At 46.8% G+C, this 71,054-nt stretch overlaps 1 protein-coding gene across 4 annotated transcripts; it reads left to right on the top strand.

Moving 5' to 3' along the window:
• The first annotated feature begins 25,132 nt into the window (after window positions 1–25,132).
• ETV7 (ETS variant transcription factor 7) lies at window positions 25,133–70,350 on the top strand. Of its 4 annotated transcripts, none has more exons than XR_003968813.1 (11): window positions 25,168–25,356; window positions 27,168–27,297; window positions 41,075–41,239; window positions 41,608–41,733; window positions 44,127–44,342; window positions 46,979–47,121; window positions 48,924–49,024; window positions 57,596–57,725; window positions 64,444–64,642; window positions 64,729–64,892; window positions 65,911–65,951. XR_003968813.1 is itself a non-coding variant. In XM_030315369.1 (11 exons), the coding sequence occupies exons 1-10, from the start codon at window positions 25,351–25,353 to the stop codon at window positions 68,840–68,842; spliced, it is 1,278 nt and encodes a 425-aa protein (XP_030171229.1). In that variant the 5' UTR covers window positions 25,168–25,350; the 3' UTR covers window positions 68,843–68,870; window positions 68,982–70,350. The 4 variants fall into 4 exon arrangements, 3 of the variants coding, with proteins under 3 accessions (XP_032449044.1, XP_030171229.1, XP_030171231.1); XM_030315369.1 differs by lacking the exons at window positions 64,444–64,642; window positions 64,729–64,892 and adding exons at window positions 68,729–68,870; window positions 68,982–70,350 and having other exon boundaries at window positions 65,911–66,057; XM_032593153.1 differs by lacking the exons at window positions 57,596–57,725; window positions 64,444–64,642; window positions 64,729–64,892; window positions 65,911–65,951 and adding an exon at window positions 49,138–52,240 and having other exon boundaries at window positions 25,133–25,356.
• The last annotated feature ends 704 nt before the right edge of the window (window positions 70,351–71,054 follow it).

The raw sequence follows: 71,054 nt of genomic DNA, 5'->3' as shown, positions 1-71,054 counted from the left end.
CTCAAAAATAAATAAACATTAAAAAAAACACAAAACCATACTAATGTTAAATACAATGTGCTAAGGGCTGAGAAGAGGTCCAGATGCTATAATGGGGCTTCAACCCGGCAGGGAGATTACGCCTGGACTGAGACCTGAAGGCGTTAAGGGCGGTGGGAGTTGAAGGCAGAGGGAGAAGCTTGGGCAAGGGAGAGCTGATAGCCTCTCCCCTTCCAATGACTGCCCATCTCATTCATTTCCACTACACATAAATTAATCTTGCCTCTTAGTTATCAGAGACACTTCTTTTTTCTTTCAATTGTTAAATTCTCGGGGATTAACTCATAATCTATAATTATTGTTATAGACAATGTGTGTAAAATAGCTAAGTATATTAACATACTCATCTATTAGGCATTATCATCTCTTGTTTCATATAACAATAAAATTGAAAAAACTGTAGGTATGCAAAGTGGTGAGAGATCATATTATTTTGGAAAATTCAAAAAAAGACGTCTTGAGAAAGTAAATTTTGAGATGTGATTCAAAGGTAAGATTTGGTCCAGCAGTGTAAGAAGTCTGGACAGATTAGTTGAGATATATTCTAAGAGCCTTGAAAACAAGTCCAAAGAGTTTACGGAAACTAAATAGAAACTTTTAAGGACTTTTCTGAGATATTTTTTTCCCTTCCGATGTTTACCTTGGAAAATTTCAAATCTACAAAAAAAGTTGCGCAAATAAGCCTATTGTTACTCATATACCCTTTGCATGAATTTATCATTAGAAAAAAATTTTTAATGCTTATTTATTTTTGAGAGAGAGATGGGGGGAGGGACAGAGAGAGAGGGAGACACAGAATCTGAGACACAGGCACCAGGCTCAAAGCTGTCAACGCAGAGCCCAATGTAGGGCTCAAACCTACAAACAGTGAGATCATGACCTGAGCCAAAGTTGGACGCTTAACCGACTGAGCCACCCAGGCGCCCCTGGATTTATCAGTTTTTGAGGGGACACGTTTGCTTTATCTTTTTATCTCTCCATACTCATATACACACATATGGATGCATGTGCACATGTTTTTCTCTGCTACGAAGAAAGTTATGAGATAAAGTTATGAGATACTAGTTTCATCTCTAAATAATTCCATCTCTAAATAATTTGTCTCCTAAGAACAAAGATTATTTTTTGCATAACCACAATACAATTATGACACTTCTAAGATGCGTTTTAAATTAACTTTTGAGTATTTGTGTTAATACATTAAAAATAAATGAGTTACTAATTTTAAATGGCTTGCAACAGTGGCTGACACGCCAAGTGCTATATAAGTGCTTAAAAAAATATTTTCACGGTTGGAAAACTAAAGAATATGAAAAGGCATATGGTGAAAAGTCTTTTTTGTATTCTTGTTCCCCGTCTGTTCAAAATCCCACTCTGAACACTCCTTATTCTAGTCAACCATTGTTCTTGTTTCTTGGGCATTCTTCTAGAGGTTCTTTATGCAAATATGAACAATTGCGAATATAGGTTTTTATACCCTCTCTCTTTTTAGAGGCAAGGTAGCATGCAAAGCACACTATCTTTACTTGCTTTCTCACTTCACAATATGATTTGGAGATCTTTGTGCATTAATACTTGCAGAATGTTAGGGGCGCCTGGGTGGCTCAGTCAGTTAAGCCTCCGACTTCAGCTCAGGTCACGATCTCACGGTCCGTGAGTTCGAGCCCCGCGTCGGGCTCTGGGCTGATGGCTCAGAGCCTGGAGCCTGCTTCCGATTCTGTGTCTCCCTCTCTCTCTCTGCCCCTCCCCCGTTCATGCTCTGTCTCTGTCTGTCTCAAAAATAAATAAACGTTAAAAAAAATTAAAAAAAAAAAACTTGCAGAATGTCATTCTTATTTACAATGGCATAATATTCCATTGTGTGAATATAACATATAGTTTATTTAAGTATTTTACTCTTAATATACATATGGGTTGTTTCCAATCATATATATATATATACATACATATATGTATATATATATAAACATTTATTCATTTTTGAGGGAGAGAGAGAGAGAGACAGAACATGATTAGGGGAGGGGCAGAGAGAGGGGGAGACACAGAATCCGAAACAGGCTCCAGGTTCTGGACTGTCAGCTTATTTTCGGTCCCAATCTCTCCACCCCCTATGTAACTGCATCTTTATAATCATAATCAGTAATACCTGTCGAGTACCTTTTATGTATAGGGCACTGAGCTAGGTCCTAGAGTTATGAAATAGACACGGTCCTCAGACATGCACAAAGTGTAAATAGTTATTATGTTGAGTTCCAAAATGCAAAATGCATCTCTTGCTTTGGCACACTCAATCCTTTGTGGCATCCTATCTCCATGTTCTTCCTTTTCTGCACCTTTTGCCTACCCAACGGAGCTACCCAAGTCTTGTTGGCTTCCATATAGCTCCTCATTTCTCCCAATGTCCAGTACTGACATGGATCCAACTTGTATTCCGTCTTCCTAACGCAAATACTAGATTTCGTGTTTCCTGGGTGACAGTTAGTTGATCAGTTAAACTAACAGATGCAAATCATTATGCTTTTGATTGGCACAGGCAGGGCTGGCCCTAAACCCATTTCGAAGTAGGTGTGCTCCCTTTGGAGGGTCTCCCTACTCAGTTGCCTTTTCTTCTCTCCGGGCACCTTCTCTCTTGGATGAGCTCTCAGCCCTCCCTGGTACGCTGAGGGTGTCCTTGGTGGGGTGTCCACTAATCCTTGGTGGGGTGTCCACTAATCATTAGGGTGTTATTGCAAAATGGCCTGAGATAAGAATCTCATTAACGTGTATATGTTTCATGCTGCTGCTGAAAACAACAGAAACTGAAATGACAGGCATTATGGTCGCAATTTTTATCAAAGGGCCATATATTTCACCTACTATGTAAGCCACCTACTTGGGGCTTACTCTTGGTTGAGGTGAGTTAATGCACTGAGACCCTGGCCCTCCCTGCCTCCTATCTTCTCCCTCCCACTTTACTCTGTTGTAGGGTTCAGGGACTCTGGGGACCATTGCCCATAGAGCTCTTTACTTTTGAACCCAGCCAGGCAGCCCTGTGTCAGTGGCATCTGGCAACAGGAAAAGGGGCCTGTGCAGTGGGGTGGCTACTCTATTCCCTTTGTCTTTTCTCAGTCGGGTCACAGCCTGGCTGTCCCCTTGTGAAAGATTGTTTTCTTCCACCTGTACCACCCTGCATTAGTGATACACTTTCTACTCAGGCAGAAGTGGTTCTTGCTAGCTGCCCAGTGTATTTAAACATGAGGATTCAGGTAAAAATGCTGTGTTTTTGTTGCATTAGAAACATTTTTTCCAAGCTCTCATGTCCATGAAAACAAATCAAACGGTACTAGAGAGTTTATGGTGAAAAAGGGCCCGAAGCAGTGCCTGCCACATAGAAGACCTTCTATAATATTTGTTGAATGAATGAATGAATGAATGAAGGCTACATTAATATCGATCATCTCCTTTCACCTCCACACCGATCCCACTGTCCTGTTTCCAGAAGGGAAACTCTTTAACTGGCTATGTTTTCCAGTTGGGTAGATTAGTGATTGTCAACCCTGGCCGCATGTTAGAATCACCTGCGGAACTTAAAAAAATATCTATATGTAGTTTTAGTCCCCAAAACAAAAAAAAAATTTTAAGTCTCCAAGTGGGTAGTCATGTGCAACCAGAGTTGAGAATTACAGTTTCAAATAATGTGTTTATTCCTTTGTCTCTTGGTTTATCAAATTGGTGCCATTCATTGGTTCTTTTGTTTCTCATTGATTCTTTAACATGACAGATGAGGTTTAGTTCATACTCTATATACCCTCTCTTCTCATGTTTGATAGTTAAATTATTATTACAATACTTCTGTGTTATCTTTGTAAACTTAAGTAACTTAAACTCCTCTTTATTATTTCATGTGTTTTCAGCACTATTAGTCACTCTTCACTATTATTTCACATGACTCCCCATTTTATAAGATGCAGATACTAAGTTTCCTGTCCTTTTCTCTCTCAGCTTTCTACATCCTGCTATTTGTCCCTTATACTTTTTTATTTTTATATGGCCAGAATTGTTAGTATTTACATTCTGACCTTCAGCCACAAGCAACTCTTCCATGCTTTGTCTATCAGCTGATCCTAAAAGTTAGAAACTGATAGCCTCAGTTTACATTTTTGTACCTATGGAAATATTGCCTAATACCAAGTACAGTGGTAGAAGCGAAGATATAGAATATAGGGCTTATTGTATACCAGGCACTTTGTGAACATAATTTTTTAATATTCATAATAATCTTAAAGTCCTTTTTATTTAATTTATTATTATTATTTTAATTTTATTATTTATTTTTTTAAATTTACATCCAAATTAGTTATCATATAGTGAAACAATGATTTCAGGAGTAGATTCCTTAATGCCCCTTACCCATATAGCCCGTCCCCCCTCCTACAACCCCTTCAGCAACCCTCAGTTTGTTCTCCATATTTATGAGTCTCTTATGCTTTGTCCCCCTCCCTGTTTTTATGTTATTTTTGTTTCCCTTCCCTTATGTTCATCTGTTGTGTCTCTTAAAGTCTTCATATGAGTGAAGTCATATGATTTTTGTCTTTCTCTGACCGACTAATTTCACTTAGCATAATACCCTCCAGTTCCATCCACATAGATGCAAATGGCAAGATTTCATTCTTTTTGATTGCTGACTAATACTCCATTGTGTGTGTGTGTGTGTGTGTGTGTGTGTGTGTGTGTGTGTGTGTATACCACATCTTCTTTATCCATTCATCCATCAATGGACATTTGGGCTCTCTCCATACTTTGGCTACTGTTGATAGTGCTGCTATAAATACGGGGGTGCATGTGTCCCTTCGAAACAGCACACCTGTATCCCGTGGATAAATGCCTAGTAGTGCAATTGCTGGGTCGTAGGGTAGTTCTACTTTTAGTTTTTCGAAGAACCTCCATACTGTTTTCCAGAGTGGCTGCACCAGCTTGCATTCCCATCTTAAAGTCCTTTTTAACAAATGAGGAAACTGAGGCACAGAGAAGCTAAGTATCTTGCCTAAGAACAGGAAATTAGAAAGTAACTGGGCCAAGCCTTGAAGCCTCCCCTATGTGAGGATAGGATAAAAATTTCTTTTCTTTTCTTTCTTTCTTTCTTTTTTTAAATTTTTTGATGTTTATTTTATTATTGAGAGAGAGAGGGAGAGAGAGAGCGGGGGGGGGGGCGAAGAGAGAGGGAGAGAGACACAGAATCTGAAGCAGGATCCAGGCTCTGAGCTGTCAGCACAGAGCTGGACACAGGGCTCCAACCCATGAACCGAGAGATCATGACCTGAGCCAAAGTCGGCGCTTAACCGACCTTGTCACTCAGGCACCCTCAAAATTTCTTTTCTTTAGATTTAAGTTTAGGACACCATTAGCTGGAAAGAGAATGCACATCAAGGTTATATACATATTTTTTCTTTCTCTTTTTTTTTTTTTTTTTTTTTTTTTTGGGGTGGGGGGCATGGTTATGGTTGTTTTAGCTCCTGTTATACAACTCTGGCCAGTTATGTTTTTCCATTTCTGTTAGTGACTAATTTCAGCCACTTCAGGGTCCCCCTCTTTCTCAGCAGATGGCCTAGTTTCCTGCTGCAAGTACAAAATTGATGTCGTTGGGGTGAACAACTGAACCTCCTTTTCCCGTAATCCAGACTTCTTTATGGGAACGTCACATCATACCTCCTTCGATTCTGTCTCAAAGGAAGGGTGAACTACTGACCCTCGCCTTTGATTCAAAGTTAATCTTTCCAGGGCCGCCTGGGTGGCTCAGGAGGTTAAGTGGTTGATTTTGGCTCAGGTCATGATCTCATGGTTTGTGAGTTCGAGCCCCGCATCAGGCTCTGTGCTGACAGCTCAGAGCCTGGAGCCTGCTTCCGATTCTGTGTTTGCCTCTCTCTCTGCCTCTCTCCCACTCCTGCTCTCTCTCTCTCTCTCTCTCTCTCTCTCAAAAATAAATAAAGCATTAAAAGTTAAAGAAAATGTTTAAAGAAAAAATAAATGTTTTATTTATTTTTGAGAGAGAGAGAGAGAGAGAGAGAGAGAGAGAGAGAGAGTGTGTGTGTGTGTGTGTGTGTGTGTGTGTGAGACCAGGGGAGGGACAGGAGAGGGAGAATCTGAAGCTGTCTCCAGGCTCTGAGCTGTCAGCTCAGAGCCCGACATGGGGCTTGAACTCTGGAACCGTGAGATCATGACCTGAGCTGGAGTTGGACGTTTAACCGACTGAGCCACCCAGGCGCCCAGAGCATCTAACTTTTGATTTCGGCTTGGGTCATGATCCCAGGGTTGTGGGATGGAGCCCCATGTAGGACTCCAGGCTAGCATGGAGCCTGCTTAAAATTCCGCCCCCCCCTTCTGCTCCTCTCCCCTGCTTATGCTCTCTCTCTCTCAAAACGAAACAAAACAAACAACAACAACGATAACAACAGCAAACATACAGTTAATCTTTCTGTGTGCTTTCATTCTCATTGCTCCCAAACCTCTGGGACTTTGCCTCAACAATTTGCCCTGCTCTGTCTCCCACTTCCATTATTCCTGCTCTCATTCCTCTCCTCAACCTACAAACTCGCTCAAGACTCTCTCACCTTAGCAAATTCCTTCAACAGACCTCTTCCTCTTGCTACTGCTCCTTCTCTCTCCTTCCTTCATCAGGGCACCTCTTGGAAGAATAACCTCCACTTCTTGATGCTAAATCTAGTCTGGTGGCTCAAACTCACACTTCACTGTCGCAAAAACTCCCTTTCATCCCTCCTGAATGGCCCATTCTCTTTCGCTATACTTCAATCCTGGCTGACACCAGCAGGTCCTTTTTCATTAATTACAAATTTTAAAAAGTTTATTTATTTATTTTTTTTGGTGGGGGGGGGGAGGGTTAGAGAGAATTCCAAGCAGGCTCCTCGCTGCCGTTGCAGAGCCGGACGGACGTGGAGTTTGACCTCCATGCGGGGCTCTATCCCACAGCCCTGGGATCATGACCTGAGCTGAAGTCAAGAGTTGGACGCTTGACCCACGGAGCCACCCAGGCGCCCCCAGCAGGTCCTTTTTTAAAAGAGCAGTTTGACCTTGGTAAGATACTCTGAGCCTTCTTGGGGCTGATTAGTATTCTCGCTAAATTGAAGCAAACTTCAATTGCAAACTTTGAAATTATTAGGGATTGCTAGCGATAGAACATTCAACTACAATGTGTTTAATTGGTTATGAAAGGGTTGTCCTTTGAGAGGAGGCAGTTGCTGTTGATTTTGCACTCGACAGATTTAGATGTTGAAAGTGGCTGAACCTAAAGCACTAGCTAATGGCTTAAAGCTCTCCTGAAAGAAGCCGCTTTCCTCAATTAAGAGAAAAGGTCACATCGAGTTGGAGGTGAGGCCTTGTGTTCTGGCGAACTGGTCTGTCTCTGCAAAGGGGAGGTGTTTTCCAATCTGGAAGCAGAGAGGCCAAGACTTCAAAACCTTCATACTCGTTTTTGTCCACCTGTTGTGTCAGCATCCAAAGGTAAAAGGTTGTGCAAGACTCTGGGAGTTAGGGATGGTAGTTACCAGGAATAAAATCGATAAGTACTGGAATGATTTTTTCCTGAGAATAATCACTTCCCAGTAATGAAACAAGGAACTGAAACGGCGATTGCTTAAAATTTGGCCCAGTCGTACAGGTAGAGTACCGTGAAGTTTAACACACAGGACTATCCTGCTGGAAGGAACTATAAAGCAGTTCCTTCATTTTCAACTTAGGCCACAGTTTAATTTGCTTTACATTCAGACCATAAACTTCCTGCATGACCTTTTATTGTTTTCTGGACTTGCTCATTGCCTTTCCTTCTCTTCCGCCACATGATTTGTAGTGACGATTGCTTTGAGTTTCCCCCAGTTTTTAGCAACTCCCTCTTGCCCCCGGAACTTCCCTCCTGGGGCTGTTCTCTTGCTCCAATCTCGGTGCTCTGTAGGCCTATTGTACCTCTGTCATCCTGGGACTTCCCTTCACACGGGTTGAATTCACCTTCTGCTAAATCTCCTTTCTCTTTCTTGGTTTCGCCATACTCTGGGTTTTTGGAATACTCCCTCGGGAGACTTCCTAAGAAATTCTGTATGGGAGGAAAATCTTCCCGAGCCCTTGCGTATCTGCAAATGTCTTTATTCACCTCTCACATATAAGTGAGAGTTCAGCTAGACACAGAATTCTAGGTTGAGAATAATTTTTTAGGGGTACTGGGTGGCTCATGTCAGTTAAGCGTCTGACTCTTGATCTCAGCTCAGGTCTTGATCTCAGAGTTGTGAGCTCAAGCCCCATGTTGGTCTCCATGTCGGGCATGAAATCTATTTAAGGAAAGAAAATATTTATTTTATTTTATTTTATTTTAAAAAAATTTGGGGGCGCCTGGGTGGCTCAGTCGGTTAAGCAGTTAACTTCGGCTCAGGTCATGATCTCGCGGTCCGTGAGTTCGAGCCCCGCGTCGGGCTCTGTGCTGACAGCTCAGAGCCTGGAGCCTGTTTCAGATTCTGTGTCTCCCTCTCTCTCTGACCCTCCCCCATTCATGCTCTGTCTCTCTCTGTCTCAAAAATAAATAAAAACGTTATAAAAAAATTAAAAAATTTTTTTAATGTTTATTTACTTTTGAGAGAGAGAGAGAGACAGATTATGAGTGGGGGAAGGGCAGAGATAGAGGGAGACACAGAATCTGAAGCACAATCTGAGCTGTCAGCACAGAGCCCGACACGGGGCTCGAACTCACGAACCATGAGATCATGACCTGAGCCGAAGTTGAATGCTTAACCAACTGAGCCACCCAGGTGCCCCAAAAGAAAATAATTTTTTATAAAATTCTGGGGCAAAAATTGTGCCTTTATATTCTAGTATTTGTTGTTGTTGGGAAGTCAGTTGCCAAATTAATCCATGTTTCTCTTTGGAGATTTTTAGCATCTCCTATGCTTGGTGTTTTGAAATTTTAATATGTTCTAGAAGTGAGGTTTTTACTTCCCCATTTGTGGTCCTGAGAACTTGGTGGGGCTTGTGCGTGCGTGTGTGTGTGCTTGCGTCCACGCACATGGGACTTTCTAGTCTGAAGTTTGGTGACCTTCAGCTTTGGGAAGCTGTCTTACACTGTTTGGTTTGAAATTTACCCCCTCTATTGATCTCTTTCTGGTACTCCCATAAATCAAAGGCTTGTCTTTCCATATCGGCCCTCTTTATCACCTATCTTTTCTCTCATATTTTTTAATCTTCTTTTTTTTTTTTTTTCTGAGCGATTTCCTTGACTTTATTTTTTTGGACCATCCATTTTATTTTTGATTTTGAAAATCGTATTTTTAAAATTGGTAAGATCTTGTTTGGGGATTATTCTTTTTTCCATAGCATTCTCTTTTGTTTCTTGAATGTAATACTTTCTTAAATCTCTCAAAATATATACTCTAGAATTTGCAAACTTACTTTTCTATTCCCTGAGTTCTATGTTTCTCTTGGGGTTAATTTTATTTGTTTTCTGGTATTTCTCTTGCATCCTGTGGTCCTTATCAATTGCTGGTGATCCTTTGTTATTTTAAAGAAATATGGACTGTGTAGCTGGTGTGGGTTTTTTCTGCTGTTGTGTGAGTAGGACTGTTTTCTTAGCAGCAGTAGCTAACAATTATGTAGTGTTTATCCAAGTTCTAGGCACTGCCCTGTGGGGGATAAATGTATTAACTCATTTTATCATTTCGACAACCTCTCTATGAGGTAGTTACTACGATACTTCATTAAGTTTGATATTCCATCAACTGTAAAATATACCATCATTTTGTTTACTACTAAGAAGGTAAATGTTGTTGAAATATGACATGCCTAGGATCTAAAACGCATTCTGATTCTGGAGGCAGTAAAAAGCTTAGGGTTGATGAAATAATACATTACTATTCCTATCTTACAGTTGGAGAAACTGAGGCATAGAGAGATTAAATAACTTGTCCCAGGTTACATAGTGTTATCTATAGTGGATTTAACAATCAAACCCAAGTGATCTGGCTTCAGGATTTTACCACTATGCTTAACTGGCTCCCCAATGAGTAGGGACTCATATGGGGGCATAGGAGGGCTCTGACTTGGCAGTGGGCATTAGGGACATGAATTAGGGAGCTCATTTTCTGGCCCCACGTCCCCTAAATGCTAGAACAAGGAGACCTTTTTTTTCCCTTCCGCCAAGGAGACCTTTAATTTGAGGCACCAACGTTCATAAAAAGGCTTTAGCTTCCTTCACAAGATTCGTTCTCTTCTGTTAGAGAAGAGTGTCTGGGGTTCTTTTTTGCTTGAAGTTTGCGGTGGGTATAGCGGCCTGGGGGTGTTGAGGGACCAATTGGTACAGCTGATCCTCATCAGAGTTCCAATCTCTCATCTCCCTCTCCCAGCTTTGGGGTTTTAGTGAGTAAATGGGCTTCCAAACCTCAGGAGCTCGTGTGGTGGGGTCTTGGCGCTTTCTCTGTCTGGCTCATTTGTCCTCTTGTCTCATTTGCTTTCTGCCTTCCAGAAACACGTACACATCTCTCATCTGCTGTTGACCCAGTCTCCCGTTCTTTTCACTGTTGTGGTTTTATTCTTTTTTTATACATTCATTTTGGTTGTGCCTTGGGAGGGATTAGGGGAAATGGGAGACCAATGCTTGTGCTCACTCTTGAGCCAGAAGTCCCTATGCCTCTATTTTTAGTGAACAAAATCAAGATTCTGAAAGTGATCACCATATGAGAAAATAAAGTATTCACATTATAGTTAGCAGCAGAGAAACACTTATAAAATCTTAGAAGCATGTTTGCTTAAAAGTTTTCCAAAATGCAACTGAAGGGACAGTTGGTCAAAGTTGCTTATGTAGGACTCACAACACATAGCAATGTTTTTTAAAATTCCACTACATTGAGGCTTATTATTTGCTTTATGAAGGAATTATTCTTGCAAAAGGATTAACCACATGACTGTCCCAAATCTCCCAGTAGGCCATTTAGACTATGATTTTATTTTCAGAATTCTGTGTGGGGATATATATCTCTCTCTGTATTAAAAATTTAATACTTGGGGGGTGCCTGGGGGGCTCAGTTGGTTAAGTGTCTGACTTTGGCTCAGGTCATGATCTCATGGTTCATGAGTTTGAGCCCTGCATCAGGCTCTCTGCTGTCAGCACAGAGCCCGCTTTGGATCCTCTGTCCCCCTCTCTCTGCCCTTCCCCTGCTCATGCATACTCGCTCTCTCTCTTAAAAATAAATAAACATTTTTTTTTAAAAAAGGAAAAAAGTAAAAATTCAATACTTGGAAAATAATAAAGGTTTACTTTTTTGTTTAATTCATTTTGATTATCTTGTCACAAGACTTCTCACTTCTCCAACATATGCCTATTTTATTTTTATTTATTTTTCAAATTAACTATTTATTAATTAATTTATTATTTATTTAACTTTTTTTTAATGTTTATTATTTATATTTGAGAGAGAGAGCATGAGCAGGGGAGGGGCAGAGAGAGAGGCACAGAATCAGAAGCAGGCTCCAGGCTCTGAGCTGTCAGCACAGAGGCGTATGTGGGGCTCAAACCCATGAACTGTGAGATCATGACCTGAACTGAAGTCGGACGATTAACTGACTGAGCCACCCAGGCGCCCCAATTTATTTTTAATTTACATCCAAGTTAGTTAGCATATAGTGCAATAATGATTTCAAGAGTAGATTCCAGTGATTCATCCCCTATGTGTAACACCCAGCGCTCATCCCAAGTGTCTTCCTTAATGCCCTTTACCCATTTAGCCCATCCCCCCACCCCCACCCCTTCCAGCAACCCTCAGTTTGTTCTCTGTATTTAAGAGAACATATGACTATTGTAGAGCTTTGATTTAGTAATTTCTTTCCTGTAATCTTATAGTATTTCTTATACTGTGGTGGCATAACTGTTTTGCTGTGTAAATGTCTGTAGGAGAGGTGTACTGACTCTCTTTAGTCAACAAATAATTCTGACTAAATAGGTTGAGTACAAGAGAGCCCTGAATCCATTTTGCATTCGACTTTTGTGAGGCGTGGGTAAATGACCAGAAGCAAAAACAAAAGCCTCTAGCGTCAGGAACCTAGTTTTTAAATTTTACTTTCAGAGTCTATCCTGAAGCCAATGTATAGCCAACGCTATTTCTTACACAGTTTTATCTATATTCAACAGCTCTGGACAATGATAATTGACATAGATATTTATGATTATTTGTTTGGTTACAGGGAAGAGAAACCTACTCCGGTCACCTCCAGAAAGCTGTGGTTGCTGGTGAGGATGCTTGTGAAAGAGAACTGAACTTGGAGGGTTCAAGTTCTAAGGCAGTTCTGGGGCCAGTCTTTTCTTTTTCTTGCTTTCTTTATAAGTGTTTGCTCTGCTTAGGTCTTCTCTATCAGCCAGCTTCTTCCATCTCTCCTTCAAATGTTTCCTTCCCCTTCATAATTTTCACTTGCAAAGGCTTTGACTTATCCTGGGCCCAACATAATCCCGTGGCATTCCTGGTCCCACTGCCAACTTTTCCTTTAGTCTCCTGAACTTAGTCTCCTAAACGTTGAACAGAGAGGAAGGGACCCTGCTCTCTTTTGGCCAGCCAGTGGATGATATGTTCTTGGCTCAGGTGTCCATCTCTGATCTAAACAGCTGTGGTCTGGGGTTGGGGTGGGGACATGGGAGAAGGAGCTAGACTGCTTAGGCAATATGGCAGATTCTTTTGGAAGGGGGTGTGGGCAAGTCAGACAATGATTGGCATCTTTAATGAAAGGACTTTAAGGTGTGTTTCAGGATTCTGAATCACCTGAATCATTCTGAATTGTCACCATTAACAACAACAACAACAACAACAACAACAACAACACACACACTGACACATACACAGTCATATTCTGCATACCATACTTAACCAAGTAATAATGCCCATTAGTACAGTTTAGAAGGAAATTTTCAACAAGCGTTGAAAGATGGTTAGAAAATACTGTTATAGTGTTTCTCCTGATTCCCCATGTACCTCTCTGACTATTCCTTCTCAGTCATTTTTGTGGGCTTTTGTTCCTTTGCCTATCTTGTTAGCCATCAGTCTTATCCATCAGCTACATAAACTCTGAAAGATCTTATCCACGCCTGCATTTTTATTGAATAAATAAATAACTCTTAAATCTTTAACTTCTGACATCCCTTGAGCTTCAGGTATATTCTTTTTATTATTATTATTATTATTATTATTATTATTATTATTATTATTATTTGCTTCAGATATAGTCCAGATGTCTGCTAAGATGTCCTACAGGTACCTTAAATTTATAAATGAACTCGAATTTTCTTCTTCCTCTTTCTGCCTGCCTCCTCTGCCTTCTATACCTGTCCTCCCTCGACCCTCATTCTCTGTACAGGCTGATAGTGCCATCACCTTTCCAGTCTCCTGAGCTGGCAAAGTAAGAATTTCCTTTTCCCTCACCTTTCTCAGCAAATCTTTTGCCAAATTCCAGCCTATTCTGCTTCCTAAACATTTATAGAATCTGTTCTCCCCACTCCACCTCTGTTAGTACTATTTCAGGTTAGTACTAGTTCAGGCTCTGTATGCTGAGGTTTAAGAGCATGGGCTCTGGAGCCAGGCAGTCCTGGGTTTAAATCCTGGCTCTCACGCTTTCAGCCACTGGCAAGTTACTCATTCCCTCTAACCCCACCCCTCCGCCCCGCCCCCCACCCCCCCCCCCCCATCCCCAAGCCTGGTTGCACATGGGAACCACTTGAGGAGCTTTAAACAAAATACCAATTCTTGGCTCAACTGATTTCGTTGGAATGGAGTGAGGCCTGAACAGTGGGAGTTTTAAAAGCCTCCCCAAGGGATTCCAAGGTGGAACCAAGTCTGAAAAGCACTGCTCTAAACCACAACTCTCTCATCTGTAGCATGGGGTAATGACCTCATGGGGGTCATTGTGAGGGAGTAGTCAGTAAGATAATGCGTATATGGTCTGGCATGTGGTAAGTATGCTAGTTATTTTTAGGCAACTCCTTATCATCTCTCTGCAGCATTTTGCCGTAGCCTTAAAAAAAATTTTTTTTTAATGTTTATTTTTTAGAGAGGCGGGGGAGGGGTGGGGGGGGAGAGGGGGGGACACAGAATCTGAAGGAGGCTCCAGGCTCCAAGCTGTCAGCCCAGAGCCCAGTGCGGGGCTTGAACCCACGAACCGTGAGATCATGACCTGAGCCGAAGTCAGATACTTAACCGACTGAGCCAGCCAGGCGCCCCTGCAGTAGCCTTTTAATGCATTCCCTGCCTTAAGTCTTGCCCATCTTCACTCTGATCCCAGAGGGTAAGAGCTAGGAGCTAATCTGATCAAGTCATTTCCTGCTTGAAACCTTTCAGTGGGTCCCCTGCCCTACTGGATGAAGTCCCAGCCTTTCACTGTGCCTTCATGATTTTGCTCTTGCCTACTCTGTTACCCACCTTTTTCTCCCATCATTCGCTGCCTTTTAACAGTAGCACTACTTAGAGGTTATGTACAAAGCCTCACTGTCTGTTACCCCTATGCCTTTGCTCATGTGACACTTGCTGCTGTTGGTAAGGTCTCGTTCCACTCCTTCCCAGCTGGCCCCGCCCCCGTCTCCCCATCTCTCTCTTCTTCTCCTGGCTAATTCTTATTCATCCTTCCTTCTTCAATGCTGAACTCAGTTATCATTTTCTTTGGGACATCTGCCCCGGCTCCTCTGTGCAGGCCTTACTTTTACTTACTATAACATGTTGAATTGTGGTTTGTGTCTCTCTCCTGCTAGACTCTTTGAGGACAGGACTTAATCTCTCAGTAGTAAGCCCGAAAAATCAAAGTCCTTCAAATTTTGAAAGTCCTGAAACAAAACAGGTTCAATGCATAATTTGCTGTATCTATGATACAGCTTATATCTATTTTAGCACAAATTTATCTTCCTCCCCTCTGTATTCCTGAAGCACTTGCTAATTGTTTAATCCCTAACCAGTGGGTTATCAGCAACGTAAGGACAGAAACCTTGTCTTTATAAGTTCCCCAAAGCACTCAGCGCAGTAGTTTACTCATAGTGTTGCTTAAAAACACTTACTGGTTAGGGGAGCCTGGGTGGCTCAGTCAGTTAGGCATCAGACTTTGGCTCAGGTCATGATCTTGCCATCTGTGAGTTCAAGCCCCTCACTGGGCTCTGTGCTGACAGCTCAGAGTCTGGAGCCTGCTTCAGATTCTGTGTCTCCTTCTTTCTCTGCCCCTCCCCCATTCTGTGTGTGTGTGTGTGTGTGTGTGTGTGTGTGTTAAAAAAACACACTTATTGGTTGTTGGAAGCAAATAAAGTTTGGAGGAACTCATTCAAGGATCATGGATATAAGCATTAAAATGGAAAGCTCTCTATCTATATATATATATATATTAACAACTTGGATATATGATTCTACCTTTTAAACTGTAAGTTTCATGAAATACAAATACAAATCAGGGTTTTCCAATGAAAAGATAGCACCTGGATTGAGATGTGCTGTAAGTATGAAATAAACACTGGATTTGAAAGACTTAACTATAAAAAATGCAAAACATATTGTTGGTAATTTGGGGATGACTGCGTGACTCAGTTGGTTAAGCGTCTGACTCTTGATTTCAGCTCAGGTCATGATATTAGGCTCGTGAGATCAAGCCCATGCTGGGCATGGAGCCTGCTTAAGATTCTCTCTCTCCCTCTCCCTCTGCCCCTCCCCTGCTATCACTCTCCCTCTCTCTCTCTCTAAAAAAAAAATTGTATTGATTATATGTTTCATGATAATATTTTGGATGTATTGTCTTAAGTAAAATATATTACTAAAATATTTTTGCCTGATGTTACTACTAGAAAATTTAAAATTAATGTGTAGTTTGAATTATGTTCCTATTGAACAGAACTAATCTATTCCAATGCAAGGCTTTGCTTTTCTATAGTCATCGATGATGAGATTTCATCCCTTTCATTGTCTAAGACAGTTTTTAGTGACTAGTGGTGAGTGATTTATAGTTAATACTCTCTTTTGAACTCTTTTCTGTTCAATGTAGATCACAATCTGCCTTCTCAGCCCAAGGAGAGTAGCATTGGCCAGAACCATCACCAGGAGGAAATAATCCACAAGTTGGCCATGCAGTTAAGAAACATTGGGGACAGCATCGATCGTGGGATGGTTCAAGAGGTACGTCTTCAGTTTCCCCGAAAACAGCCAGTCAGGTAGGAAGGAAGAGCAAACAGAACAATGACTGCCGAGTGGCTGGGAGGCCCAGGAATTAGCAGAACATGAGGATTAATAATGTCCAAATGCTGAAACATTAGATCTGAAAATTGTGAACCTGAGTCAAAGCCAATATTTGATCTCACACTTGTTACTCAAACTGTGGTCCGTGGACAGCAACATCAGTATCATGTAGCACCTGGTCAAATATGCAAAAGCTCACGCCCCAGCCACAATGCCAGAGTCAGGATCTACTTTTTTACACACACCCCAGGAGGTTTGCATGCACATTCAAGTGCCAGAGACTTTGCTCCACACCCTCCAACCAGGGTGCATATTAGAATCACCGTTGAAGTTTTAAGAACTACAGATGCCTGGGCCCCACCTTGAGAGATTCTAATTTTATTGTCAAGAGGTGTGGCCTGGGCATCAGGTACTTTAAAAGCTCCACAGGTGAATCTAATGCCCATTCAGGGAGGAGAAAACCCTTAATTGTGGTTTTCCTCCTTGAACCGACCCAGAGGTGATGATCGAAGCCCCACTCCTGCTGATTTCTTTGTTTCTCCTGATTATTATATGAGATAATAAGGGAAAACGGGAAAGAATAATGGTTACTGTTTGAGATCTTAGAGGAGCTCAAGTCCACTAGAATAACCTATAGTTGGCAGTGGAGAGAGAATGATATGTGAGGCTCCACAGGGGAGGGGGCTGCCCCTCAGAGCCTGACTTCTTCCCCTCAAAAGTACCTGTCCTGTGAGGATTCATCACTGCTGCTGCCATCATGCTGGTTTCAGGGATGCCATGTCCTCTTTTATGCTCTGGTTCAAATGTGGCTAGTACTCAGCCTTTCCCCCAGGTAAAACGTTCCCTGAGACAAAACATGAATGAACGGTCCCAACAACAACACTACTGAAAGTAAGAAGGAAACAAAGAGGAAAGAAACACAGAGAGTCAAATAAAATACCTGACGGACCGATTTCATCCAAGCAAATTTTATTTAGTGCGTACTATATGCAAGACTCAGTCCCAGGCATTGGTAGCTAGAGCAGAGAGCCGGACGGAAGGGGAGCCTGCTCTCATTGAACTCGTGCTGAACAGTAAAGCGGATGACTAGTCAGGCAGGGATACAGGCTCAAAGCAGGATTGGGGATACCGAGTGATGGAGAGTGACTTTGGATGGGTGATCAGGGAAGGCCTCCCTGGGGAGGCAAGATTTGAGCTGAGACTGGAAGTGAGGGAGTGAGCCATGGGAATACCTGGGGGACAAGTGTTCCAGGCAGGGGAACAGGGAGCGCGTGCGATAGGAACAGGCCTAAGGAAGAGCGAGGGGGACCAGAGTAGCTGGAATGGAGTGAGTTGAGGTCCAGGAGTTGGCTTCAGTTGTAGAGGCAATGATAAGGTGTTTGGGTTTTACCCTACGCATAAGGAAGCTTCTGGAGAGGGAGAGCAGGAGAGCTTTGTGAGCTGACTCACATTTAGAATGGGTACTGGCTGCCGAGCAGAGAGTAGGCTGTTGTGAAAATTAAATGAGATAATCTTTGTAAATCACTTAGAAGAGAACCTGACCCAAGGAAAATGATCGATAAATGTTAACTCGAACAAAAAATTGTTTTCTGCCTTTGCCCTTTTAATAGTTGTGCCCTGGACCACAAAACAGTTGGAGTTGACCACCTCTGTGCTATGGATCATTTACCAGCATGCTCGAGATATTTACCATTTCCTTTCTATGCTACAGTTTCCTCTGTAGGAAAGTTTTCACTGATGACTGGACTTTATGCATTCTAGGAAAGCCCTTAGTGTATCTTCCCTGCCTCTTTATCTGCTAATTCTGAATACTCATGGTTCCTTCTAATTTTTTCTCTGAAGAGGACAGAGGACAAATCACAACCAACTATTTTCTGTATTTGCCTCAACCCAATCAAGAGGTCACTGCTCTCCGTAGTCTCCTATTCCATTTTTCTCCCTTTCTTTCTTTCCCTTACCTTTGAAGTTATAATTTACTTGCGTCTTAAATTGACCCCTACAGCTTAATAAGTTGACACTGAACTCCCTAGCTTTTTTTAAAATATGAGGGGCACCTCACAGTTTGTGAGTTCAACCCCTCCTCGGGCTCTCTGAGCAGAGCCCACTTCAGATCCTCTGTCCCCCTCTCTCTCTGCCCCTGCCCCACTTATACTCTCTCTCTCTTAAAAATAAATAATTGAACTTAAAGTTGATTCTGATGATGGTTGTACAGCTCTGTGAATATTCTAAAAACCATTAGCGTACATTACTCAACAGGAAAATTATACAGTATATAAATTTTATTTTTCCATAAAGTTATCATTAAAATTTTTTTAATGTTTATTTTTGAGAGAGAGAGAGAGAGAGAGAGAGAGCATGAGCAGGGGAGGGGCAGAGAGAGAGGGAGACACAGAATCCAAAGCAGACTCCAGGCTCTGAGCTGTCAGCATAGAGCCCAATGTGGGGTTGGAACTCATGGAACCGAGAGATCAGGACCTGAGCCGAAGTTGGATGCCTAACTGACTGAGCCACCCAGACGCCCCTCATATTGTGGTTTTGATCTGCACTTTCCTGATGGCTAGTGTTGTGTATCTTGTTATGTGCTTACTGCTCATTTGGATGTCTCTTTGGAGAAATGTCTGTTCAGATCCTTTGCCCATTTTAAAATTGGCTTATTTGTCTTTTTATGATTGAGCTGTTGGAGTTCTTTATACATTCTAGATGTAAGTTCCTTATTGGATATATTATTTGCAAATATTTTCTCCCATTTTCACTTTTTGGATGGTGTTCTTTGAAGCACTGAACTTTTAAATTCTGATGAGGTTCGATTTACCTATTTTTTCTTTTGTTTCTACTGCTTTAGGGGTCATAGCTAAGAAACTATTGCCTAATCCAAAGTCATGAGAATTTACACCTATGTGTTCTTCTAAGAGATTTATAGTTTTAGCTGTTAAATTTAGGTCTTTGATCCATTTTTGTGTATGCTGTGAGTTAAAAGTTATCTTCATTCTTTTGCATGTGGGTATCCATCCAGTTGTCCCAGAACCCTTTGTTGAAAAGACCATTCTTTCCCTATTAAATTGCCTTGGCATCCTTGTCGAAAATTAATTGACTGTAAATGTGAGCGTTTATTTCTGGGCTCTCCATTCTATTCCATTGATCTATATGTCTATCCTTATGCCTGCCCTAGCGTTTCCTGCAGCATTTCACAAAGTCGGCTTTGCCCTAGGCTTTGAAAGGTACCTTGGCCTGGACCACAAAATTGCATTTTAGGTCACCTTTAAGTAGCTCACGGTGCGTCTAAAAAATAATAGTGAAAATTCCTCCTAAGTGTGGCTCTAAAATGCTCAAGGCTTTTTACTCTGCTGCTTCAAGACTTAAATCAAGCAACTGTAGCAGAATTTCAAATCTGGAATGATGTATTTCTTTTGTATATAGTCATCGCGGATTCACCTTTTGTATTCTGTTTAATCAAGCGGTCACAATGATCCTCCGGATGTCTTCCTGCTTTTGGCCTAAGGAAACTTTCATTCTTGCGCTTGGAGCTCCCTAGCAAGTTCACCAGGTTCTGCTTTTGTCTGCGAGTAGATCTCTCTTGAGCTGCTACAAAGCTTGGTCTCTTGTTCTTTTCACATAAGCAAGTGTTCTTTGTTTTCAAGCAGGCCTTGATTCTCAAAATAACGTCTTCTATTTGGCTATTTAGGGTTTTGGAGGGATTTTGGTTCAAGGACCTGGTCTTTTTTTTTTTTTTTAAATCTGGAGCATGTACTTTTCCTAGATATAAACTATGTTTTAAAATAGTCTGTCTTCCCATTGCTTTTAGGATCTTAAATGTGTCTTTGGAATTTTATCTCCATAGGACTCTCTCCTTCTGGGTTCTAGTAACTGTGCCACCCTGTATCCCCAACAGTACAGGCAACAACTCAGACGTTACCAGCCCACGTGGTATTGCGCCACCTGTGTGCTCCCCACCTTTGTAGACAGTCTCTTTATTTAACTGTCCCTGAGTTATCCTAATTTGAGTGTGCCATCTGTCTCCTCTGGGACCCTGACTGGTACAGTAATGCATACGGAATTTCTTAGTTTGTTTAAAAGAGGGAAGGGAAACTAACATTTATTATTAAACAATTTCTTCCAGGTACTCTTTGAGAGACTCTTATGTGTTTTAGTCAGTTCTCTCAATAACTCTATGGATTAGTGGGTTAGTATGAGGTTCAGAGAGATTAGGTAACCTAAGGTCATTTGGCAATTAAGTGCCAAAGCTGGAATTTAAAAATTTTTTTTTCAACGTTTATTTATTTTTGGGACAGAGAGAGACAGAGCATGAACGGGGGAGGGGCAGAGAGAGAGGGAGACACAGAATCGAAACAGGCTCCAGGCTCTGAGCCATCAGCCCAGAGCCTGACGCGGGGCTCGAACTCACGGAGCGCGAGATCATGACCTGGCTGAAGTCGGACGCTTAACCGACTGCGCCACCCAGGCGCCCCCAAAGCTGGTATTTAAATATATGAGACTTGGTGCTCTGTACCTTTTCTCATCTACCTTGCTGGAAGGAAATCCATTCCATTTTCCTAACTGATACCAACTATAAAAGAGAAAAGAAAACCCTTTAATGATTCCTAGTTGCTGACAGGACAAAGTCTAAATTCTTTAGCTTGCCACTGTTGGTTTATCATTCATTCATTCATTCATTCATTTATATAACTAATATTTATAGAATACTGTCTATTATGTGTCAGGATCCGTTTAAGTGCTGGAGATATAGCAGTGATTAAAAGAGAGAAAACTCCTTGATCTCATGGAGCTTATATGCTTGTTTTTTTTAAACATTAAAAAAATTTTTTTAATGTTATTTATTTTTGAGAGAGAGAGAGCAGGGGAGGGGTGGAGAGAGAGGGGGACAGAGGATCTGAAGCAGGTTCTGTGCTGACAGCACAGAGCCCGATGTGGGGCTTGAACAAACCGTGAAGTCATGATCTGAGTTGAAGTCAGACGCTTAACCAACTGAGCCACCCAGGGGCCCCTCTTCGAGTTTATATCCTAAAAGGGGAGACAGACTATAAGCAGACAAATAAAGTATGCAGTTTATCAGTCAATGACAAATATTGTGCAGAAAAATAAAGCAAGGAAAGGAAGGAGGAGTGTTGGGGGGTTTACAATTTTAAGTAGAGGGGGAAGGCCTTACTACTGAGAGGATGACTTCTGAGTGAAACCTTGACAGAGGTGTAGGAGGGAGCCGTGCATCTCTGGAGGGGGAGAGCAGTGGAGGCGGAAGGGGGGTGGGAAGCAGAGACGTGGAGGCAGGAGCATGTCTGGCATGTTTGAAGAGCAAGGAGGCAGCGAAGGAAGCTGAGTAAGGGAGAAAGTAGTAAAAACTATGGTCAGAGTGGCTGGTTGGGGCAGAGTAGGCAGGATCCCAGGTCCCCCTGAGGACTGAAGCAGGGCCATGGGAGAGCACTGAGCACAGGAGGCACATTTCACTGTTCACCAAGGCTGCTGTGTGGTGAATAGACTGCAGGAGGAGGGGCAGGGCCAGGGAGAGCCATGTGTTCTTCTCTGATGTTCCAGAATAAACAGCGGCCTTTACTTACTCCTCCACAAACCTGCTGTGCTGTCACCTCCCACTTCGCTCATACTCACTCCCCCCTACGCTCATCTAAGTCCTATCAGTTCTTCCAACCCCAAAGCAAACACCTGGCTTCTTTGAAAGGACTAAGAAAGTGCCCTGCAAAGCCAGAGGCAGAGGTTACCAGCCCCGGAAAGAGTGCCCCCATGTGCGGATGGTTCGGATGGAAAAGATAAATCCAGACGAAGCTTCCCAAGGCGGGTGGAGGAACAGACCCAGATATCCTCCTGCTCATACAATTCATAAAGCAGCCCAGGAAGCTTGTTTGTGGCATTCGTTGAATTAATATTGAGTTTCTACCTTTGGATTATTCTATCGATTTAAAAAAAATTTTTTTTAAGTTTATTTATTTTTGACAGAGACAGAGTGCGAGCATGAGCTGGGGAGGGGCAGAGAGAGAGAGAGAGGGAGACACAGAATCCGAGGCAGGCTCCAGGCTCCAAGCTATTAGCACAGAGCCCGACCGAACCCACGAACTGTGAGATCATGACCTGGGCCCAAGTCAGACTTACGCTTAACCCATTGAGCCACCCAGTCGCCCCTATTCTATCGACTTTTTAAAAAAGCTTCTCTCTCGCTCTTCTGTTCAACAGGATCTTCTTCAGCAGGAAGTCAGGGAGGCACTGGCTCATTGTGTCTTGGTTTTCTTTGGAGGAGTTCACGCACTGCAGCGCTTTCTCTGGAATATCCGTTGGATGTGAAAGAAATGTAAATGCCACCTTCTAACCTCTGAGAAAACAAGAATCCCACTAGGGCAGATGGAAGCAGACCCTTCTCTGTCTCCCTCTCTTTTTACTCATCACTGTTGGTTCACGCCCGGGTTTCTTGGAGGACTGCAGACTCACTGGCCGTTTGTCTGTTCAGAGCCACCTGCCGTGAGACGTCTGTGACTGCCTCCCCCGGCAAAGCCCCAGGGGGCCTTGCCACTTAGAATTCTACCACCAGTGCTGTGGACGGTCCCCGGTGCTCTTTGTAAAGCAACCTGAAGCATCGTCTTTCATGAGTGAAATTGAACCTTGTTCTCAAAGCAGAGGTCACGGAAATGGGTGCTTTCTCCTGGCCCTTCCCTGGGTGCTGGGCCCTCCAGCAACCTGCCGGCCCCACCCTTGTTGCCTGTGTCCAGACCTGCCGTGCCCTGTTCTTAGACCTCTCCGTCTACCTCACCTTCCTTCCCTTCTCCCCCTTTTGGAAGCATTAAGAAAGTTTCTGGTTATAAATGATAAGTTCTATATATACATTTTGAGTTCTTTGTAGGAAGACTGTTATTTAAAAATTAATAATTTAAGAAATGAAATAAATATTGTTATATTTTTGAGCATGAAACACCTGTGCATGTTCCTTTTGTGAAGGAGGGGTTCCACTGGTTTCTGTCATATGGGTTCAAAATTTTGTAGATTTTGATCATATGTAGCATTCCCTTCCAAAGGGAGACGTCCTCATTTTTTCAGTTTGTCTCAGGCCATGCCTATACAGTTCCAAAATAGATAAACATTAAACAAAATTTTAAACATCTTTCTTATTTATTTTTACTCTTTTGATAGGTATTTATTCCCATGGTTAAAAATCAAAACATATAAAAAGGCTTCAATGAAAACTTTTGCTCTTCTTTTCTTTTTTTAAAAAATTTTTAGGGGCGCCTGGGTGGCGCAGTCGGTTGAGCGTCCGACTTCAGCCAGGTCACGATCTCGCGGTCCGTGAGTTCGAGCCCCGCGTCGGGCTCTGGGCTGATGGCTCAGAGCCTGGAGCCTGTTTCCGATTCTGTGTCTCCCTCTCTCTCTGCCCCTCCCCCGTTCATGCTCTGTCTCTCTCTGTCCCACAAATAAATAAACGTTGAAAAAAAAAATTTAAAAAAAAAAATTTTAATGTTTATTTTTGAGAGACAGAGAGAGAGAGAGACAGAGTGCAAGTCGGGGAGAGACAGAGAGAGAGGGAGACACAGGATCCGAAGCAGGCTCCAGGCTCTGAGCTGTGAGCACAGAGCCAGATGTGGGGCTCAAACCCACGAACCAGGAGATCATGACCCGAGCCAAAGTCAGACGTTTAACCGACTGAACCACCCAGGCACCCCATGACAGCTGGAATTCTAAGCCGGGTGGACTGTCCTGAGTCTAGGTTCCTAAAGACTGTGCTGTACTGCCTCTTGGAGAACTTGCCATCCCTCACAGAGAGATGAGACAGTGTTCTGTTAAATGGATCTACCATAATTTATTTCATCAGCCCCCTTTTAATGGATGCCTGGATCGTTTCTAATTGTTCCTTATCATAAGCCATGCTGAAATAAACAACATGTACATTTTGGATAGGTGCGTTGGATTCATTGAACACATTTCCGGCAGTGGGACTGCTGGCTGAAGGGTACGTGCATTTGTAACTTTGCCAGATCTTGTCTTACTACTTTCCGTGGGCTTGCCCAATGTTCTCTGTTCCCCTCGGCCTCTCCAGTGGATTATGTCATTAGACTTTTGAATTTTTGCCAGATTAACAGGTAAAAAAATGATATCTCAGAAAACTTTATTTTGCACACCTTAATAATGAGTGAGTCTGAGCATCTTCTATATTCCGGGGCCATTCAGCATTTTGTTTTAGGAGGACTTTCTATTCATATCCTTTGCTCCTTTTTCTGTTGGGTTTCTGGCCTTGTTCTTACTAGTTTCTAGGAGCTCATGGCGTATCAGTGCTAAGGAAGCATTTGCAACAGCATCTACCCCTTGGGAATTTCTGCACAAGGTCAGGCTTTCTCCTTTTCCTCGGGTGAGTGTGTTGGTTTGCCTGGAGAAGCCAGCGGCCTGGGAAAAGGTGTAGGGGGATTCCACTGAGTACTGGGGTCTAAGGCAGCAGGGGGTACCACAGCCCCTCTGATGGTGGGGCTCCGCCGGGCCAAACGGCAGGCAGAGGCGGGGTCAGGGCCAAGAAAGTCACCCATCCCTAAGGGGCGAGGCACCTGGTCCAGGCGGACAGCATCCGAGGACCCGTCCCCATCCAAATGCGGAGACACACAGGGGTGACATGAAGGTGGTCTGTTGCTGTCCTGAGCCTAAGACCAGGGGTTCCTTCGGCTCCCCAGATCCCTCAGCATCTCACCTCCATGCCCCTGGGAACCAGGGCCAGGCTGGCCCGAGGAGGGTCCGTCCACTGGCGGGGGCACGCCGGCAGGACCCACGCCTCCGGGCTGGCAAGCAGACAGCGCCCGCGGCTCTGCTCCCGCAAGGGCCGGCCCCTGCCTCCCCGGAGCCCGCCGGGGCGGGAGTGGAAGCCGGATCCCGCTCTTTCGTTTTCGTTTCCCGGAAGGATAGAGATTACCGGAGCGCCCTTGTGAGCCTGCTCGCCCGGGAACCCGAGGCCACCCGGCGCTTCTCTTCTCGAAAGAGATTTCCTCCTAGGCCACCTTCCAGTTTGGGGAGCCGAGTTAGGGGTTGGGGGAAGGAGGCCCAGCAGCCGCAGCCGGAGGAGCGCTCACGACGGACAGCCGGTGGCTCCCTCACCTCTCCACCTGTGATGCAGGTAAGAGCCCAGCGGCTGGGCTGAAGTCCGCAGTGCGCAGTGCGCGAACTGAGCCTCCTGCCCCCCATCCCTTCTCCATTACCTCAATCAAGTTCCATACTCATTTTATCAGAACTATTTCCTGGCTGGAATCTCGCTTTCCAACACATAACCAAACTTCACCTTGCATCCCTCTCTCGACGGCCCTCTCTCCTCCTAACTCACCTCCAGCCCTTCTGTGTTATATACTGCTCCTCCACACCTCCTCCTCACCCCTCCATCAACCAGTTGTGATGTCCCAGGAGGTTCCTGCACAAACCAGCCCCTCACAGCTGGCAAACGCGACCGCGGAGGCCTCCCCCCACCCCCCTCACTCCTTAGCAGTCCCTCTGCCTTTGCAGTATTTCCCCAGCAGCCTCAGAACCGCCCCAGAGCTGGGCTCCCTCTTCCCACCTCCAAGGCCTTTCTCCACCTCCTCTCTCCATGATCAAGTTTCAGATACATATCCATATTTTATCAGACCTTTCCCCTGGCCTTCCTGCTGAGGCCCAGACCCCTCTCAGCAGCTCCCTGGCTGGCATTTCCCAGGCAGTTAAAACCCCGGAATTGGCTGGTATTAGAATGCTTGGAAGAGGGTTGAAGAGTCCACGAGGGGCTTCCTGTGAGTATCAGGCCCTAGACCCTAGACCCTTCTCCAGCCTGGCAAGCCCTCCCTCCCAGTGGCAACCTTGGAGGCTGGATTACCTGGGAAACAGCACCCATGGGAGCAGGGGGGCTGGGTCCCAGCCAGAAATGCCCTCAGAGCTACCCCAAAAGTTGTCAAATCCTCCTCTGCAGGCTTCTGGAGTTTGCTGTGTGGCTCCAAATCCCCAGTCTTTCACTGCAGGTTGCCCTCCTCAGACACCAAGAGATGAAGGTAATGCTCTTGAAGATCCTAGATCTGGAAAATGACTTGCTGGGACTGGTTTCACTTTTGCTTTTCACAGGGTGGCACCTGTGACTGGGCATAAGTCCCAAGGATCCTCCTGTTTCTACAAAATCCTGTCACTTTTGTCATGCCCTCATCCTAACGGATGAACCGAATACCTCTGGGGCGAAGCTGGTTGTAAAATTGTAAAGATATAGGCTTCCCTTGGTGGGACCTTGGGATTTAGAAATTTATCCTTCCTTTTTCTCTCTTGAAAACAGCATTTACTTGGTTGCTTGTTTATTTCTGACTTCAGATCTTTTTATCCTGGCCCCTCAGGTCCCCTGTGTCCTCTCACCAAGGTCCCAGAGAGCATCCCTAGGCTCTTAGATTTTCAGCGTACAATCAGATCTTGGCAGGGGAGCCTTCTGGTGGGGTTCGGCACATTCGTGAAAAACTTGAATCAGAAAGGTGAAATTGGGGCGCTTGGGTGGCGCAGTCGGTTAAGCGTCCGACTTCAGCCAGGTCACGATCTCGCGGTCCGTGAGTTCGAGCCCCGCGTCGGGCTCTGTGCTGACTGCTCAGAGCCTGGAGACTGTTTCCGATTCTGTGTCTCCCTCTCTCTCTGCCCCTCCCCCGTTCATGCTCTGTCTCTCTCTGTCCCAAAAATAAATAAACGTTGAAAAAAAAAAAAAATTAAAAAAAAAAAAAAAAAAAAAAAGGTGAAATTGATCAAGTGCCCGCTGCGTACAAGATGTCGAAGGACCCAAGCTGAAGACATACATGGTTCCTACCTTTAAGGCAGATGCAGAGATGATTGCCCTTTCCATTGGAAAAAAAAAAAAAAATCTTAATACATGTAAGGATGGCTGAGCCTTCACCAAGAAGGCTCTTCTTTGACTGCCCCGGCTTTTCTACTTTCTAGGAGGGAGAGTTGGCCAGTTTTTCTGTGAGCCCCGAGGCAGCCACACCACCCCCAGGCACCCAGGCCAAATGTGAAGCTGGAATGGACTTGCTGGGTGAAGGGGGAATCTGCAAGCTGCCAGGAAGACTCTGTGAGTAGAGGGGAGGAGAAAGGCTGATGTTTTCATATTTTTTATTGAAAAAAATTTTAAACGTTTATTCATTTTTGAGAGACAGAGAGACAGGATGCAAGCCAGGGAGGGGCAGAGAGAGAGAGAGAGAGGGAGAGAGACTCTAAAGCAGGCTCCAGGCTCTGAGCTATCGGCACAGAGCCTGACGTGGGGCTTGAACCCATAAGCTGTGAGATCCTGACCTGAGCCAAAGTCAGATGCTTAACCAGTTGAGCCACCCGGGAGCCCCAGAGGCTGATGTTTTTAAAGGACATAAATGTGACACATGGACTTCTTACCCAAGAGACTACCTTCCCTCCATTTGCTATTTCTTTGCTGGGTTTTCTGTAACTTTTCCTTGGTGAGGAAGTCAGAGGAGGTCAATGTGAATTCTCACTGCGGGGAGGCAGCTGCCATGGTCAAGGGTGAAGACGAGAAGTCTCCTCATTAGTAAGATGAGGGTTGGGATCAAATGAGCTATGGGGTCTCTTCCAGCCTAAAGACAAAGGATTGGGGATGTTGCCAATGAGGAAGCCAGATGAGGTGAAACAGTGAACCATAGTTGTGTGCATGTAGAACTCTCTTTTAAATGATTATGCTTCACTTTTATTGTTCCTAAAGTAGCATATGCTTATTGTCAAAAATTGGGAAATGGCAGGCAAGCAGAAGAATATGTAAAACAATCAAACCCACCCAAGGAGAGCCATGGGAGACATATCGGCCATATCTTTTTATTTCATTTTCCCGAGGAAACTCCTAACCATAGAACAGGCTGTAGATTGTTTCAGTGGCCAGAGCTGAGGGGTGGAGAAGCTAAGTGACATGCTCCAGAGCACATGGGCTCTCCATGCGAAGGCCAACCCTTGGTCCTGCTGATAATCCTCTAAGAGATTCTTAAATGTACTTCCTAAGCCAAGGGAATCATAAGATAGGCAGCGAGCTGACTGCCAGTGGGAGGTCTTAATCTGGGGTGGGGGGAGGCGGTTCTTGGGGCGGCTGTGGGCGGGTACATCTGACTGGGATTGTGAAGCATCCAGGCCACTTCTTGCTCGGCTCATCCAGGGGCTGGAACACTGCTTAACTGATTTCGTACCCTTCTGATTTCCTGGCCACGACCTACTTTTTGAGCTGCTGACAGGACTGAGCAGCGGGCATGACTTCACAGGCCTTGGGGGGGACCTGGCTGCCTTTGCTGGAAACAGTGTGGCATTCTCTTAGCGAGGAATGCAGTCTGTGGGAAGACGGGGACTCACGGATACGAGAGAACCACAGAATATGGGTGCCCTCACGCCTCAGAGCAGCAGTGGAGGGAAGCGGGAGTGTGATGTGGGGACAGGGGCAAGGGGCTCTGTGAGGAACCTCTCTTGTTTCGTCTTGTCCGAGTGCAAGCCCTGACCGGTAGGTAGGTAGCTTGGAGCTCAGGGCTGTTCCAAGGAGATGTTTGGCAACAGTTACATACAGGGTAGGATTTGGGTTCTGTTCACAACCGAAACCGTGGTGATGAGGAAAAATGGGACTTTGGGGACAGAGCTGAAGACCCTGAATGTTGCTGTGAAGAAGGACCTTTGATGACATCTCATGGCAGCTGAGGACACCAAGCCTCAGTGGTGGTTGGGGGGACTTATTTGCAGGTCCCACAAGGCCCTCTATTATCCCCCGTTACCTCCCCATATTCAAAGTCCACTCTCCTAACTGGCACACCAAGTCCTAGAAGATCAACACTGTAGAGACCTGAGGTGTCCCTCAGGTAATTCACTTGTATTCCAAATAAGGAAATTGGGGGCCAGAAAGTTGTGTTCTGCCCAAAGTCAAGTAACCTTCAGTTACCTCCCTCTTTTGGGGTGCCTAGCTCAGAGTTACTGGGTAAGAGGATATAAGAGGAGTGGGGCTTTAGAAAATGTAGTCATCACCTTGGCAAATACAACTACACCAGACTTTTAATTTTTTGAGGCCGGTTTCGGTGGGGCCGCTCTGAGTCGGTCACCAGGTGTTCCTGCACGTTTCTAGTGACAAGAATTTCCTCTTCTCTTCAGCCAGTCTGTTCCCTGGTTACTCAACTCAGGGTGCCGATTTAGACCTCCTGGGGTACTAGTCCTACTGCCTTCGGCTACATTTCTCCAGAAACAGGCCCTGAAGTACTTCCCCACAGAGGAGCGAAGGACATCCAATTTATTTATTTTTTATTTGATTTGATGTTTATTTATTTTTGAGAGAGAATAAGAGTGTGTGTGCGTGCGAGTTGGGGAGGGGCAGAGAGAGGGGGACAGAGGATCTGAAGGAGGCTCTGAGCTGTCAGCACAGAGCCTGATGAGGGCTTCGAACTCGTGAACTGTGAGATCATGACCCGAGCCGAAGTCAGACGCTTCACCAGCTGAGCCATCCAGGTGCTCCTGAAATCCAATTTAAATGTAAATTGTAGCACGGTGGGCAACTGGGGCTCACTACCAGTGGGGACCTGTGGGGGACAGTGAGAGCACACCCTGAGCTATCCCAGCCCAGGGGGAAGGAAGCTGGGTTTTCATTCACCTGCCTCCCATCCGTGATGGGGTGAGGCTGCTTCCACTGACTCCACTGCAAACTGAAAAGACCCCCTTTTGGGAAGGAGCTAGCAAACCCAGCCGGCTTGGCTCGGCTTCATCCCCACCTTCCCTTTCCAAGTTGCCCTTTGCGCTGGCTAAGTCAGGCTCAGAGTCAGGTGCTGACATTCAACATCTGGCGGCCATCAGAGAGTAGAGGTGAGAGCCAAGGGCCATGGGCAGGGCACCAGCAGCGTCCTCTGTACTTCTTAGATTTCATGACTCATATTTACTTCTGAAAGTATTCAGGCAACAAGTCCTGGCCTTTGGTAAATATCTAGCAGTCTTCCAAGACTGGGAGCGCTAAATGACTCATTTTCCTGTCGACAGCGTCCCAGATGAGCGAACTGCTGACCCCCAGTGAAGGGTTGACCTTTCAGACGGCTGTGGTGATGTCATGCCCCTTTCTTACATTTCTGGAAATTGAGTTTCCCTCGCTGGGCATCTCTCTGACATTTATCCCCCGTCACCCACCCCCCTTCCCTCCTCCACCTCCAGCTCCTCTTCTCATCAGCAGGGTGATTTGCCTCAGCAGGAAGGTGAACGAACAAAACAAATCTTGCTTAGCTTTGTGAGTGGGTGCCAAGTGGCGCACACAAGTTCCCTGCAGAGCTTACGTTTCCGTGTTTATTTGCCCGACAGAGATGTGCGGTAGAGCAGGGCAGAGTCCACTCTGGGGGTGACTGTCCTGTCTAGTGACAGGAAGGGGGCTGAGACGGAGGGGCTGGATCCCCCAGGCTCTGCGCGCACAAAAGGAGACTCACAATGAGGCTTCCCTCTGCGGAAGTGGAGAGTGAAAGGGGATTCATACCTTCCCTCCCCCAGCCTGCATCCATGAGGGTCTCCCCAAGGTCAGGGGTGAGTCGGGAGCTGTGAAGGCAGTACAGGCCCTGGGACCACTTGCGGGAGCCGGGCTGAGGTCCCAGGGAGTGGGTCTTGGGGGCGGTGATGCAGCCTCTAGGGACAGCTCAGGGGATTTTGAGGAGGCAGTTTTGAGATGGTCACCAGCACAGCCGTGTTTGAGGACAGAGAAACTGAGACTCTGTGCAGCTAGCGGCCAGATGGGGCCTCATGCCTCAGACTCTTAGTTCCTGGTCCTGAGCTGCCACATTTTCCTGGAGCTGATTCTCTGGGGAAAAAAAAAAAAAAAAAAAAAAAAAAAAAGCTCTGTGAACTTCCCACGGTTGGCTGCAGAAGAATTGAGATCTCTGCGTTTAGAAGTGGACTTTCAAAGCTCCTAGTTGTGAACAAGCCACGGGCAGAGACCACAGAGCACCACGTCTGATTTTCAGACATCGTGGGCAGAGGGAGGACACGTCTCTGCAACGCCCTCGCAGCGTACAACACGGGAGAAGGCCCCTTGCGGTATTCTGACAGGTGTTCATGCTGCTGCTCAAGTTCATAGCCTTCACTTATAGAGAGTCCCCAGGCACTTGTGTTAATGTGTACAATTCTTTTTTTTTTTAATTAATTTATTTATTTTGAGAGAGACAGAGAGTGCCAGTGGGGGAGGGGCAGAGAGAGGGGGAGAGAATCCCAAGCAGGCTCCGCACTGTCAGCATGGAGCCTGACGCAGGGCTCCAACCCATGGCCATGGGGTCATGACCTGGGTCGCGATCAAGAGCGGGATGCTCAACTTGCAGAGCCACCCAGGTGCCCCAACAGTCAATTCTAACAGAGTGGCTTCCTGCCATCCTAGACCAGGGCATCTCGAATTTTCGTGTGCACGTGAGTCTCCTGGGAGCGTTATAGAAATGCAGATTCTGATTTGGTAGGTTTGGGGTGAGCCTCTAGTAAGCTATACCTCCAGTAAACTCTTGGGTGACACCACTGCTCCCGGAAATACATTCAAGGGCCGCGTTTTATACAGCTGTGTTCTAACAGTGCTTTCCCAAGTGTTTGGTCAGGGCAGACAGCCCCTCCTCTGCTGTCCTGCCTGCCCCTTCGTTGCGGTGTATTCAATAAACTTCTATCTTCTTAAAACAAAAAAACGAAGCATTTGGCCAGGACTAAGGAGTGAAATCAGTTTAGTGGGTCAAAATAAGCATTTTTTAAAAAATGAAATAGAACAGGGCGCCTGGGTGGCTCAGTCAGTTGAGTGTCCGACTTCGGCTCAGGTCATGATCTCACGGTTTGTGGCTTCGAGCCCCGTATCGGGTTTGCCCCTGTCAGCGAAGAGCCTGCTTCAGATCCTTCGTCCCCCTATCTCTCTGCCCCTCCCCTACTCATGCTCTCTCTCTCAAAAATAAATTTTAAAAAATTAAAAAAAATTTTTTTTAATGAAATAGAACATTTCACAGTACATCATAAATAGTAAAGGTAGCTGTGATCTCATGAATACTTTGTTTTGGCTCGTTATAAGTACATGCTTGTGTGGGTCATGATGTAAAATGCATTTTTTTTTTTTTTTTTTTTTTTTTTTTTTTTGCGGGTTGCAATTAGAATGGTCTGAGGAACTGCCCTAGATCAAGGCAAGAGAAGCAGTAAGTTAGGTGGAAGCAGGAGCCAAGGGAGAGGTGGGGTGGGGTGGAGTGGGGAGGCTGGAGACTAGAAGTGGGTGTTTGGGAAGCTTTGAGTATTGACAGTGATGTTGTCACCTGCCAGTGAAAGGGAATATGGCAAACACCAAATGGATGGGAGATTCCCAAAGCCAGCAATTTCGGGACAAAGAGCCTCCTGCTCCCTAAAGTCAGGGCCTGGGCTAGACCATGTGCATCTCTGTGCAGACTGAAAAGACCCCTCCTCTGGGAAGAAGCCAAGCCAAACCCAGCCAGGGCGTGGGTTGGCTTCCCCCATACCCTCCCATTCCTTCTCTCTAGTGGTGCCTTTGTGTAGGACACCACACAACCGTATGCGAGGGCCCTGCCCCACAGCCTGGTGACCATAAAACTGAATGTGGTTACCAAGAAAAGCAATGTCAGCCAGGACGACCAGGATAGACAATAGGGTGATGGATTTGAGGGGACTCCGGACAGACAGTGACACTCAGTAAACCACGGAAAATGGAGATTGCTAAACTGCAGTCATTGTGGCAGAGAAACCAGCTAGTCCCTCTATTTCCAGGCGGGCTCCACCAATGAGGATGCTGATGATCATAATGAATACTATTTGCTGAGTATTTACTCTGGACCAGGCATTGCGGCGGGCATATCATACGCACTGATTGAATACACTTAAATAGGACTGGAGAGTGGCTTCTTTTATTATTCCTACCTTACAGATGTGAACACTGGGCTTGGAATCGGGAGAATTACCGTCTCCATAGTCACCCCCCAGGAAACTGGTGGGGCTGGGATTCAAACCCAGGTACCTCCAAACCCGCAGCTGTCACTTACTCTGAGCAAAAGCCTCCAATGTGGGATGATGACAGCTCCCATTTTTAGAGGACTGGCCAAGCACTTTACCGTCTCCCACGTTCCTCCTGGAACCCTGCCAGGGAGGTAGAAGCCAACTGTTAGTTCTGATTTGATTGTTAAAGGTAGGCCCAGCTCTGTTGTTCTGGAAGTCACTCTGTCTAGCAGACTGTGGGGGTGTGGTGAGAAGAGTACCCGGGAAATAGCTTTGATCAGGGGGGGAGGGGCAGCTTGAGGCGGCTCTTGAAACAAGGACAGAGGAGTGTTGACTTGCTGGGGTGGAGAGTTGAGAGCCATGTCAGTTTCTTTTCTTCTCTTCTCTTTTCTCTCTTCTCTTCTCTCCTCTCCTCTCCTCTCCTCTCCTCTCCTTTCTCTTTCCTTTTCTTTTTTCTTTTTCTTTCTTTCTTTCTTTCTTTCTTTCTTTCTTTCTTTCTTTCTTTCTTTCTTTCTTTCTTTCTTTCTTTCCTTTCTTTCTTTCCTTCCTTCCTTCCTTCCTTCCTTCCTTCCTTCCTTCCTTCCTTCCTTCCTTTTTTTAAGTTAATTTATTTATTTTGAGAGAGAGAGAGAAAGCACAAGTGGGGGAGGAACAGAGAGAGAGGGAGAGAGAGAATCCCAAGCAGGCTGCACACTGTTAGTGCAGAACCAGATGCGGGGCTCGAACTCACAAACCGTGAGATCATGACCTGAGCCAAAATCAAGAGTCAGACGCTTAACTGACGGAGTCACCCAGCTGCTCCGCCACGTCAGTTTCTTGAGCAAAAGAGTGAAAGGGGTGTTGTGGGAAGAGAGACCTGGTTGGGGTGGGACTGGGGGGCCAGAGAGGGGTAGATCAGGATGCCTGGAAGTCTTTCAGCGCACTCATATAGGCCATTTATATTTATTGAGCATCTACTATGTCCCGGGCATTGCTGTAGGTGCTGGAGAGAGCAGTGACTGAGACTGGCAAAGTCTGTGGTCAAGGAGCTGACATTCTAGCGGGGGCTGCAGTGACTACATAAGGAAGCTGGAAGCTCAGTGATAAGGGCAGTGGAGGGAGATGCAGCCCAGGATGGGGAGGGGGGCCTTCAAGTCCCACCCTGTTCTGGGTGTGCATGGGAGACAGTGCTAACTCTTTAGGGAGATACTCAACCCCCCCCCCCAATGGTGTCTTGGATACACAGCCCCTCCGGCTTCCCCTTCTCGGGTCTCTGTCCAGATCTGTCCCAGAAGCTTAGAACTAGCCAAGCTGGAAATCCCCAGGGAGCCAGTGGCTGGGGCAGGGAGAGGAAAGTGATAATCAGGCTGGAGTCTTGAGAGGCAAAGATGGTTGGTGTGAGGAACTGAAAATATGGTGGGTCACAGCCAAGAGAGGGAGAAGCATGGGCTACTCTGGGGTGAAGCCCCTGGGTGTGGTTGTACCAGTAAGGGGAGACTCAGTTGGGCTCATCCCAGTAACCAGGTCAGGAAGACGTCTTGGGGCGGGGGCGGTGGGCACCTTAGATCACACTGGCCAGCAATTGCTGAGCTCTGAGGTGTGCTGGGCCCTGTGCCAAGCACTTTACCCATGTCACCCCAGCTAACAGCAAGAGCTCCGCTCATCTTGGAAAGTGCATACGACCTGCCAGGCCCTGGTCTTCAAATTGATTATCTCATAGAATCCTGTGACAGCCCCACGTCGCTAGTACTGTATTTGTCACCCTTGATTTGCAGGTGAAGAAATGGAAACACGGTCATTTAGCCAGCTTCCAGCTGGCCTGGCACCAGCTTCGATCCTTATTGTTGCATGGTTTTCCTTTTCCTTTTTTTTTTTTTTTTAGGCATACTTTACATAAGTCATGTGTACAAATCTTGAGTGTACAAATGCTTATGCATGTATACACTTGAGCAGCCACCACTGAGATCAGGAACTAGAGCATTTCCAGCGCCCCAGGAAGGTGCCTTGCACCTCTCCCCAGGCCACTCCCCTCCAAAGGGCGACCACTATTCTGTCTTCTCTCCCTAGACTAGCGTCTATTCTTGATTGTGTTTTTACATCTGGCTTCTTTCCTTCACCGTAGTATCTGTGAGCTTTAATCCACGTGTCACATGTAGCAGCCCCTTGTACTCTGTTTTATGGTCGAGCAGCATTCCATTGTCCGCAAACATCACAATTTGATTGTCCGTTCTCTGCCTGATGTTTCCAGTTCTTTTCTACTATGAATAGAGCCACTGGACATTCGCATACATGTCTTCCGGAGAGTGTATTCCCACCACGGCTCTTAGGTCTTCATTCAGGGGTGAGTTGCTGGATTGTACAGATGTAGCCTGGGCTCCTAACCCCTACGCCACCCTGCCCCTCAAACAGCACAGTAGCCCAGTGAGGCAGTGTTTTATCTCATTTCACAGAGGGGGAAATTGAGGCTAAGAGAGTCTGAGCAGCTTGTAGGTGACTTGGCTAGCAAGGGGCCGAGCTGGGACCCAGATCCTGGGGTTGGAGATTTAGCCCAGAGCTGGGTGGCTCATCCGAGCTTGGAACTTGGTCCTTCCCTGGGGTCTCGAGTCCTATTGGAAAGCCTTTTGACCTGGGGATTCTTTGAAGACATAAGGAACAGGAAGGTCCCTTTTCTGTATTTGTTGGACCTGAGAAGCTGGCAGTAAACGGATGAAAGGTGAGGGTAGGAGTGAGCAAGAGGTAGTGAAAGAAAAACCAAATCCCACTGCAGGGTGATGACAGGCTTCATTTTCAAGTGCTACTGTGGGACCTCAGAGTCCCTCGGGGACAGCATGGGAAGTCCCCTGCCCATGTCTCTGGACCTGGTAGCAGGACCACACCTGTGGTTGATACTGTCTGCCAAGTTCACGATGTCCCCGCCTTCGTGCAGTTTTAGTGTTTCCATGGAGGCAGGACAGCGAGAGGGGTGTGGGATCCATCCCAACCCTCTGGCCACACACGGGACAATGCACCCTTCTGACTCAGGATCATAGTTTTGAATTTTCACGTCGACAGCCTCCAAAATCATGGAATAGGCAATCCCACACAAAAAAAATGCAATGGCCAGTTGGCCCCCAGAGCCCCAGAAGCCCTGGCTGGCTCATAGGCCTGCCCCTGGCACTCCTGAATCTCACTGTCGGGTGGCCTCCAGCTTTCACGCCACGCAGCTTTTGTGTCTCGGTCACTTCTGCAGCCACTGGACGGACCTCCCGCGGAGGCTCCTCATTTCTATTTCCATCAGCCAGGCATTCTGTTCCCTGCATTCCTGCCAGCTGTGGGCGCTATCGTTCAAATGATATCTCACTCTTCTCTGATTGTGCCTGTCGGCGACCAGTGAGGTGTCACGTCCTGCCACATGAGTATTAGTGGATTTGTTCTACTGCAGACGTTCTCAACTGGCAGTGGTTTTGCCCCTCTCCCTTGGGGACATGTGGCAATGTCTGCAGACATTTTTGGTTGTCACTCCTCTTGTTGGGCAGTGTGTGTGTGTGTGTGTGTGTGTGTTTGCTGCTGACATCTAGTGGGCAGGGGGCCAGGGATGCTGGGAAGCATTCCACAAAGCTCAGCACAGCCTCCACAGGGAGGAATTATCAGGTACAAAGTGTCAGTAGTGCTGAGGCTGAGAAATCCTGCTCCACCGTGAATTGCTGGTAAGATTTTTTTGTCTTAAAAAAAAATCAGTGTAGAGATGTTCTTCCTCTGTGATAGACATTAGCCCTTTTAAAAAATTATTTATTTATTTAAATGTTTGTTTATTTTTGAGAGGGGGGGAGAGACAGAGCATGAGCAGGGGAGGGGCAGACACACACACACACACACACACACACACACACACAGAATCCGAAGCAGGCTCCAGGCTCTGAGCCGTCAGCACACAGCACAGAGGCCGAAGCGGGCTTGAACCCACGAACTGTGAGATCATGACCTGGGTGGAAGTTGGACGCTTAACCGACTGAGTCACCCAGGCGTCCCAGCCCTTTTTTTTTTTAATGTTTATTTATTTTTGAGAGAGAGAGGGAGAGTGAGAGAGAGCAGGGGAACGGCAGAGAGAGAGGGAGACAGAATCTGAGGCAGGCTTCAGGCGCTGAGCTGTCAGCACAGAGCCTGACGAGGGGCTCAAACACGTGAACCTTGAGATCATGACCTGAGCTGAAGTCAGATGCTTAACCGACTGAGCCACCCAGGCGCCCTGACATTAGCCCTTTATCTGTTATCTGCATTGTAAATATTTCCCTTTATTCTGTCCTCTTTTAATTTCGTTTATGGTGTCTTTTACCACACACACAACTTACGTAATCAAATGTATCTTTCACTTGTTACAGCCTCTGAATTTCCTGTCGTGGTTGAGGGCTCACCTACCCATGTTTAATGCATATGGGTTTCCTATTTCCACCTAAAAAAAAGACTTTAGGGGTAGCCGGGTGGCTCAGTTGGTAAAGTGTCCAACTTCGGCTCAGGTCATGATCTCACGGTTTGTGGGTTTGTGGGTTCGAGCCCCACGTTGGGCTCTGTACCGACAGCTTGGAGCCTGGAGCCTGCTTTAGATCTGTGTGTCTCTCTCTCTCTGCCCCTCCCCTGCTCACTCTCTCTCTTTCTCTCTTTTGAAAATAAATAAAACATTAAGAAATTTTTTCTAAATAAAAACAAAAGGACTTTATTTTTAAGGGGTGCCTGGGAGGCTCATTCAGTTGAATGTCTAACTCTTGGTTTTGGCTCAGGTCATGATCTCAAGGTTTGTGTGTTTGAGCCCCGCATTGGGCTCTAAACTGCCAGTGCGGAGCCTGCTTGGAATTTTCTCTCTCCCTCTCTCTCTGCCCCTCCCCTGCTCCCATTCTCTCTCCCAAGATAAATAAACTTTTTTTAAAAAAGTAAAAGATTTTATTTGAAACATTTAAAAAAAATTTGTTTTAATGTTTATTTATTTTTGAGACAGAGAGAGACAGAGCATGAACGGGGGAGGGTCAGAGAGAGGGAGACACAGAATCTGAAACAGGCTCCAGGCTCTGAGCTGTCAGCACAGAGCCCGATGCGGGGCTCGAACTCATGGACCGCGAGATCATGACCTGAGCCGAAGTCGGACGCTCAACTGACTGAGCCACCCAGGCACCCCTTGAAACAATTTTTAATGTTTTTCCATTTTTGAGAGAGAGACACAGAGAGACAGAGTGTGAGCAGGGGAGGGGCAGCTAGAGGAAGACACAGAATTGGAAGCAGGCTCCAGGCTCCGAGCTGTCAGCAGAGAGCCCGACAAGGGGCTCAAACCCACAAACCACGAGATCATGACCTGAGCCGAAGTCGGATGCTCAACCGACTGAGCCACCCAGGCGCCCCTAAAAGATTTCATTTTTAAGTAACCTCACACCCCATGTGGGGCTCGAGCATACAACCCTGAGATCAAGAGTCACATGCTCCATTGGCTGAGCCAGCCGGGCACCCCCTATTTCCACTTCTATTCAGGTTTCTATCGTTGTATTCATTAGGTCTTAATCCACCTGGAACTGCTTTTGATAAATGGTGACAGGTGAAGATCCAAATATATTTTTACCAGGTGGCAAACCAGTCATGGTTTTACCCTGTCTTAACCTTTCCCACTGAATTAAAATCCCATCTCTATCATGTATTAAATTTACACACACACGCACGTGCGCACGTGCGTGTGCATGCGTGCAAATATACACACATCTCCTGGCTCCTTCTGTCCCAATGATACTTGCCAGTCTTAGGTAACAGCATCAGATCTTATGGTACTGCATACCGCAAAGATCAGTTGCCACTTCTATTCTTTTTTCCCCCCCTTAATTTTTTACTCAATTTCAGATATTTCTTCTTTATTATTCCTTCTCAGGTCCCAAAATAAAGTAAGGGGAGTCACTCCTTCCACCCAAGCCCGGCTGTGTTGCCCTGCTTTCTGCATTTGTAGCCTGGAGCCCCGTCCCTCTGTGCAGCTGAGCAGAAATGGTCCTTAGTCATTGGTTGCCTCGCTCCTGCCAGCCTCCCCCTGGGCCATGTCCCCAGCTGTGGCACAGTGCCTGGCACATGGCCAGTGCTCATTAGATATTGGCTGAATCGATGATCAAGCAGATGCACGTTTTCTTTTTTGGTAAACGGGAAAACTGGTTTTCTCTCTTGCGCTAATTTGGGACCAAGGCAGGCACAGGTTGGTTTAGTCTTTGGACAGTTACCTCCTCCGTCTCAGTTTTCCTACCTGTCACACCAGCCCTGATGAGCTGGGCGCCTTCCACTGTCACGTGGCCAGGGTCCTGACAGGGCTGAAAAGCTCTCGGGAGGACAAGAACCACACAAAGTGAAGCACCAGGCTGCCATCACAGTGGGCACAAGGCTGGGGGGGCTCCAATACGTTTAGGGGCCCACAAAAATGTTCTGACTTCTTTTAAAATCAAGAGAGGGGCACCTGGGTGGCTCAGTCGGTTAAGCTTCCAACTTTGGCTCAGGTCATGATCGCATGGTTCATGAGTTCAAGCCCCACATCACGCTGTGTGCTGACAGCTCAGAGCCTGGAGCCCGCTTCGGTTTCTATGTCTCCCTCTCTCTCTGCCACCCCTCTCCTGCTCGTACTTTGTCTCTCTCTCTCTGTCAAAAATAAACATTAAAAAAATTTAAAAAATAAAATGAAATCAAGAGAAAAAATATGAACTTTTAGGCAGAAGAAAACGTTTTAATATATCACGATGCGCTCGTCTTTATGCAATGCAGTCATAAAATATAATTTTAAATATTTTTTAGTGGAGGAAGGGGCCTAGGAAGGCAAGAGTCCCAAGGGTCCAGAAAGCCATAATGTGGCCTTGTTAAACACAACCCAGATTAGTGGGGTAAATATTTGGCATTGGTTGCCTAATAGACCCAGGCAGAGTAGAAGCATAGGAAGGAATCAAATAAAGCAACTGCTTGTCTGGGTATTTCCAGAGAGAAGAACACACACGCTGAAATGGGTGTAGGAGACTTCCTTGTCCGCTGGGCTGTTCCCTGAGCAAGCCCAGACCTGAGCTGGCTCATTAGAGCTGAAGGGTGCGGCAGCCAGACAGACCTGGATTCTGGGCCCGGCCGTACCTTGTGCTACCTGTGTCACCCGAGGCTAGTCACTTAACCTCTGGGAGTCTCAGCTTCCTCATTGGGAAAACAGTAATGGCAACACACGTTCTTTGTAGGACCGTTTAATCATACATGCAATCGGTCAACACCTGTTTAGGGAGCACTTCCTATGGTCCAGGCACCGTCCTGGGTGCTGAATACATACAACAACGTGCCCCAGCACATCCCGCCCAGTGCCTGGCACATAATAGTTCCTTAGTAAACATTTGCTGAGTTAACAGTTGGAAAGCAGGCTGGGCTGGTAGGAGGAACCACCAAAAACAAAATAGGCAAACACAGGGCACCTGGGTAGCTCAGTCGGTTAAGCATCTGACTCCTGACTCCAGCTCAGGTCACGATCTCGTTTGTAAGTTCGAGACCCATACAGGGCTCTGTGCTGACAGCACGGGGCCTGCTTGGGATTCTCTGTCTCCTCTCTCTCTGCCCCTCCCCCTGCTCATGCTCTCTCGTTCATGCTCTCAAAAATAAAGAAACTAAAAAAAAAAAAAAAAAAATAACTGAACACAAACATAAGGCATAGATAATGACAGACCTAAACATGTACGTCAAATGTAATGACAAGGAGAGTAAGGTGCCAGGAAGGAAAAGAACAGGACGTGGTGACAAAGTGGGGGGCAGGACAGAAGAGCATCTGCTCAGGTGTAGCGTTCAGGGTGGGCTTCTCGGGGGAGGTGACACTCCTGAAGTGCAAGCATGAGCGATTATTGAGGGGAGAGCCCTTGCCCCCACCCTGTGCCCTTTCCCAGTCCCTGTCCTCACGGTGGTTGCAGGCATCCAGCCGGCACTCTGGAGCAGGGAGGACGTGCTGCACTGGCTGCGTTGGGCCGAGCAGGAGTACTCGCTGCAGCGCACGGGGGAGCACGGCTTCGAGATGAACGGCCGAGCCCTCTGCATCCTCACCAAGGATGACTTCCGGCTTCGTGCACCTGGTTCAGGTCAGGGAAACTCGCTGGCTTCCCTCTAAAACGTGCTGACAGAGACCCAGGTAGGCCCAGGGGGGGATGATGGACGCACTGGTTGGAGGAGCTTGCTCACCTCCCAGCATGGCAGATGTCCCCTTTTCCGTAAATGTTTCCCGGGGGGCCCCTCGCTAGAGCGGGCCTGCACGAAGCTGTTTGGCTGTTGTTTGCAGAGTCCCCAGTGTCCTGTCCTGCTGTCGCTTCCCCTCCCCTTCCCCGTGGCTCTCATCTCCCCTACCCATTTCCATCCTGCCACCTCTCATCTCGTCTGCATGAAGCTGTGACTGATGCAGGCCCTCCCCTGAGAGGCAGGTGACTGACCTGCCCCCTGCCCCCACCCCCAGGTGACGTCCTGTATGAGCTGCTTCAGTACATCAAGACCCAGCGGCAAGCCCTGGTGTGTGGGCCCTTTTTCGGAGGGGCCTTCAGGCAGAAGATGCCCCCTCAGCGCTGCCCCTGCCTCCTGGAAGGTGAGGGAGGCTCTTCTCGGAGCTCTGGGACCTCTCCTCAGTCGGCCTCTTTGGAAGGGCAGGGCTCCCTCCAGGCAAAGGAATGGAAGAGGCAGCTGTGTGGGCCGAGCCCCGCCCCCCCCCCCCCCCCCCCCCCCCCCCCCCCCCCCCCCCGCTTCCCTCTGCCCTACCTCCTCAACCCTCACCTCTGGCCCCTGTGAGCCTCCTGGCAGCCCTCCAGGCTGCAGCCTCCCATCTCTTCAGTTCTCTGCTCTCCTCTCTAGCACAGTGTTGTTTTCTGGTGTCCCTATTTCCTCTCCTCCTGATCTCCCTGTGGAAATTGCTCTTGTCAGGGACTCTAGAGACCTGAACGTGGGGATGTCCGCGTCCAATGTTGGTCCTTATTCACTGTCACCTCTCATGACCGCCCCTCAGACTCTTCCCTTGGCTTCCAGAACACCCCACGGTCACTCCTTCTCAGCCTCTTGGCTTCTCATTTTCTCCCCTACTTCTAAATCTTGGGGTAGCCCCAGACTCAGGGGGTCTCTCCTCTATCTGCACTCAGACCTAGGTAATTTCATGTAGTATTGGGCGTTTATACCATCTGGTACTGATGATTCCTACAGATACCCGGACCTCTGTGAATTCCAGACGTTTGCACCCCACACTCCCCCTGGAATGTCTAATGGACATCTCAACCCTAAAAGCTCCTAAAGCAAACACCTGATTCTTGTCCCACCTCCCTCCCCCCAACCCTGCTCCTCTCCTGGGCTTCCTTGTCTCAGCAAACCGCAGCTTCATGCTCCCAATTGCTCTGGCCAAAACGTTGGATGTCACTTTTTTTTTTTTTTATTTAAAAAAAATTTTTTTTTTTTCAATGTTTATTTATTTTTGGGACAGAGAGAGACAGAGCATGAACGGGGGAGGGGCAGAGAGAGAGGGAGACACAGAATCGGAAGCAGGCTCCAGGCTCCGAGCCATCAGCCCGGAGCCTGACGCGGGGCTCGAACTCACGGACAGCGAGATCGTGACCTGGCTGAAGTCGGACGCTTAACCGACTGCGCCACCCAGGCGCCCCTGGATGTCACTTTTGATTGTTTTCTCTCTTTCCTGCCCAAATCACAGAATCCCAGCCGTCAACAAGTCCTGTTGACTCGACCTTCAAAATCTATCCAGGGGTGCCTGGGTGGCTCAGTTGGTTGAGTGTCCAACTTTGGCTTAAAGCATGGTCTCGTGGTTCGTGAGCTTGAGCCCCACATCGGGCCGTCTGCTGTCAGTGCGGAGCCCTCCTCAGATCCTTTGTCCCCACTACCCGCCCCCCCCGCCCCTCCCCTGCTCTCTCTCTCTCAAAAATAATTAAACTTAAAAAAATCTATCCAGAACCAAGCCATTTCCCACACCTCCACTGCTGTCCGTGGCCCAGCCTCTATCACCTCTAGAGAACCTCCTCACTGGTCTCCTTGCTCTGCTCTTGACCTCCTATGATCTATCGCAATAGAGCAGCCAGAGAGATTCATAAGGCAGATCGTGTCGCTTCTCTGCTCAAAATCTTCCAATGGCTCCCATCACACTCAGAGTCAAAGCCACAGTCTTTACAATGACCTCCTGCCCTCTGCTGTCCTCTCCCGCCCCTCTCCCTTTTGCTCTTGCTGCTTCAGCCACTCTGGCCTCCATGTTCATGGAACAAACCAGAGACACTCCTGCCTCGGGGCCTTTGCATTCGCTGCTCTCTCTGCCTGGCATTCTCTCCTCTTGATACCCACATAGCTCACTCCTCTACTTTCTTCAGATGTCTGTTAGATGTTAACGCGTCAGTGAGGCCTTCCCTTACCATCACGTAGCTCTCTATCTTTCCTGGGATTCCCTATCTGCCTTAGAGTGCTTTATACCTGCCCCCCGCCCCCCCGCCCCATTGTATACTCTTTCTATTTTCTTTTTTATTTCAACCATCTCCCTCCCTTTCCAATCTCCGACTCCCCCACTGCTAGAATATAAGCTCCATGAGGGCAGGGGCTTGTTTTGAGTTCAGTGATATGTCCCCAAGAATTTTAGAACAATGCCTGGCTCACAGAAGGTTCTCAGTAAATACTTGTTGGGTGGATGGAGAGGACAAAGGACTGAGATACAAGGCACCTGGATTCTGGATGTGGCTCTGTCACCGCTTGGCTTTGCAAACAACTTTACAGATGAGGGAACAGGTTTGAGAGATTATGTCACTTGCCTGCTGGGAGCTGGGGTTAGCACTGGGCTGTCTGGCCCTCCCCCATGTCCTCCATTGCCTCCCTGACCTTCTGGCTGGGAACTGGACGGATGAAAAGCATTAGGAGTGCTGCCCCACGGGGATCCCAGGCATGCATGGAGGGGCTGGGGGAGGTCCTGGGCCCGCAGAATCAACGGTGCTCATCTGCTTACAGAGGGGACTGGGCGACCTCAATTGGCCCCCCGAACGGGTCTCCTGCAGCAGCCACCACACCTGGGGTTTGCCGGCTCCTTGAGCCATCTGGCCAGGTGGCCCCTTGGCAGGGAGGACTCCCTCAACGTATCTCACTGTTCAGAGCTCAGCTGCAGGGCTGAGGGAGCCTGCTCCTCCCCCATGATGCCGGAGGCTCCCATTGATGGCAGGATCGCTGGTGAGTAGGAGGCTTGTGTGCCCCTGGCCAGGAGGGAGGAGGCCAAGTCCCAGAGGGTTATGAGTGACAGGGAGGAGGGTTGTTTTGAGCTGGGTGATGAGAGGGTCTGTGCTGGGCTATTGGAGTGTGGGGTGACTGTCCTGTGTACTGGCCACAATCTAGCCACAGCAGTCAGGGCTGCCCAGGATTGCCAAGCCCACCCTGTCTCCAGTTCAGCCAGTCCTAGTCAGACAGTGAGCTTGGCATGGGTGAGTATTCTGCTCCTTTACTTTTTTGTTTTTGTTTTTAAAAATCTGTTTTTTTATTTTCTATATATTTTATTTTAGTTTTTGGTTAGATATTCAGTGAAATTTCTTTTTTTCTTCTTAATTTAAATCCATGTTAGTTAACATATAGTGTCATGATGATTTCAGGAGTAGAATTTAGTGATTCATCACTTACAGAGAATATCCGGTGCCCCTCCCAAATGCCCTCCCTAATGCTCATCACCCATTTAGCCCATCCCCCACCCAGCACCCCTCCAGCTACCCTCAGTTTGTTCTCCGTATTTGAGAGTCTCTTACGGTTTGCCTCCCTCTCTGTTTTTATCTTATTTTTGCTCCCCTTCCCCATGCTCATCCGTTGAGTTTCTTAAATTCCATATATGAGTGAACTCATAATATTTATGTTTCTCTGACTTATTTCGCTTAGCATAATACAGTCTAGTTCCACGCACATTGCTACAGATGGCAAGATTTCATTCTTTTTGATTGCCGAGTAATACTCCATTGTACATATACACCACATCTTTTTTTTTTTTAATGTTTTTTATTTTATTTTTGAGACAGAGAGAGACAGAGCATGAGCAGGGGAGGAGCAGAGAGAGAGGGAGACACAGAATCTGAAACAGGCTCCAGGCTCCGAGCTGTCAGAACAGAGCCTGACGCGGGGCTCGAACTCACGGACCGTAAGATCGTGACCTGAGCCGAAGTCGGCCGCCCAACCGACCGAGCCACCCAGGCGCCCCTACACCACATCTTCTTTATCCATTCATCACTTGATGGACATTTGGGCTCCTTCCATAATTGGGTTATTGTTGAAAGTGCTGCTATAAACATTGGGGTACAAGTGCCCCTATGCATCAGCACTCCTGTAGCCTTTGGATAAATTCCTGGTGGTGCTATTGCTGGGTCATAGGTTAGTTCTATTTTTAATTTTTTGAGGAGCCTCCATAACTGTTTTCCAGAGTGACTGCACCAGTTTGCACTCCCACCAGCAGTGCAAAAGGGGGGAGTATTCCTCTCCTTTAAACAACGTGGGGCTCAAACTCAACAAACCTCGAGATCATGACCCGGGCCAAAGTCGAACATTCAACTGACTAAGCCACCCTGGCTATTTATTTATTTATTTATCTATCTATCTATCTATCTATAAATGGTTGGGTGCTTCCTATGTGCCACGTGAGATTCTGAGGCTTGTATTTAATCCCACGTTGGCTTTTTGAGGCTGGTATTATTAGCCCCATTTTAAAGGTAAGGAAAATGAGGCACAGAGAGGTTCAGGGGCTCCCCCACGATCGATCACACAGCAATAAGTGGCAGAGCTGGGACGTGAACCCAGGCGGTCTGGCTCCAGAGCCACACTTCCCTTCTACATTCATCGTTAAAGGGTTGACTAACAGGCTGCCAGACAGACTGACAGATAAACGGGCTGCCTTTCCAAAGGTGTGTTGGTTAGCCATGGCAGAGTAACTCCATTTATTCTAAGACACCACAGAGGGGGCAGGAGCCTGGCTTGTGGATCAAAAACAACTGGGGATCACTGAGACACAAGTATTTGATCTTTTTTTTTTTTTTTTTAACATTTATTTATTTTTGAGACAGAGAGAGACACAGCATGAACGGGGGAGGGGCAGAGAGAGAGGGAGACACAGAATCGGAAGCAGGCTCCAGGCTCTGAGCCGTCAGCCCAGAGCCCGACGCGGGGCTCGAACTCACGGACCGCGAGATCGTGACCTGGCTGAAGTCGGACGCTTAACCGACTGCGCCACCCAGGCGCCCCAAGTATTTGATCTTTTACAGAATAGTGCTTAACATTCTTTGAGCACTTACTCTGTACCAGGCACCGTGCTAAGGAGTTTGGGATATATTATGTTACTTAATTGTCATATCATCCCCTACAAGGAAACTGTGGCTCAGAAGAGGTTAGGTAACCTGCCTGAAATGACCCAGCCAGGTGGCCCAGGTAGGGGGACTTAAGCTTTTGTTCCCAGGCTCCCTCTGCCGCTTGCTCTCCATGATGGCATGTTTGATTTTCCCAGGCCTCTCATCAGGGTGCTTGACAGGATGGGTTTAACAGTTAGACTCCTTGGTCTGCCTGCCGCTGAGGAGCTCCGTGCCCGGGACATGTCCAACCCCTCTCTGAGCCCAATTCTTTATGTCTTCCTGGGGATAAAGGTAGCCACTTCCTAGAGTTAAGGCGAATCGAAGAGACAATAAGCCCCCACAAGTGGCTGTTTCTGGTAGTATTGTCGTCTTGACCATCCTGCCACATGGCTGGGCCCGGGCCTTATGAGCCCCAAAGCACCTTACTAATTAATGCCTGTCCTCACAGCTCCAGGAGAGTGCCCTGTCCCTACCCTCTGTGCTCTATTGCAGATTGCCGGCTGCTGTGGGATTATGTGTACCAGCTGCTCTCTGACACCAGGTACGAGCCCTACATCAGGTGGGAAGACAAGAACGCCAAGATCTTCAGAGTTGTGGATCCAAACGGGCTTGCCAGACTCTGGGGAAACCACAAGGTAAACCTCAGCCACCAGGTGGGATGACCTCCACACATCCAGAAGAGGACAGGGTAGGGGGTCAGAGTGGACCCATCAGCACTAAGGGATGGTCCTCAATGGACGGGGCTTCACCAGCAGCTCCAGATGTGTCGGGATGGTTTTATTTTAGGAGCGACTGAGGGACAGGAAGTTACTTCTTGAGGATGGGGAAGTTCAGGGATCTTGCCTTCTACTTGCTTAGCACTTGAGAACTTTTTAATTTTGTTTAATGTTTATTTACTTTTGAGAGAGAGACAGAGACAGAGTGTGAGCTGGGGAGGGGCAGAGAGAGAGGGAGACACAGAATCTGAAGCAGGCTCCGGGCTCTGAGCTGTCAGCACAGAGCCCGAGGCGGGGCTTGAACCCACAGGCCACTAGATCATGACCTGAACTGAAGTCAGACGCTTAACCGACTGAACCACCCAGGCGCCCCATGAGACTTTCAAAGCATGTTTCCATGAGTGGTGCCACATCTGCGGCGGGGCGGCTGGGCCAGATGAGGAAACTGGTTTCCGGGGGGCAGCTGGGGTAGAAATCCAGGTCTCAGGCCCTGCGGGAACATCAGACGTCAGGGCTGGAAAGGCCTGGGAACCCCTGGGGCCAGCATTCCCAGTGTGACGGACGCCTATACCTAAAAAGGGTACCTGCCAGACGACTTTAGGTGGTTGACTCCAAATCTAATAATTAAGTATTTATTTTAGTAAGAATGAAGATGAAAAGTTTTAACTACGATGTCAGTTTCTTGACTGACACTGGTGATATAAGCAAGTGTCTTTGTCTATAAATAAAGTCATTTAACTAAAAAAGGAGCCTTAAAAAAAAACTATCAGCAATAATGGTGATCTACAGGAGATAGCATTTCTTAAAATGGCATAGCGTTTGATTGCTAGGCGCTGCTCTGAGAGCTTTCCCCGTAGTAACTCATTTAATTCCCAGGAGACGTCATGAGGTAGGCGTCAGAGGGGAAATGGAGGCACAGAGCAGTTTTTCCAAGAGTTTGCAGGCAGTGGATGGCAGAGCGGGGGCTGAACACAGAGAGTGTGGCTCAATGCTCCCCTCTTGTTGCCTCTCAGTGGTCTGGGAGCTGGAAGGATGCAATGGACTAAAGTTTGGGCGTGCTTACCTGGTCCAATCCCCAAATAGTACAGGGAGGGAAACTGAGACCCAGAGAGCAGCAATTCCATTTCATGAACGTGTACTAACTGCCAAGCATTGTGCTAAGTGCTCTATGGATTAGCTAATTTAATCCTCAAACAAACCTGTGGGATGGATGTTCTTATCCTCATTTTATAAGTCGGGGAAACAGATGCAGAGAGGTAAAGAAACTTACCCGAGGTCACGCAGCTGCTTTATGTTGACCCCAAAACCCAGCCTCTTTGCCCTTCCTCTGCACTGCCCACCCCTCAGAAGAAGGAAATACCTTGGCTAAAGTCACGCAGCTTGGCGGGGGCTACTCCTACCATATGCCCCTTACCGAGCTAGCTGTCGTCATTTCCAACTAGATATATACTTATTTGTTACTACTTGTGACATTGGCTATTTAAAAGCAATGTGTGAGTCACTCCTGCCCCATGGTTCACAGCTCCGTATTTGTCCTCCGACCTTCCCCTGCCTTTCTCCTCCCAAACTCAAGAGAACTCTTGTAACCCCTCACAGAACCCTGGGCTGAGGGGCTTAAGAAACCATCCAGTTCGACCTGCTCCTTTCCAGGTGTGGAAACCAAGGCCTGGAAGGAGCAAGGTAGGGAGCGGAGGGTGACGTGGGACTGCTTTGCCTTCTAGAACCGGGTGAACATGACCTACGAGAAGATGTCACGTGCCCTGCGACACTACTATAAGCTGAACATCATCAAGAAAGAACCTGGGCAGAAGCTCCTGTTCAGGTGAATAGCCTAGGGGCCGAGGTGAAAAGGGGAAGCAGGGCTGGGCTTGGGTGGGCTGGAAACTCTCTGCGGCTAGGGCAAGGGCTGATTTGCTCCTGGGGCCCAAATTCCAGATTTCTGAAGACGCCCAGGAAGGTCGTCCAGGACAGGGAGCAACCAGAGAGCCCGGAGCAGGGCAGGTTGGATTTCAACGAGGAGATGCTGCAAGTCTCTCCCTGAGGGGCAGGTGGATTCCGGGTACCAACCGAGTCTCCCGGGAAGGCACCTGGCCGCACGGTGGCCTCCTCCTCCCTCCCAGGGCAGCAGGGATCCCCAGCAGGTTTTGCACTCAAGGGGTCACAGCTGTTGTCTCTGACCCCAAAGCTGCCTGGGCACCTGGGAGGCTGGGAACTGGGAAGCCTCACATTTAGGGCGTGGTGGGGGGGCATCATTCTTCGGTAGGGCAGCCCTGGGGCTCAGTGGAGTGCAGGGAGTGATCCCTCTCTCTGCCCTAGCCCTTGCTGCCTGCCCAGCTTGGGAGTGAGAGCATCTAGCCCAATTCCTTCAACTTACAGAAGAAGGAAGCGGAGACCCCTTACTGGACCTCAGTTTCCTCATCTGTGAAAGGGACGAGCTCATGACAACCTGACCTCAGGGGGCTGATCCTGGCTGGGAAAAAGGAGTATTGTTTTGTCAGTCTTAGTAATAATAATGGTAACTGACGTTTAAGTGTTTACTATGTGCCAGGCCTTGTGCTAAGGGTCCTTCCTATAATTTATGTCATTCAATTCACACTCCAAACCCCTGAAGTTTAAAGATGGGGAAATGGCGGCAGAGGTTTGCAGAGCTGGGATGTGTCTCCAAAACCCAGTGCTATTACTTGGTTGGTTGGTTTGTTTTAGTGACTCTGAATGTATTGGGCACTTCTCAAGCAGAGGCCGTGGCCCTACCTCTCTGCCCTCAGCGTCTCTGCTGAACAGTTCATTTCACTTGGCCCAACCTCCATTTCCCGAGTTTTCGGAACTTTGGTGCCTCTGTGACAGTGACCGGGTGAAGATCTCCACTCCCTCTCCACCTGTGGTTTCCTATCGCCCGTTCCTGGACCTGCCGTGTGACCTTGGGCAAGTTGTTTCATTTCTCTGGAGCCTCAGGCTTCTCAGCCACAAAATGCAGAGGCTGGTCCTGCCCTGACCTCTCAGCATTGCAGGAAATCTTCCTAAGACAGCGTCTGTGACATGCTTAGTGGGCACCTGCTCTGTAAGGAGTACGGAATCCGTGTTAACCAAGAGGACTCTGCAAACCCAGAGCTGCTCTAAAGCAGGGAAATGCCTCTGTGCTATGGGTTCAGCTTCTCTCTGCTCCATACCCCCCCCTTCCCCCTGCCTCGAGACTGGCTGGGGCCTCCCGAGGGGGTCAGAACCTCTCTGCCCGGCGACCCCTCCAGTAAGGTTTGGGGGAGAAAGGGGAGGGAGTGTTTTCACTTCGCTGAAAACAGAACTTCTTATAGTCACATCTTCTTTCTTGGAAGGAGGAAACCACTCCTGCCTCTCGCCCCCAGCAGGCCAGGAAATCCCCCTTCTGGCTGAGCCTGAACTGGCTTTGAATCACTGTGCAGAAGCTGATAAGGATTCTCAGACTTTGGCCCTCAGAACTGTGACCACTCTTGAGCGGGGCTTATGTCCTGGCTTAGTCCCCCCCCCCCCCCCCCCCCCCCCCCCCCCCGCCCCGGCCGGGGCCCTCAACAGTTCCACACCAGAGGAGGCCGGGCAAGTGGCCTTGTCCAAAAGGTTCAGTAGGAAAATCCTTGGCCGCTGTCATCTTCCTTCAGACTGTTCCATTTTCTTGACTTTGTTCCAGGATGAACCCATGCCCCATAGCTTTTCTCATCCTCTTTAACCCAGAACTACACAACTGGGCTGGGAAAGACTGTCACAGTCAGCGTGTCCAGACTCCTTTTATTGATAAGGCAACTGAGGCCAGGGAGGGGGACTGACCTGCTCAAGGACACACAGCCCAGCTCAGCCTGCTGACTCCTAATGGGGTCTCATAGGTTACTTCTTCCAGGGAACCCTTGGCAATCGCCTGGGGATGTGTTTGTTAATGGTTGTTAACAGCTGCTTATCCCAGTGATTGTGTCTTCTTCACCCAGGGGGTGATGAATCTCACCCAGTGCTGGGACCACTGGGGCCTGGGTTGGGCAGAAGTCTACCACCCCAGAGGAGCCTGGAGCCCTGGCCTCTCCACTCATTCCCGGGGAGGGGGATCTCCACCCTTTCCCCATCTCCCCAGGCGCTGGTCTGAGACATACACCTCGGTGACAGGAATGAAAGGATTCATTCAGCCCTTCCCTCCACCAGCATCAATGGAGCACTTGCTGTGTACCTGGCGTCAGGGGAGGCTCTGGGTTTACATCCAGTTTTTACACAGTCGGATTCTTGAAAAGTGATGGGTCACTGGAACCATGTCAGAATGGACTTCCTCACAAATGATTTTACAGAGCAGGAAATATATTCTCATGATTTGAAAAAGTAGCCAGCCATGTCTGTCTTTTTCTTTTTCTTTTTTTGCCAGATACTATTAAAGTCAACAGTCGATAAACAATTTATTTCAAAAGTGAGTGTGTTAAGAGGTTCATTAATGAAATAAATGACACCAGTCACTCTCTCCGTCCGGTCAAACCACTTACCGCACTAACCCAGGAGCTCAGGCTCCATTGTTCTCCATCTTCTCTGCTATGTGGATTCTTTTTCCCTCGCAAGGAAATTCCACACCCCCCCCCCCCGGCTTTACTGAGGGATGATTGACATGTAACATGGTGTACGTTTGTGACGACATCTAGCGCTTCCTTCAACCCTGGTGACTCTGCCGCACTTCGGGCTCCTCGACGCCGGTGACCCATCATCTCTCGCGGAGGAGCCTAGTGGCGACGACCTTTCTTGGCTTCTTCCTCTGGTCCCTCCCTGTGAGGTTAATCCACATTTTCTACCCAAGTGTTCTCTCTGAAGTTTTGTAGACATGAACAGAAAACACGTACGTTTCCAGAGTGAGGTCTTCATACCCCCAACTCTCCAGCATCTGGCGGTGAATGTGAAGGTGCTCCTGGCTCAGAAGGAGTCCGGTCCCCTCCTCTGTGCTGGCTTGCCCCCTCGTTGGGACTTCTGGACTCAGCTGCCACAGGGATAGCTCCACGAGTTGGGGGAAGAGTTTAAAAAGTATGTTGTTCTGGGGTCACGCGGGTGGCCCAGTCAGTTGAGCATCTGACTTCTGCCCAGGTCGTGATCTCGCAGTTCAGCCCCACATGGGGCTCTCGGCTGTCAGCCTGTCAGTGCAGAGCCTGCTTCAGATCCTCTGTCCCCCTCTCTCCACTCCTCCCCTGTTTGCACCCTCCCCCCAAATAAATAAACATTAAAAAAAAAAGTATGTTGTTCTGGGGCGCCTGGGTGCCTCGGTGGGTTAAGCGTCCGACCTCGGCTCAGATCATGATCTCGCGGTCCGTAGGTTCGAGCCCCGCGTCGGGTGCTGTGCTGACAGCTCGGAGCCTGGAGCCTGCTTCACATTCTGTGTCTCCCTCTTTCTCTGCCCCTCCTTGGCTCGCACTCTGTCTCTCTCTCTCTCTCTCTCTCTCTCAAAAGTAAACATTAACAAAATGATATATATACAGAAAGTATGTTGTTCTGAAATCAGAATGTGCGTATTTTAAAAATATTTTAATGATGAACCAAATTTTTTAAAATTCCAAAACCACTGTGAGTTAATTGCTGATAGGGGGAGGGATGCTGGTGGCATACGAAGGGAGTGCGGCCCTGCCTCTGGGAAGTTCACACAGACATTGCCGCAGTCCCCAGGGAGAGGTTCAGTGAGAGGCATGCCCACTGGAGACAGTGGTGGACAAAATGGCATGGGTGAATTCTGCTCGGGAGGTGCCAGACAGGGGTTGTCTAAGAAGGTTCAGGGGCACCCAGGTGGCTCAGTCAGTTGAGTGTCCCACTCTTGATCTTGGCTCAGGTCTGATCTCATGGTTCAGGATTGAGACCTGAGTTGGGTTCTGTGTTGACAGCATGGAGCCTGCTTGGGATTCTCTCTCTGCCCCTTCCCTGCTCAGGTGCGTTCTCTCTCTCAAAAATAAATAAACTTAAAAAAATTTTTTTTAATGTTTGTTTATTTTTGAGAGAGAGAGAGAGAGAGAGAACGCACACAGGCAGAACGCACAGAATCCAAACAGGCTCCAGGCTCTGAGCTGTCAGCGCAGAGCCCTATGTGAGGGGCTCGAACCCATGAACCCTGAGATCGTGACCTGAGCCGAAGTCCGATGCTTAACTGACTGAGTCACCCAGGCACCCCATCTAAATAAATAAACTTAAAAAAAAAAAGGATCCTATGGGCTTCTGTCTCTGTTTGCCCCATTTCTGGGGGGCCTGGATGTGTGGTGGGGCTGTGGGCTTTCTGATCACCATAAGCTGAGGGTGGGCCAGGGGAATCAGTGGCAGGGCTGACTGCAGAAGCCCATCCCTTGCGGGGGGGCGGTGCAAAAGGGTCCCCAAGTCATGTGCTTGGTTCAACCTTGCTTGCTAAGGCAGGAAAGCAGACCAGGGTTGGGGCTGACACCCTCATGAGGGTGAAGGGACAGCCTTTGGGGACAGGGAGGGGCCGTCCCGTGGTTGACCCATGAGGACCTCTGGGTCCCAACAGCACCAACTGCACATGCCCCACATCACGGGGCAACGGATGCTGTGAGGAAAAATCATTATTTAGAGTCCACAGGGAGCCTTCGAGTGTTCACCCACCGGATGACTTAGCAGCCTGTCCCGCTTCAAGGGAACCAGGCTGGCCTCTAACGCCCAGGACCAGGCTTGGGATGCATGGTTAATTAAAACCATGCCCTTTTCCCCAGAACTGAAGTGAAACCAAAAGGAGAAGTAGTGAGAGGAGCCGCTGGCCTGGGGCAGGGCGCCCACTGCCCTTGGGCCCCCTGGGCGTCACCACCCAGAGCAGAAGGAAGCCTGGCCCAGAGCCAGAGCCCGCTTCAGTGTTTTAGGGGGGCTGAACGAATCCAGCACTCCCCTCAGATGGGACGGCCCTGGCCCACTGAGCTTTCAAATGTCTACGCTTTTGCTCAATTAAATGAACGCCCTGTGGTAATGCTGATGGCTGAGGCCCTCGGTGGCTCCCACTGGTGGCTGTAAAGGCCTTTGATGATAATAATGATGCAAGAGGATAATAAACATAATGAAAATATGCACTGTGGTACACAGAATCTTTCAGGATATGGTGTCCATGGGGCAAAAGCTTTTAAAAGAGTTTTTTAAAAATTTTTTTTAATGTTTATTTTTGGGAGAGAGAGAGAGAGACAGAGACAGAAGGTGAGTGGGGAAGGGGCACAGGGAAAGGGAGACACAGAATCGGAAGCAGGCTCCAGGCTCCGAGCTGTCAGCACAGAGCCTGATGCGGGGCTTGAACTCATGAACCGTGAGATCGTGACCTGGGCTGAAGTCAGATGCTTAACTGACTGAGCCACCCAAGTGCCCCTAAAAGAAATTTTGTTTTTTTTAAAAAAATTTTTTTTTTAAACGTTTACTTATTTTTGAGACAGAGAGAGACAGAGCATGAACAGGGGAGGGTCAGAGAGACAGGGAGACACAGAATCTGAAACAGGCTCCAGGCTCTGAGCTGTCGGCACAGAGCCCAACGTAGGGCTCAAACTCACGGACCGAGAGATCATGAGCTGAGCTGAAGTCGGGTGCTTAACCCTTAACCAACTGAGCCACCCAGACCCCGGCATTTTTTGTTTGTTTTTAAATCGTTACTTTTTGTGTGTGTGTGTGTGTGTGTGGTGGGTGGCTTCTCATGCAGAACAGAACTGGGAAATCTTACTTCCTGGCAAAGACAATTCAAGGTCACTCCCAAATCCAAAGACAAGCAGAACAAAGAAATGAGCCTCCTCCTGCCAAGTGCTTCTCAGTTTGTCTTCCCAGGAATCTGGAATAAAGTTTAGGAGGGATGTGTTCCCTCCAATCCCAGGGACATGCCTTAGCAAGCCCTGAGTCCCGTGAATAAATCCTCCCCGTAACAGTAGCCTCTCTGAAGCCTACTGGTGCCTGACCCAGCGCAGAGGCCTTGTTGAGCTCTCACAAATGAATGCAGGTCCTTGTGAAACTGGGAGAGCCTCTATCGTGTCTTCATGGCCCAGGATTCTGGGGACACTCAGGCGGTGGGCTTTTCTCCCTGGAAAAGCCTGCAGTTTAAAGTCCCGTCCACCAGGTGGCGCAAGGCCTCTTTTTGGGGCGGGTGCCGGAGCCCACTGCCTGTTGACAGTATCCTGTGTTGCCGTGAGCCCGCCTTCTCTGCGGGTGTGAATACACATCTCCAGCCCGGGTCTACTCCGTAAGTGGACATCCAGCCCTTGCTTAAACACGTCCGCAGACGGGGAGCTCAGCACCTCTGGGAGCAGAGTAAATAGTGGGGGTTGGGGGCGTGGGGGTGGAATCGAGGGCACCAAAAAGCTACCTGTTCAGGGATAATGTCCCCTTTCCTTTCCCAACCCTCAGGCCACTGGCTTCTAAAATCCCTAGTCCCAGGCTCTTTGTTGGGTCTCCTTCTCTTATCACCTTATCCCTGAGTAATTTATCAAATTTTTGAGCAGACCCCAGGTGAGATCTTTCATAAGTCTGGGGCGTGTCAAAAGCCTCTCTACCTCCCCCCTCCCCTGCTTGCCGGGAGGGGTGGTGGGGAGGGGGAGGGTTGATTAGGAATCAAAAGGACTGGGGCTACCTGAGTTCTCTGGTGGCTTTTCTGAAGTCAACCTTCTGGGCCTCGGTTTCCCTATCTGTAAAGTGGCTAACGGCATCTTTTATCCTGCTTGCCACATTCCGTTGTTGAGAACCTGTAAATGAAATGATGTATTCATTTATGTAACGAATATTTACTGAGTACCTACTGTAAGGTAGGCACTGTTCTAGAAACTAGGGAAGACAGATAAGCAATAAATACTGCATCTGATGTCAGGTGGTGTGGTAAGTGCCAGGAAGGAAAATACAATAGAGTCAAGTGTGGGGAGGGGGGGGGCAATTTTAATACAATAGAGTCAAGTGGGGGGGCAATTTTAAATTGAGGGGTCAGAGATGTGACAAATGTGGAAGTCTGAGCAAATCTTTTTCACTTACTGCAATTTCCCCCTGTAGTCTGTCTCTCCGAGCCCTTTTCCTTGGCCAGCGGTTCCCATCGTGAAAGTGGGATAGACTTTCTGAGTGTTTTTTCAGATAGACACTGTTCTATTAGTTTCTGTTATGTGCAATCAGATGCAATCTTAATGGATATGAATCATGTGGGCTGGCTGGGAGGACATGATCAGATTGACGCAGAGCTCTGTTTCCCTCTTTTGCCTGTGGGAGAACCACAAGCTAAGGCCAATGAGGTCATAAATTCTCCTGAACAGGCCTCAACCCTCCAGGTCAGGCCCATCTAAACATCTCAACTCAAGAAAGTACTGTGTCTTACTGAAAGCACTCTGTCTGGAAAGCCCCAGAGTTCTAAGTATGGCTCTTGAAATCCCAGCAGTGCTTATCAGGAAGGGATTTCCTTTTAGTCACACACTCTGGCTAGCGACATGCTCAGGTTCTCTACCTGTGGCCTGGGATGGAGGGTAGATAGATTATCAGGGAGCAGATGGCTGGAGGTGGCTGGACATGGTGTGTAGTCTCCAGACAGATTCTGAAGCATCTGACAAAGCACTTTTCTCCCTACCATCCCTTATGAGGATTATGATCTGATCCTGTTTGAGGGATGGGACCACTGAAGATCAGAAGTGTCAAGGGAGCCCGAGGGGTCTGGGTCCTGGCTTTCATCCAGGGCCCTTTCCAACCCTTGGAGCAGATCATCCCAACTCCAGCCTTGCACAAACTCTAAAGTGATTTGCAATAAAGAATGTTATGTTTTCCTGGCTGAAGAGTGAGTGATTCACCAGCTTGGATCTCGATCAGCCACAAAAAGAGAAAAGGACCTTTGACAAAGCAGAAGATCTGATCTAGAGCCAACAGCAGGTCCCCAAAGAAAGAGCAGAAACAAAGGCTTTGTGGCTCAACCACATCTTTATTTTCAGCCTGATGAAGTGCCTTTCTGATCATGTAAATTCATTCAGTTGACTTTGTAGGAAATTGGACATGCCCAGATCAGAATCCGGCTCCTCTTCTAAGGAAGTCAGTCCTGATTAATCTGCTTCTACTGTATTAGTTAAGGTAACACTAGCTGTGGCACATAAACTGGAATCTCAGTGGTTGAACATGGTAGACATTTAACATGCAAAGTTTGGTTGGTAGGGTGGGGAGGGGATCCTCGCTCCACGAAGTCATCTGGGGACTCAGGCTGATGGAGGCACCACTATTATCTTCTTCATGTGGTTGCCATGGGGGTTTGACCTCCAGCCAGCAGGTGGGGGGGAGCATAGAAGATTGGCAGGGTGTTTTCATGGGCTAGAGCAAGGGGGGGGCATCCATCATTTCTGCCCACATTCCATTGTCAGAACTCAAGCAAGTAGCATACAGATATGTTTCCTGCTCTTACTGAATGACTTTCCACCTTTATTCATTCCACTTCCAGCCTTCTTTATCTTGCTCCGTGGCCAGGAGACGGACCTGTACGGATTGCACCAACGGGCTCTTTGGTCTTCTGCTTGAGTTGGGTTTGGTCAAGGAAGTCACTGGCAGAAAAACCGGAGAGTGTGGCCAAGGTATGTATTTCCTGCGGTCTCTCTTTGACTGGGGACTTTCCCCCAGTCCCAACCAGGTCTATAGGTTGGCCATGTTCTTCTACTAAAGGCCACTTTTCTGTCACGGCCCTCTCCATATGGTCACTCCCTCCAAGTTGTGTTCCCATTCCCTCCGCTTGCCCTTTTAGACTGAAGGGTGGTAACCACTGCCCACTGTTGGCAGCCCCAGGAAACTGCACCATCATTTGCTGCTCTCCCTACACCCTGCATGCATCCTTGTAAATGGTCTCATTATTACATTTTTCATACTTGTCCGGTATGAGTGTGCCTTCCGTTTCCTGCCGTGATCCTGACCGCTGCAGGTGGGCACACATAGATGCAGAGGGGCTAGGGAATGGAGTCCCAGCCTGGGTGCCTCTCCTCACAGTATGGAAGGGACTCTCTGCTGGACACCTGTCTCTGCCCCATCGACTCTGACCCCCGTGCTTTTTGGCTTTTCTGCCTGGGCTATTAGTGTATGTGACCTTGGGTTAGGCCCCTCACCTGTAAAATGAGTGGGCTGGCAGAAAATCTATTCAACTGACGTTTGGTAGCCTCTCTAACTGCAAATGGTATCTTGGTTGTCCTGAGCTACCTGGCTCCTTACCCATGAACTCAAGTGCAGGTTTCTCTTGCTGGCTCCAAAATAAAAGTAATCTCATGAAGTACCCCTTGCTAAATATCTTCTAACTTCCTTCTGTGGATAACATTGCGCCTCTCCCCACACCCCACCAAATTCACCTCTTGAAGCCCTAAATCCCAATACCTTAGGATGTGACTATATTTGGAAATAGGGCCTTTAAAGAGGTAACTGAAGTAAAACGAGGCTGTTAAGGTGGACCCTAATCCAATCCGACTGGTGTCTTTACAAGAAGAGGAGATTAGGACACACAGAGAGACACCAGGCGTGTGTGCACACGGAGGAAAGACCCTGTGAGGACACAGCAAGAAGGCAGCCATCTGTAAGCCAAGGAGAGATGCCTTAGAAGAAACCAAGCCCTGCCTGCAGCTTAACCTTGGACTTCTGGCCTCCAGAACCAAAAGAAAGTAAATCTGTGTTGCTTAAGCCTCCCAGTCTGTGGAACTTGGTTATGGCAGCCCTGGAAAACTAATACGTGTGCCGCCTTGGGTCCTACCCTGTAAGCTTTTCTGTGTTAGGGCTCAGTTCTTTGATAAAGTCACCTGATGACGTTTCAGTAGAGGTAAGGGAGTTCCTCGAATTTCCTTTCATATCGCATCTCTACTTGAAGAATGAATCTTCATAGGGTGATGCCCAAAAGGGATTGGCAAGAGGAAGATGTGGGCGTCAGCCCAGTATCCTTCTTGCCATCCTCCTGCAACTGATTTTGCCTCTGGGAGCAGCTTCTCTCCTACTCCATCACAGCCTCCTGCCCCTGGCATTGGGAAAAGCCTTCGCAACCCAAGCGGGGCCATTGAGAAAAACTCATTCCCCTGACCACAGTGATCGTTCCAGAGAAGGCATGTGACCCAGGACAGGCCAATCAGAGTCCTTCCCTGGCATTTTTCTGACTAGAGCTTGCAGGGAAGTTACGGAGAAGCAGGGAGGTGAGGGGAAGTCATGACAGGACCTGTTGTCCGTTTCCAGTCCTTGGGAGCCCTGAGCTGTCCCGATCCCTGAAGATCTTCCTTCAATTCTTTGACAACCCCAATAGCTTTCTAACGAATCTCCTTTCACTTGAGTTGGTTTGAGTTGGGGTTTCTGTCTTATACAATGAAGAATGCTCTGACTCTTGTCAAAAAATTGTTTGGCACACTTCGAGTTTGCTCCCAGGCCTGCCACTTCTGTCTGTCCTAGAAGGCGAGTTTCCTATCACTAGAGGTTTTCAGACAGAGAGGGGGGTTGTCCTTTGTCTGGGATGAATCAGAGAACTGTTGCTTTGGCACTCGGGGCAGTTAACTGTGTGACATCAAATATTTTCAGGAATAGTCACTGATTCCATTGTGTACAGTCTCCTCCTGTCAGGGATTAGAGGCCTACTATTTGAATACAACTCTACTTTTCTCTCAAACCCATACACCAAGAGCTTATGAACATCAATGTAATATACCATACGAATGCAGTGAAAGATAAAACCCACATCATCATCTCAACAGACACAGAAGAATCATTTGACAAAACACAACATTCTTTCATGAAAAACATATTCCTATCTGGGAATGGAATTGAACTTCTTCAATCTGGTAAAGGTCATCTATGAAAACTTTGCTGCTATATCACACTTAACAGTGAAAGAGTAGATACTTTCCCCCTCATGTCAGAGATTCTAGCCAGGGAAATTGAGCAAGAAAAAGGAATAAAAGGCATTCGGGTTGGAAAAGGAGAAGTAAAATTATGTCTGTTCGTAGATGATATGATATCGGATATGAAAAGGGCAGAGGAAAAAATCTATTAGAACAATTAAGTGAGTTGAACAAGGCTGCAGGATACAAGATCAACCTATAAAAGTCAACTGTATTTCTATATGCTAACACGAACAGTCTGAAAATGAAATTTAAAAACAATTCTATTTACAATAGTATCAAAAAGGATAAAATACTTACAAAGAAACTCAAATAAAGAACAAGAAATGTGCTCTCAAAACTATACATCATTGCTAAAAGAAATTAAAGAAGACCTAAAGACATGGGCAGACATCCCATGTTCATGGATCAGAAGACTTAACATTGTTAGGATGGCAGAATTCACAAATTGACCTACAGATCCCATACAATCCCTATAAAAATTCCAACTTTTTTTTTTTTTACAGAAATGGATAGGCTGATACTAATATTTATGTGGAACTGCAAGTGACCCTGAATAGCCAGAACAATAACCAAAGCAATCTTGAAAAGATAAACAAAGTTGGAGGACCCACGTTTCCCAGGCTCAAAACTTATTGCAAAGCTACAGGAAACGGTGGGGTATTGGCATGAGGCTAGACATGTAGATCAGTGAAATAGGACTGAGAATCCTGAAATAAACCCATACATCGATGGCAATGGAATTTGGTAAGGGTGTCAAGACTATTCAATGAGAATAGTTTCTTCAACAAATGGTGTTGAGACAACTGGGTATCCATATGCAAAAGAGTGAAACTGTAACCTTACCTCACACCAATATACAAAATTTAACTCAATACAAAATCCAACTTAATACAAAAATTAACTCAAAATGAATCAAAGACATATGTATGAGAGCTAAAACTATACGACCTTTAGAAGAAAACATAGGAGTAAATCTTGATGACTTGCATTGGGCAACAGTTTCTTAAATGATACCCCAAAAGCATAGCAACAAAAGAAAACGTAAATTGGATTTCATCAAAATAAGAAGTTGGAAAGACAGAACGGAAAATGGGAGAAAATATTACCAAGTCCTATATCTGACAAGTGACTTATACCCAGGAAATATGAAGAACTCTTACAAACCAATAGTAAACATGCAAATGACCCCACTAAAAACAGGCAAAGGACTTGAAGAGACAATGAACAATCACCAAAAAAGATATACAAATGGTCAAAAAGCACATGAAAAGATGCTCAACATCAGTGATCATTAGGGAAATACAGACCAAAGCACAATGGGATACTACCTCATACCTGCAAGGATGGCACAATGAAGATGGTGAGGCACCTGTGTGGCTCAGTCAGTTAAGTGTCTGACTTCGGCTCAGGTCATGATCTTGCAGGTCATGAGTTTGAGCCCCGCATCAGGCTCTGCACTAACAGTGTGGAGACTGCTTGGGATTTCCTCTCTCCCTCTTTCTCTGCCCCTCTCCTACTTGAACTCTCTCTCTCTCTCTCTCTCTCTCTCTCTCTCAAATTAAATAAATATAAACTTTAAAACAAAGATGAATGGTAACAAGCATGTGGAGAAATTGGAACCCTCCTACATTGCTGGTGGGAATGTAAAATGGTCCAACTGCTATAGAGGACAGTTTAGCAATTTCTCAAAAAGGTAAAATAGATTTACCATATGTTCCAGCAATTCCATTCCTAAGTACATACCCAAGAGAATTGAAAATATAGGTCCACACAAAAATCCATACACAAATGCCCATTGTAGCATGATTCACAACAGCCAAAAAGTAAAAACAACCCGGATGTCCATCCACTGATGAACACAATATGTGATGAACACAATATGTGATGAACACAATATGTGGGAATCTGTACAATGGAGTATTATTTGGCCATAAAAAGGAATAAAGTTCCGGTTGTGTGATTCCATTTACACGCAATGTCCAGATAGGCAAATCGATAGAAACAAACAGTAGAGGAGTGGTTTCCAGGGACTATAGGGATGAGGGAGGGATGAGGGAGTCCTAGACAGCACTGCTCATGGGAATGAGATTTCTTTTCAGAGCCATGAAAATGTTCTGGAATCTGATAGTGGTGATTGATACACAACTCTGGATATACTAAGAACTATGGCATGTGAATTTTCTGGCATGTGAATTAGATCTCAGTAAAGATGTTCTTAAGGGGAAAAAAAGTGTTTGTGAGCAAACAGACGTCTGTGTGGAGCGACAGCTTCCCCAAAGACAGCGGCAGGTCAGAGGCACTTTGCCGGGCCCCTAAGAGTGGGACAGAGCCCAAGGATTAAAAAACCAGGCTTGTCATCCTGATGGTTGTGGGCTTGAATACTGTTTCTACTTCTTAGGAGTTGTAGAGTGTTGGGAAATTGACTCAACCTCTCTGAGCCTCTCATCTGTAACCTGAGAATAATTTCTACTTTGTAGGGTTCTTACGAGGAGTACCTGCTCCGTGGCTCAGAGTATCCGATAGATGACGGCTATTATTAACATTATTTTCTCTTGGACAGAGAGGAAAGAGGTCTCTGGAAGGAAACTCTGGCCTTGGATGAAAGGTGGAAAGAAGAGGCCCAGGTGAACTAAGGAGACAAATCGATTTTAGGCTGTAGGTTGAGCTAGAGGGTTATGGAGGACCCCCTCCAGGAAGGGGGCCGGCGGGGGGTGATTGGAGAGGGAAAGAGTACAGATACTCAGCCTCCTGGTACCATCACCAAGTGGGTTAGAACTAGGAGGCAGATAGCGTATTTTGTCACATTCTAGTGACACAACTTTTCTCCCTTACTCTTGGGAAGGGGCTAGGCGCGGCTCCGTAGTGTTGCGTTCGATAGTAAGTGTGAGCCCCCAAACCAGCCCAGTGATTCTGCATACAGCAGCAACAGCCAGGCCCATTGGGACTACATCTCAGTGGGGCTGGATGTTTGCTTCTCATCAATATTTGATCTCTGTGGAGTAACAGATGATTTTGATTGTGTTCTTCGGCCTTTCCTGCACATGTCAAATTTTCTACGGGGACGAGGTCATCTGACTAGAGTGTTGACTAGGAAATCCATACTAAGCATGACTCATGACAGCATTGCCTTATGTCCGTGCTTTTTTCTTTATTTTTCCTCGTATCTTGCCCGGCTCCGTGGAGATAAGAATTTGTGAGCTGTATCAGTCAGGGTGCAGTTGGGGGAAAGAGAAGCTGTGCCAGCTGGTTGTAGAAGTAAAGGAATTAGAGGCTTTTAAAGTCATCAGAAGGGGTGGAGGAGTGGGTTCTGAGTTGTGGCCCCCAACAGTGATCTGGAATGCCACCATGATTCCTGTGACCTGGGCATCAAGGGCTACCCTTGCTCCATGAAGGGGTGCCCACAGGCTGGAATGCTGAACAACACAGTTTCTCTTGACCTTGCTTGTCCCTACATCCCATCTCACCTGCTCCTCCCAAATCTTGGGCCACAGCATCTAGTCGTCAGAGCCTAATTCACATCTGAAACTCTAGCAGCAAAGGAGGGTGGGAAGTGTACTTTTCAGCTTTTCAGCCTGTGAGGTAAAGGAAGGCATGGACATGAATGGGGGCAACCCATCAAGACCAGCCTCCTTAGAACCCTCTTGCACCGTTGTTGGGAATGCAAACTGGTGCAGCCGCTCTGGAAAACAGCATGGAGGTTCCTCAAAACATTAAAAATAGAACTACCCTACAGTCCAGCAATTGCACTACTAAGGTATTTACCCAAAGGGTACAAAAATACAGATTCCAAGGGACACATGCTCCTGGAGGTTTATAGCAGCACTATTAACAATAGCCAAACTATGGAGAGAGCCCAGATGTCCATCGACTGATGAATGGATAAAGAAGATGTGGTATATATACAATGGAATATTGTTCAGCCATCAGAAAGAATGAAATCTTGCCATTTGCAACGACATGGAGGGAGCTGGAGTGTATTAGGCGAAGCAAAATAAGTCAATCAGAGAAAGAATAAATACCATATGATTTCACTCATGTGTGGAATTTAAGAAACAAAACAGATGGACATAGGAGAAGGAAAAAAAGAGAGAGGGGGAAGCAAACTATGAGAATTCTTAATTATAGAGAACAAACTGAGGGTTGATGGAGGGAGGTGGGTGGGGATGGGCTAAATGGGTGATGGGCATTAAGGAGGGCACTTAAGGGATGAGCACCGGGTGTTGTATGTAAGTGATGAATCGCTAAATTCTACCCCTGAAACCAATTCTACCATATATGTTAACTAAGTAGAATTTAAATAAAAACTTGAAAAAAAAAAAAAGACCAGCCTCCTTATATCAAGATTTTGACATTTCCTTTGGCTCAAAACTCACTTGCACTGAACAACTGATGTTCTCTCTCTTCTTTTTTTCTTGTGTAAAATTTATATTTGCAGCGTGAAATGACTTTTTCCTGTGTGTGGAGTCTTTAAATTTACCTCTGAAGCCCTGTGAACACAAGCCCTTGAAACCAGGAGAAGTGGTTTCCTCTGATGAGTCCTCGGATGTGACTTCAAGTGCTCTGTGTTTGGCTGTTGCTGAAATGAATAGTCTCCTTTTCTACAGGAAGTGCGAAACTCCTGTGTGTTATAGGAAGTAAGAGCTTCCACGTATTCTCTTGAGGATAATGAGCACTTCCCGGAGGAAACAATATAAGTTAATATGTTGAATTTTTTTTTCAGTAAAGAACCAACAACCGCTCAACCACAAACTCAGCGGTAAGGAGCATCTGAGAAGATGCTTCGCTTCGTGAATAATTAAAAGCGAATCAGAAACAAGAGTGGCTCATCATACCAACAACAATGAACAGGCTCAATAGTGTCTACTTGTGTCCGGTATTTTTGCTGTAAGCATCTTTGCGGCAAGAGTTTTTGCTGCAAACATTTTTGTCACATAACTAACTGGCCATAAGGTGATTTTGCCATAGGAGATGAAACAACTGGTTGGCATTTGGTTTCATTTCTCCATTGACACATTTCCTTTTTAAAAAAAAAATTTTAAGCTTTATTTACTTTTGAGATTGAGAGAGAGAGAGAGACAGAATGTGAGTGGGGGAGAAACGGAGACAGAGAGACACATATCCAAAACAGGCTCCAGGCTCTGAGCTGTCAGCACAGAGCCCCATGCGGGGCTTGAACCCACAAACCGTGAGATCATGACCTGAGCCGAAGTCGGACACTTAGCCGACTGAGCCAGCCAGGCACCCCAGACACATTTCCCATTTATAGGTTATATAAAACTTCGCTCGCTCTCATAATGGTCTACACAGTGTTGAGTAGAGATGGTGGTCTTAAAATAGTGGGTGATAACAACTATGTATAGCTCTTTGATAAAAAGTTCGGTGAGAAAGCTTACTGGCAAGTGTGAAATAGCGTGTAAAGCAGACCGCACACTATACTACACCAGAAACTGATAACGTATCAGTTACAGTGATCACAATGCTCAGTTAGAAATGCTTTCCAGCACTGGCATTTCTTCCACATTTCTGTCGACAGACGTGTACCAATATGCCAAGAACGAAGAACAGTGTGGAAGGCTTTCACGACGCGACACAGAGCTCAGTTACAAATATGCATCCTAGTATTTGGAAACTGATGCCTCTCTTAATGAAAATAAATTTTAATGCAAAAGAAACCCCCTGATGCAGAATGAGGACATGAATCAACAAGCAAAAAAAAAATGTCTTTCCGGAAACACCTCTTTACCCTTCCGGCCGTGGTCGCCGAGAGTGGCTGGTTCTCCACACCCACTCCCGCCGTGGACGTGGGTCGAGGCAGCTTCGCCATATTTGCCACCCCCCCCCCCAACTTGTCCGGAGTTTTGCCTTCCACAATCCTGGTTAACCCCGGTTTCATTTACCCTAGTCAACAGTGGCAGAAGCCGATGATTCTCCTTCCTACGTCATTGGAAACTCAAGAGTAGCCTCCTGTGGTGTCACAGCGCCTGTCATTGTCCTCACTCGGTCTCCTCGCGTAGGCATTTTATCATCTCACATCATCCCCAGAGGAAAGGTGAGCACAGCGTGGTAAGATACATTGAAAGAGAGAGACCCCATTTACATAACTTTTATTACAATATATTGTTGTGATTGTTTTATTATGAGCCACCGTTGTTAATCTCTTACTGCACCCAATTGATACATGAAACTTTGTCATAGGTGTGTATGGATAGGAAAAAAACATCATATATATAGGGGTCTGTACTCTCCTAGGATTCAGGCATCCACTGGGGTCTTGAAACATATGCCCCGTGGATAAGGGGGGGACCCTGTGTTCCTGTGAATGAGAGACTTTGAAGACAGGCACGTACTTACGTACAATCCACAAAACAAAATCTATTATTTGTGCAGGGTTGCTGTGAATCTACACTAGGTATCTCGAATGTATTAAAAATATTTTGTATTTCACAATATTTTTTTTTTAATTTTTTTTTTCAACGTTTATTTATTTTTGGGACAGAGAGAGACAGAGCATGAACGGGGGAGAGGCAGAGAGAGAGGGAGACACAGAATCGGAAACAGGCTCCAGGCTCCGAGCCATCAGCCCAGAGCCTGACGCGGGGCTCAAACTCACGGACCGCGAGATCGTGACCTGGCTGAAGTCGGACGCTTAACCGACTGCGCCACCCAGGCGCCCCAATTTCACAATATTTTTAATTCCATTATTCATTTTCCGAGTTTCATTGTTATGCCTTTTAATGAATGTTCCTCTTTTATTTTTTGGCAGCAGATTGCCTTATGGTGATTCAATTCATTTTTTTCCTATTTCATTCTGTCTTTTTGAATGTCCCTCTTTCATTTTGAATTATTTTATCTTTATGGCAACATTGCCTTCAGCCAAGTAGTTATGCAGTGAAAATGCTTGCGGTAGAGATGTCTGTGGCAAAGATGTTTACAGTGAAGCTGCCTTGACCCACATCCACGGCCACTCTCAGCGACCGTGGAGAACCAGCCACTCTCAGCGACCACGGCTGGAAGGGTAAAGAGGTGCTTCTGAGAAAACACCTTTCAGAAATGTTCTCACATACAAGCAAAAATACCTTTATAGAAATAGTCCCTGGAGCCCTGGGTTACAATTACAAAAACTTGGGAAAAGCCCAAATGACTAGCAGTAAGGTTTGGATAAATAAATACAGATGAATACTATTTTGTTCTGCGAGGTAGTTGATATAAATTATACCAAGGAATCAGACTGGAAGCACGGGATATTCTCTAGACTTCGTGTCCTCCAAGAAGTCATGAGGATCTTCCTCACCTCTCAGTGCCCCCAGTGAGAAAGGAGAAGTTGAACTTGGATGTCTTAATTGTCAAATACCTTGGGTTTAAAAGAGGGAAGGGTGTAGCCTTGGAGAGGGAAGCAGGGACCACCTGCCCGACAGCTGGTTTTGATTCACCTCCTCACCCTCTCCCCACACCCCTGCCTGTCTAGGTTGGGGTGCAAGTGGGGCCTGTGAATTTCACTCCAGCTCTTAGAAGGAGAAAGGTCATTAGCGGAAGGCTGAGAAGCCAATGTGGGTGAAATGCAATATTCTTCTAAATATTCTAAAATGCATGGGAAATACAGGGACATTGTTGAACTCCTGTCCTGGGTATTGACTGTCTCTTGGAGTTCTGAACCCTTTCACTCATTCAGTTAAAAAAAATTCTTTGGGGGCGCCTGGGGGGCTCAGTTGGTTGAGCGTCCAACTTCAGCTCAGGTCATGATCTCGCGGTCCGTGGGTTCAAGCCCCGCGTCGGGCTCTGTGCTGACGGCTCGGAGCCTGGAGCCTGTTTCAGATTCTGTGTCTCCCTCTTTCTCTGATCCTCCCCTGTTCATGCTCTCTCTCTGTCTCAGAAATAAATAAATGTTAAAAAAAATTAAAAAAAAATTCTTTGGAGCTTGGAAGGAAGAAGGGATCTCCCCTACTCTTTGGGCCCAAACTCCCTTAAGAAACAATTTATTGTGGAATCACCACCACCAGAGGAACATAAACAAGAAAGGGCGATTGGGGGGCGCCTGGGTGGCTCAGTCGGTTGAGCTTTGGACTCTTGATTTTGGCTCAAGTCATGATCCCAGGGTCGTGGGATTGAGCCCCCCGCCGGGCTCTGTGCTGAGCGTGAAGCCTGCTTAGGATTCTCTCCCTCTGTCTCTCTTCCCCTCCCCCACTTGTGTGGATGCTTACGTGCTCTCTCTCTCTCCCTCAAAATAAAATAAAATAAAATAAAATAAAATAAAAATAATAAAAGAAAGAAAGGACGAGTTGTGAAACAGTGTATCCTAGATGTTCCTATCTGTGAATGTAATAATAGCATTATGTGATGCTATGGTATTTGCTATTAAAAACGATCCCAGAAGGGCTTATTCAAAACAATGGCTATCTCTAAGGTGTGTGGGGGGGGTGTTACATGGCCAGTGGCCTCCAGTGTATTAAGTTACACACAGACACATTTATTCTCGTACATTATTCTTTGCTTTGCCCCCAGCAAAGTTGGCCCACAGGCTTCCCTGCCCGTCAGGGGGCTCTTGTTTTGATAAGATAAGACCTTCAAAGTCTGCCCTGGACTGCTTGGTTTCAGGTTCCCTGGTGGGAGTGAAGTGATCTTCCTTATTTTGCCAGTGTAAAATCCTGCCTCTTCCCTGAAATGTGGCTTATTCCAGCTTGGGCCTAGTATCCAAGATCCTAATATCTGATCAAATTCCCCAGGGAATTCCAAAGCAGTCAGAAACGACTGGCCCTCAAGTATCACCTTGTGGACAACACCTGCAGGTGAAAACCTGGTCCTGCCTTGAACTTAGTGGGAAGGTCAGAGCTGACTAAGAACCTTGTCATAAGGGCGGACAGACCTGTGAGTAATGTCTTGCCTTGGCTTTGGTTTCTTTGGTACTGGTTTTACATTTTTTAAATTTCAACATTAATTATTTTTCCTCGTAGTTCATTGTATTTGCTTATTTTTTAGGGCCATGAAGGGAACACTTTGAAAGCGGCAGGACAGTACTGTCATTTGTCTGGCATGCACCCTTCTGCAGGACCCTCAAGGTGATCGACTCAGAGTGCTTCTGAGTGCTCCCTTCTAGCAGGAAGGGGAATATTCCAGTGGGTTCCTGACTCGGAGGAGAAGGGCAGATGAACCCTGAGCCTGGATGAGAGTTCCAGTGGGGGTTCCGGAACCTGGAGACCCAGATCGCTGAACAGCTGGGTGTGAAAGAGAGTGTATCTGTTTCCTGTAGCTACTGTGACAAACTACCACAGACTTGGGGGCTTCACACAGCAGAAACATTCTTTTGTAAGAGGCCAGAGATCCAAAATCAAGGTTTCAGCAGGTCGGTTCCCCCTGGAGGCTCTGAGGGCAATGGATTCCACGCCTTTCTCCTAGATTCTGGTGGTTGCCAGCAAGCCCTGGCATTCCTCGCTTTGTACATGCACATGTACCTCCGTGACTCGCGAATCTGTCTTTCTAAAGACATCTGCCATTGGACTCAGAGCCCCCTCTAAATCCAGGATGATCTCATCTTGAGGTTCTTGACATAATTACATCTGTAAAGACTTTTTCCAAATAAGGTCATATTCCCATGTTTCAAGGGTTAGGCCTTGGCCATATCCTCTCGGGGGGTCAATATTCAACTCACTACAGAGAGGGACCCAGCGAGAGCGAAAGCGAGAACGAGAGGGAGAGAGAGACAGAGGGACGTTGCTTCTGCTCTCGTTGCCCTTCTGGCTACTGGGATTGGTCATGGCATGCTGCAAATCTCTCTCTAATAATTTGCATGATCTCATATTTGCAAAAGAGCTGCCAGCTCCTGGAGCCAAGGTGCAGCCTTTCAGCCAGTTCACACCAGGCTGGAAGGTGGGCATAATGGGGCCCTTTTGCAGAAGACACCAGGGCGCTTAAGAGAAGGGGAAGTAGATGGGCACTTTGGGGCCGGTGGTCAGCTTCTGAGGAGCAAGGGCCTTCTCGAAACTCCTCCTCCCCTCTGCTTGTGGTCTCCTCGTGCTGGTGGGGAATGCCCACCAATGCTCTCAGATGGGAAGGCTTGAGCTGGGTTTGTTCAGTGTCTGGAGACACCACGTGGCCTTCTCTTTGGGAGTAGGATCATGACAGAGAAGGTCTGGCCTGCAGACCCAGGGCAGCGTGTCTGAGGCCCTGGGTGGACAGGAAGGAAGTTTCCATGGGGCACGGCAACCTGGAAGCTGTCGCTGAGTGAGATACTCCAGGAATCCCCCCCCAACACCCTCTTTACCGAAGTGGGTACCCATTTCTATAGTTTGCCTGGTGGGGGGACCAAGCAGGAAAATACTATTAACTAATTTTAAAAAATGGAGCATATAGGGGAGCCTGGGTGGCTTCGGTTGGTTAAGTGTCTGACTTCGGTTCAGGTCATGATCTCACGGTTCGAGAATTTGAGCCCCGTATCAGGCTCTGTGCTGACAGCTCAGAGCCTGGAGCCTGCTTTGGATTCTGTGTCTCCTCTCTCTCTCTGCCCCTTGCCTGATTCTCTCTCTCTTTTAAAAAAATAAACATTAAAAAGTGTGGCCTGTAAGTAATACATATGTATTATAGAAAATTTGGAACATTTGGCAAAAGAAAAAAAAATAATCACCTACAATTCCATTCCAAATGAAAGTCATTTAAAATATTGAAGTGATTATATTTCCATTAAAAAAAACCACGTGCATGCTTTAATATCGTTTACATTATTCTGCATGTGCAATTTTATATCCTGAGTTTTCTACTTAATGTGTCATAACATATGTAATGGAAATACACAGTGTATATAAGGTATAACTATACATTAACAGTGAAGTTCAACATGTATTATGTGTTTACTGATTACTTTTAAATTTGTGTTCATTTTTCATCCTTTATAAAATAAGGAGAGTAACCCTTTGCCTGTATCATTTGTTGCAAATAGTTCTTCCTAGTTTGGTTGATTGCCTTTTAACCTTTGATAGTGTTTTTGATTTGCAGAAGTCTTATCATTTGGACTAAGTCAAATCTATCATTCTTTTCTTATATGACTCTTCTCATTGT

Source organism: Lynx canadensis, chromosome B2 (assembly GCF_007474595.2).
Source record: "Lynx canadensis isolate LIC74 chromosome B2, mLynCan4.pri.v2, whole genome shotgun sequence".
Lineage (NCBI taxonomy): Eukaryota > Metazoa > Chordata > Mammalia > Carnivora > Felidae > Lynx > Lynx canadensis.
The sequence above is the reverse complement of the archived record's forward strand: the minus strand, read 5'-3'. Positions and strand labels throughout refer to the sequence as shown.

Coding starts and splice junctions, on each gene's coding strand:
- ETV7 (XM_030315369.1), top strand. Junction 27,298..41,074: donor CAAGCTGCCAGGAAGACTCT/GTGAGTAGAGGG, acceptor CGGTGGTTGCAG/GCATCCAGCCGGCACTCTGG. Junction 66,058..68,728: donor ACATCATCCCCAGAGGAAAG/GTGAGCACAGCG, acceptor CAAATTCCCCAG/GGAATTCCAAAGCAGTCAGA.